The sequence below is a fragment of the Rhamphochromis sp. 'chilingali' genome (genome assembly GCF_963969265.1).
Source record: "Rhamphochromis sp. 'chilingali' genome assembly, chromosome: 2".
NCBI lineage: Eukaryota > Metazoa > Chordata > Actinopteri > Cichliformes > Cichlidae > Rhamphochromis > Rhamphochromis sp. 'chilingali'.
This window is the reverse complement of record NC_137930.1, coordinates 49741362-49813450: the sequence shown is the minus strand read 5'-3', so window position 1 is coordinate 49813450 and position 72089 is coordinate 49741362. Positions and strand designations below refer to the sequence as shown.

General features: G+C 42.3%; 2 protein-coding genes across 5 annotated transcripts; both read right to left on the bottom strand.

The window, feature by feature from the left end:
* Window positions 1-18343: 18343 nt before the first annotated feature.
* Window positions 18344-34680, bottom strand: LOC308392854 (catalase). Of its 3 annotated transcripts, none has more exons than XM_080876136.1 (13): window positions 33077-33148; window positions 27690-27861; window positions 26687-26797; window positions 23902-24032; window positions 23402-23506; window positions 23069-23194; window positions 22793-22984; window positions 22454-22606; window positions 22228-22366; window positions 21612-21742; window positions 21092-21199; window positions 20778-20861; window positions 18344-19747 (listed from the first exon to the last, which is right to left on the bottom strand). In XM_080876136.1, exons 1-13 carry the CDS (start codon window positions 33131-33133, stop codon window positions 19682-19684), a joined length of 1575 nt encoding a protein of 524 aa, XP_080732262.1. In that variant the 5' UTR covers window positions 33134-33148; the 3' UTR covers window positions 18344-19681. The 3 variants fall into 3 exon arrangements, with proteins under 3 accessions (XP_080732262.1, XP_080732261.1, XP_080732263.1); XM_080876135.1 differs by lacking the exon at window positions 33077-33148 and adding an exon at window positions 28468-28576; XM_080876137.1 differs by lacking the exon at window positions 33077-33148 and adding an exon at window positions 34529-34680 and having other exon boundaries at window positions 18345-19747.
* Window positions 34681-44974: 10294 nt separating this feature from the next.
* Window positions 44975-71793, bottom strand: syt12 (synaptotagmin XII). 2 transcript variants are annotated; one of them, XM_080874943.1, is made up of 8 exons: window positions 71345-71793; window positions 58012-58072; window positions 57264-57457; window positions 55969-56373; window positions 51347-51562; window positions 49459-49579; window positions 48816-48949; window positions 44975-46722 (listed from the first exon to the last, which is right to left on the bottom strand). In XM_080874943.1, the coding sequence occupies exons 2-8, from the start codon at window positions 58055-58057 to the stop codon at window positions 46549-46551; spliced, it is 1290 nt and encodes a 429-aa protein (XP_080731069.1). In that variant the 5' UTR covers window positions 58058-58072; window positions 71345-71793; the 3' UTR covers window positions 44975-46548. The 2 variants fall into 2 exon arrangements, with proteins under 2 accessions (XP_080731069.1, XP_080731068.1); XM_080874942.1 differs by lacking the exon at window positions 71345-71793 and adding an exon at window positions 60430-60550.
* Between the last annotated feature and the right edge of the window lie 296 nt (window positions 71794-72089).

Here is a 72089-nt window from a genome sequence, read left to right as displayed (position 1 = left end):
GGGTTACGCCATCCCAGAAGAAGATAAAGTCATTTCTGGGTATGGTAATGTACTACCAGCACTTCATACAGGACTGTTCTAAGATTGCCAGACCTCTTTTTACCCTGACTGCCGCTCCCAAAGGAAAGAAAGTAAATGCTCGAGGTGCTGCTTCTTTCCGGAGGCTCAGCCCAAGTGATTGGAAGAAGGAGCATGTTGACTCGTTTGAACGCTTGAAGGCTGCACTCCTCGACTCCGTTGTGCTTGCTCACCCTGATTTCAACAAACCGTTTATCTTGTCGACAGACGCTTCACAGGACGGCTTGGGTGCCGTGCTGTCACAAGTCCAAGAGGGCGAGAGTAAAGCACGTCCCGTTGCATTTGCCAGCAAGGCCCTCACCCGTGCACAGAGAAACTACCCCGCCCATCGCCTTGAGTTTCTGGCGCTAAAGTGGTCTGTCTGTGACAAATTCAGCCACTGGTTGAAGGGGCATAGCTTTACCGTCTGGACAGACAATAACCCCCTAACATATATTCTCACGAAGCCCAAGCTTGATGCATGTGAACAGAGGTGGGTGTCAAAGCTGTCCCCCTACGACTTCAGCATCAAGTACATTCCTGGCAGTAAAAATGTCGTTGCAGATGCACTGAGCAGGCAGCCATTCGTTCACAACCGTGTTAGTCAGAGACTCATGACTGAACCCTATGCAACCCTGTTAGAGGAGTCGCAACAGGTCAAAGAAATCTCGGTTCAGGATGCATTCAGGCTCAGTGCCAGCCACCAAAGTGTTGAGTGTTTGGCCCCTGCAGAGAGCCTGGGGTGTTGTTCCCTGACTAACGATGAAGTTTCCGCAGTCTTCACAGGCCACGCTGAGTGGGACCAAGGCTCAAAACAGAGAGCAATCTCCTGGTTGACTCAAGAGCTAGATCGGCTTCCCTCACTGGGCCAGAACACCTTGTCTGCCTTCTCGCTCCAGGAGCTACAGGAGGAGCAGAGAGCAGATGCAACACTGTCTCAAGTCATTCCGTTCGTCGTACGTGGTCGGCGTCCATCACGAAGAGAAAGAGCTCACTTGTCGCACAGAGCGCAAAAGACGATGAAACAGTGGGAAAAGTTGAAAGTGTTGGATGGTATCCTGTACAGAGTGAACAAAGACCCGCTCACTGGCAAAAAGCGCCATCAGTACGTGACTCCATCCACATTAATCAGTCAAGTCCTGTCAGGTGTCCATGATGATGCTGGCCATCAGGGCCAAAGCAGAACTCTGTACCTAGCCAGGCAGAGATTTTTCTGGATCAACATGGAGCATGACATTCGCGGGCATGTCAAGTGCTGTAAACGTTGTGTCGTCAGCAAGACACTCGAGCCTGAGGGGAGGGCCCCTCTTGAAAGCATTAAAACTACCGGTCCTCTTGAGCTCGTCTGCATAGACTTCTGGTCCGCAGAGGATCACAGGGGCAAGAGTGTGGATGTTCTAGTAGTGACTGACCATTTCACCAAGATGGCCCATGCTTTCCAGTGCTCAGATCAGACGGCAAAACAAGTTGCGCGCCAGTTGTGGGACAGATATTTCTGTGTCTATGGCTTCCCTCAAAGGATCCATTCAGACCAGGGCGCCAATTTTGAGAGTGAGTTGATCCAAGAGCTGCTGCAAGTGGCCGGGGTGCAGAAGTCAAGAACGACACCTTACCACCCTACGGGTAACGGTCACACCGAAAGGTTTAACAGGACCTTGGGAAATATGATCAGAGCCCTACCTCCGAGGGAGAAGCACAAGTGGCCTCAGATGTTGCAGACACTGACCTTTGTCTACAACTGCACCGCTCATGAGTCCACTGGTTATGCACCGTTCTTCCTAATGTACGGGCATATCCCCAGGTTACCAGTGGATGTCATGTTTCACAATGTTGCAAGGGACAATGATGTAACAGACTATGACAGTTATGTAAAAAGGATGAGAGATGACCTCAGAGAAGCACTCGCATTGGCCCAGACTAACACCAGAGCTAGTCAGCAGCGTCAAGCAGACCTGTACAACAAAAAGCAGAAAGGTGTTGACATTGAGGAAGGAGATCGTGTCCTTTTGGCAAACAAGGGCGAACGGGGTCGTAGGAAGTTAGCTGATAGGTGGGAGTCGACCATCTACACTGTGATCTCCAAGAACCCCACATGCCACACGTATCGCATCAGGAACGTCAAGAGTGGACAGGAGAAAGTTGTCCATAGGAACTTGCTTTTGCAGGCTAATTTCCTGCCCATTGAGTCCGAGGGCGAACCAGAGATGTCTTTTGCCAGTGAATCAGAACTCGGCCAGGAGCAGAGTCAATCTGATGGAGAATCCCCTGTCGCTGATCTTGAGGACGATTGTACTGAACGCACAGCCCGTTGGGTGGCTCAGATGACGGATGACTGTGTCCCGGCTCCTAGAGGACCCCAAGAGTGTGACAGTATTGGAGACAGTGTCTGTGCGCAGTTGGATGATGAGGAGCATCAGGACAGTGACAGTGCCAGTAGTGAAGTAGCTGCTTACCCTGAAGTAGATGATGACAACAACAGCAGGGCTTGCACTACCCCAGTTGAGGAGGGAACACTACCAAGTATCAGTTACCCTGAAAGTCAGCCAGTCAGCGAGGTTGGGAGCCTCGTGAAACATGGTGGTGTACCCCCAAGTAATGCAGCAGGCCAGATCAGGACGAGAGTGGGTCGAATAGTGAAGCCTGTGAATAGGTTAATCCAGACTATGAAGCAAAGAAACCTACAAACAGGCAAGTGAGCAGCTTTGCCAAGAACTTGTTTCTGTGAGGGCTACTTGTTTTATATGTCGGGTGATTTTCATGTCAGATGTTAACACCTATTTTGAGATTGTCTTCAGCTCAGAGTACTATTCATCATATAGTAGCTGTTACCGTGTTGTTTGTTCAGGATAGTGTATAAGGCACTTTCTCTTGCGAGTAAACATTAGGGGGTCTGGCCAACTTTCTTCTGTTTACTTTCCCCATGAGTTGGGAAACATATTTGTTGCACGTATCACCGGGTAGTGAATTTCCAGATCACTGACAGTTACGAATTGTTATATGTGACGCTCAGTTGCTCATCCTTACCTAACGGGTTTTGAGAAGTTCAGGGGGGAGTATGTAGCTGAGATATAATGTACGAATTGTGAACATTCTCAAAACTGTATTGTACATAGGTTATACTTTTTTATTGTGTGAACTTTATTTTTGTGGAACTAAGGTTCCGTGTGTTATTGTTGAAGTGGGACATTAATCAGTGTAACGCCACCTGCGGCCACATTGCGGGTGTGGGGTTTCCTAGCCAGAGCTGTACGGACTCCACACTGGGTGAGGAGAAGCCTGCTGCCGCTGTGTGACACTGATTTTGCTGCTGCACTCTGTTTTATAGGAATAAACCCTGTTTCCAGCCAGTCCGTGTCTGTTGTCACAACGCAGTCGACCATTTCACATCTGCTACATAGGCAGGGACATTACTGGATATTCTTGTGTAATTGCTACAGAATAATTTATGTTAAACTTTGTTATTGCTACAGGAGAATATTTATTTTATTATTTTACATATACATTTTTTTCCTGGGGACCCTGTGACACCCCATTGAAGAGCCGTAGGCTGGATCTCTTAAGATCTCACTGTTGGGTTTGTAAGGCCATGTTACTCCTAAATTTCTATCTTGTTCAAAGAGAAGATATAAAACACAGTTCTAAGCTAATCGACTTTAGTGTTCTCCTTTTTAAAAAAAAAAGAATCGATAAGAGAATCGATAAGGAATCGAATCGTTAAACAGAATCGAAAATGAAATCGGAATCGTTAAAATCTTATCAATACCCATCCCTAAATGAGTTTATGTTTATGAACAATTCTCCCCAGTTACTGTGTTAAGCTTGTGTCCTGAGTCTGAGTTTCAGCCTGTGTGTTTCCTGTTTTATCTTGATAGTCATTGGCTGTATCCCAATTCAGGGTCTGCAGCCTTAAAGTACGCAGCCTCAACGATCCTCAAGGGCCGCGTACTCAAAGACCGCTAAGGCCGGAAGTGCGAGGCTTGTGAAATGGGACGGTCTAGCCTCCGTTGCGCTGCCCAGGTTGCCTAGCAACCATGATACTAACAGCTGGAAACGTGTCATACAGCTTTGTTTGACAGAAATGAAGGAGAGAATCTTTTGTTCATTTGTTTGTTTCTGTCTACATGAGCTTTGATCATTCTCTGTAAGATTAAGCTCAGCTATTGAACGGCGTATATTTTAAAGTAAAGGCTTTAAAACCAAGTTAGTACAAACGTCACTAATGTCACATAACTTTGCTGACATGTGGCCAACGGTAATGTTTTAATGTTCTTCGTTATTAATCATTTGCACATAAATAAGTGACATAATATTCAGTACTTACTTAAAGTTTACTCTTCGGGCGCCCCTCATCCGCCGTTTTTTTTTCAGCAAAATTATCCACACCCACCGCCGCTTCTGGGATATGTTGGGCCACGAAGTCTACACTGCCACAGCCTTAAAATTCAGGGAAATGAAGGACGCATTTCAGGGCCGCATTTCGAGCAGCCTTTGAATTGGGACAGCCTTCGGCGCGCCGCTGTGACGTAATCGGCCTTGAAATGCGTACTTTAAGGCTGCAGACCCTGAATTGGGATACAGCCTTTGTCTCACGTTTGTGTATCTAGTTTTGCTTTCCCTCATCTCATTATGTCTGACTAGTCCCAGCTGTGTTTCCACCTGTTCCCCATCCTCTCATGTTCCTGCCTGTGTATCTTAGTTCTCAATCTTCCCTTGCTTGTCGTCACATTGTACCCTCTCCATGCTGCGTGTTGCTCCAGGTTGTTTATTTTTCGGAGTATTGTTCCAGCAATAAAGCTGCTGTTTTAAGTTACGCGTCTGTGTTTGGGTCCTGCATTTGGGTCCATCCTCCTGCCTGCCACACAGCAAATCATGACATTTAAAGTAAAGAACAGTGTGTCACTGTTGCATTGCAGGTGTGGTTTCATGGTAAGACTTAGGTTACATCAAGTGTAGCAGAGATTCAAAATTATTTTAGCTGATGATGCTGAGATCAATTTACTGAATTCCACCTTCAAACCAACTTTCTACCATCTAGAAAAAAAGCATACACCATAAATACTATACTGCCAGTGTAGAGGATGGAAATCATAGAGCACAACTCACAAAACCGCTGCTGAGACTGTAAAGTTGTGTACATCTACAAAGAGAAGCAGATCAGCTCAATAGAAATGATTGTGAGTTATGATTCTTTTCCCCACAATGAGTCATTACAGAAATGTTTAGGTTTCCTCGACCTGCTGAATTCCACTTTAACTCATGACTGTACACCTTTTCCTGTTTAGAGGCAAAGTCATCTACATTTCAACCTAAGATGCAGACAAAGCAGACTTGTTCCTAAGAATTTGCCCCTTCTTCTCAACAGCTGCCCATAGTGGACCTCATCACAGCCTACAATGTAGGCAACAGAAAATACATATATTTTAAATTTTCCTTCTTTTCTTCAGTCAGTCAGTAGTCTCATGCTCTGTTCATCCTGCTATCACAATAAACACCTTCCACAACCTCAATCAGCCTGCGGGTCCTGTGTTTGGGTTCTCGATTCTCCATATCCACACAGAGCCAGTGACAAACACGAGGAAGTGAATGTTGTACTCAAATCGGGTCAGGCATGTCAGGTCAGGCTGAGGTGACTAGATCATATGCAGAGCGTGCCACATAGACACAGGTTTCCTCAGAGTGGCCAGCATCTGGTTCCAATGGGAGATTCCCATCGCGCTGACCTCAGGGCCGAGTATCACATGACCAAAGTTCTCATCCCGGCCATCATCTGTGGCCTCCGCCATTGTCACGACAATCTTTGAACAGAGGCGGTGGCTTACAACACCAACTGTCTGCCATCTATAATCCAGTTTTGAGATTTCTTCCCAGATGCCTTAAGGCACCCACACATGCTGGGTCATTTGACCTCAATAAATCACATGATAGGGTGGAGCTAGGTTTCACAATGAGTTCGCCCGAAACCTTGGCTGATTGTGACCAACAATCAGCCTTAATTAGGCTGAGCATTAATAGGGGGTCCATGACCCCCTTGGGTACAGTCCTATAGAGCTTAAATCTGGGACTCTCCACCAATTACTCTTAGAACTGAAGAAGCTTCTCAAAATGAGAAGTGAAACATCTTCAAGAAACCTAAAGAAGTCCAGATGCTTTTCTTTCCAAGCTCCTTAGACTACAATGACCTGGACGACTGAGAACTTTCACAGACATACTGCATACACTTTGGGAGGAACACCCACAATTGGTGCGGGAGTATAAAAAGGAATCAAGGAAACTTGTGGATTATATGAACCATGTCCATTTTACCTTAAGGTGCAGACAAAGCAAACTTGTTCCCAAAGGTTTGCCCCTTCTCCTCAACATTTGCCCATAGTGGCACACAACCACGGAAACCGTCAAATGGATTAATAAAGTAACACAATCAAAAGCAGAGAGAATCAGGACAAAGGCTTCAGCCACCCTCTCCAGTGCAAAAGTTCCTCCATCTAAACTCACAATACAAGAAAAGAAGGCCGTCACATCCCTGAACAAAGACCACAACATCACCATAATATCGGCCAAGATGCAGAACCAGAGACTTTTACATAAGCGTGAGCTGAACATTCTCATTCGTGATCTCAATCTGTTGAAAGACAAAGCAGAACTTCTTGCCTCGAGGCTTAAGCAGAAGCATTTGCTTGCCAAGGGTGTTACTGTAACTCACTACAGAAGTTGAAGTCATAACTTCAAAGTGTACTTAACTGCTGACGCCTCACTGTGCTGTTGTCACGATATCGAAGGACTCTTCAGCAGTTTGTCCCAAGAACATGTTCTAGCTAAAGAGTGTCTCTTCATTGATTCTTCACAATGAAGCTGAAGGCCGTCCTACTCCATATTGGAAATGCCAAGCCAAGTGTCCTGATTGCCCATTCTGTTCATCTAAAGGAGTCCTATGACAACAAGAAGACACTGCTTCAATCAGTTGCGTATACAACTCATCAGTGGAACATCTGTCAATGATCTGATGGTGATTGGTATGTCGATGGGAATGCAAGGAGGATTCACCAAATACTGCTGTTTCCTGTGCCTGTGGGATATCCAATCTACTGCGGAACATTATGTCAAGCATGACTGGCAGCCATGAGATGCCTATGAGCCAGGAAAAAGCGGTATCATGTTTCTGCCTCTGGTTGATCCACATAAAATATTTTTCCCAACCCTCCATTTCAAGCTAGGCTTGATAAAGGAGCTCATCAAGGCCATGGGCAAAGTAAATTCATGAGGTTTTCAGTACATTGCTGAAAAGTTTCCAAATATAAGCATTCCTAAAATGAAGGAATGGTTATTTACAGGTCTGAAGATCAAGTTGATTTTGCAGGATTAAGGTTTCAAACAAACTCTCTCAATAGCCAAGTTTGAAGCTTGGGGGGTGTTCAAGTGGCTCTGCAAAACTTTCTGGGCATCCACAAGTCTCCTGCATACAAGGAAGGAGTTAACAATCTGCTTGATCTGACTTGATCTGACTTCGCACTGAAAATTATTGAAACGGTTACTTGATTGGTGCCTGTGGTTTAATAAAAACCACATGCAAGAGTTCTTGTGCCCTGTTTGCCTCCTTGTGTCTCAATCTGTTCCCCCCTACAATGTCATGTTATCCATGTTTCCCAAGTCACGTCTCTGTGTGTCTGCCTGTGTCTCTGTGCGTGTTCTCCCGTCACTTCCTGTTTTACTTTGGAAATTCCCTGTCTGTGTGTGCCATGTTTTCTCTTACTCTGAAAGTAGACAGATTGCCTTTATTGTCACTATACAGATGTACAATGAGATACAGAAGTCTCATATGTTATGTTTAGCATTGTGTGTAATTAGCTGTGTTCCTCACGTGTTTCCCATTGTCTTGTCATTCCCTGTGTATTTCAGCCCTTTTTCTTCTGTCCAGTGTAGTGATCTTCCTCATGGTTATGTGTAATTCTCCATGTGTTTAGTTCTTTAGGTTTTCCAGTTTAATTTTGTATTGTTTCTTCATTCAGCAATAAAGCTGCATTCTGAGTTTACATTTTGCCTCTGTGTATGAGTCCGCATTTGGGTCCTCTCCTTCCTACCTGCACATAGCCATTCATGACACACCAGGAACTTTGGCTGATTGTAACCCAAACCCGTTTTCACACCTTGGCTCGTGTGAGTAGGTTGAGGATGAATAGATCATACTTAAAGCAAACATTGCTACCATCCAGTCTGATAAACCCATTGCACTGAATAATTACAACAATTATAAGTCAACTGGAACCCAAATGTGCAATTTTAGAGCTGCCTGCCAATAAGAAATATCTTTTCTGTGGAAGCAGGAGAAAGTTTAGATTTTTTTCAGTAAATGCTTTTAATAGTGTTACTATTGTTACTAGCATTTGTTTATTTGTACACTGCTTCCATGTAGAATGTACCCTCAGTGACCTAACCTTGATTTGATTTGATTCAATTTGATCCTTAAATCCTTAGATCTGACATGTACTTTTGATAAATGTCCAGCAGAGGGTGTCAGATAGATACCACTGTGCATTTTGAAACATTGCAGAAGACAGAAACTAGATGTTTCAGCATTATTATTATTTTTTATTATAATTATCCAGTTTGGTTTTTTAGCCATCAGAATTTATGTCTGAAAGCCAACAAAGATACCCAACAGATTTACTTTTCCAAGTGGATCATCACGGCCTTGCCGTTTTGGTCCATTTGATCGACCTTTGTTGTTATTATTTATTTTATTTTATTTTATTTTCAGTTGTTACAGATGGGATAGGAAAGGGAGAAAGAAAGATGAAGGAACAGAAAAACAGAGGGGAAGGGGGACAGTGAGAAAGGACACTTAAAAAGAAAACAAAAAAAATCTCCCGGATCACCTGTTGAGAGACAAAAGAGAGAACAAGCAAATAAAAAAGAGAGTAACATAAAAAACACAGCACCATCGCATTAATCTAACTAACAGTAAATACTAAATATTGAATGTTGTTGTGCACGCAGGACTGACAGCGCACATTGTGATTTGAGGTAGCAGCCAAGAAAGGTGTAGTTTGTGTCTATGAACACCTGTGCGCGCACCTGTGTGGATGAGCGCGCTTGTATTAAAGGTTTCTCCACGTAACCATCTGCTAGAGGGTATGTGGAGCCATGGTACTGTCCCCCAGGGCATGAAGCATGCATGGAGGAGATCCAGGCCCCAGACATCCAGAGGCCCCAGAGTGCAAGAGCCCAAGGAGAACCACCGGGGGGGGGGGGGCATCTGTGCCACCTTCCTGGGAAGAGCTGAGGAGAGCCCCAGACGAGGGGTCACCCAGCAGTCATGGAGCAGAAGTTAGAGGGGGCTGCTGTTGCGTGCCCATTGGCTCATGCCGGCAGCCAGCTGTGCCAGAGTGAACCGAGCCACAGGCCCAGAGGCCGGGGGCTTGAGGGTGTCCCCCACCCCTCGGAGGAGGCCCGACTGAGACACGGGCAGCAGGCCCCACCATACAGCCACCAGGAGTGAGCCGGTACATTCATGAGCACCCAGCCCCGGACACTAAGAACCACCAACGCCTGAGGGCATCAGCCACCAGCAGGAAGTGTGTTGAGGGGAGATAGGCTTCCACACTTTGGAGGGCCTGAGATGTTCCCAGAGATGTGGTGGCTGAGATCCGACCTGACATATAGACACAGACAAACAGGCACACACAGACACAAACGTGCATTCCCACCCTCATGCAAACATATACCAATACTCAGCACTCACCCAACGTAAAGACAGACACAAATGGAGATTGTACACACAGTCACACTCCCCAAACATACTCTATACCCCAGGTCCAGATATCCTCGCCCCCAGAGGAGGAAATTGTACCTAGGCCCAGGAGATGTTTCCCTTTCCCCCAGGGTGAAGAGAAGCAAACCGCCCCCGGCACTGCAGCAGCAGGGAGGCCCCGCATCCCAGACCCCAATCAGACGGCCAACACCTACGCCCAGCCCCTCCACGCCATTGGCTAACAGAGAACGGGGGTGGGTGAAGACCCCATACCTACCTCCTCCCACTCATGTGTAGCGTTGTTGCTTGTTGTTCTAAAGTGTATTTAAAACACGGGAGGGCATGGTGCTTCCTGCCAGAGAGCAGCAGGTGTCAGCACGGCCCCTCCCAAGAACCCTCAATGTCTACATGCATTTAAAATTGAGAGGTGGGCAACAGTGCCAGAGGCGTCAGCATTATTTTTCTGTCTCTTTAATTGTATCAACATATTTTATTAACATCCTGAAGATAGAGCCAGGCATTGAATGGTCCGATGGTGAGGGCCAGGTCTGACAGCTTGAGCTCTGCAACGCCTGCTGATATTTCTATCGTCAGCATCAATACTAAAAGCGGAAAAGCAAAGGCTGTACTCCTCCAGACTGGAAAATTCCATGGGGATGGAAGCGCTCATTAGAGATCACAGTGGACAATTTTTAAGGATTTTATATTCTAATCTTAAAACACGCAATAATGCCACAACACTAAAAAACAAAACAAATGTGCAACTGCTCCATACTTCTCAGAGGAATATGTAATATGCTGGACTAGCTCTTATATAGCACACTTATAATCTACTAGAGCACTCAAAGTGCTTTCTACAACTTTATGCCTCATTCAAACTAGCAGCTTTTTCTATGCTTAGTGCTTTCTATCTAATATTCACACTTGGACTGACACCTCAGGGAGCAACTTGAAGTTTGGTATCTTGAACAAAGATGGCATGCAGACTGTAGCAGACAGGATTTAAACCACCAGCCTTGCAATTGGTAGATGACATGCTCTACCACCGGAGCTACAGCCGCCTGTAGTGTTTATGTTGAAGACACTGATGTGATAAGAGCACAAGGTTCCCTTTTTGTTCATATACCTGAAAAAAAAGATGCTACAAAACCAAAATTTATTCATCTATCCATGAAGCCAGATAACAAACACCAATTACTTAAACTGCAATTAGTTTAACTCTAATTTTCTGCTTCTAAATTGTTCTTGTCAGAACAGTTACTTCATCATAAGTGAATGATGAAATTGTTTTAGTGGTGAATTCAAAGGAAAGCTAAAAATGAAGTAGCTTATCAGCAGGAAATGCATTACAAATGCTATAATGGAATGCAGTATGTTGGAATTTAGTATACTTGTATCTTTAATACAAATATACTTTATTATATCTCACATCACATACTTATTGTATACATTATTCCACACAGTTAAGTATTGTAGAATAGTTTGTCTTTCTCTCTCTCTTTATGCAGGTCTGACAGGAGGTCGTTGCCATGGTGATGGGTGAAGTGGGTCTCCACATAAGGAGATGCCCAGGAACCTGCAGAAGAAATGTGAGGCAAAGTGTTGGATTCCAGCCAAATAAGGACAACTGCGGCTTTCCTCCAACTATTTATCACACATTATAAAAGCTTTGTTGGTGTGGTGCTCTTTGTTTGTTTAGGTCTCCTAAGCGAAGCAGAGGTACACGGCAGCATCCTCTGATTGCTTGAATAAAGAAAAGATAAAGTCGTAGTTTGAGTTTGGAATGTCTTCTCTTATAAAAGAACCCAACAAGTACAAGTAAATGTTTTATTTTCTGGCACTCAAAGAGCAGCCTGAAACACTGATACAAGGCCACGTCACGCTTTGCCTCTCCAAAAGCTGAAATGGACATACATGCAGAAGTTTTAGTAACTTGCAAACATCTACAACAACAGTAGAGGGAGATATTTTATTGAAATTCAACATGAAAATAATCACAGGAAAGCGTTTTAAAGAGATATTTACACATTTATATGTATATACATATTAGCAACCTAGTTTAATTGTTTCTGATTACTAAGGACCTTGAAATGTACTTTATACGTTTTTTTGTGGTCACTACCGACTTAAATAAATAAATCTCCCCCTGCTGGTAATGCAACTCCTGCATGCATATTCCTTTCAGTTTGGAGAGGCAAAGCATAAAATGCAAAGAGTGGGCCAGAGTGTCTATTATATTTTTTGCCATGATATCGGGTTGAACTGGTGGTTATTTGCAATACCTTACTGTTGCCTTTCTATCAGCTTAAAGCAGTCTTGGCCATTCTCCTCTCACCTCTGACACGAACAAGGCTGTTTCACCCAGACAACAGCTGCTAACAGGATGTTTTACCTTTTTAAGAAGGTCTGTGCACCCCACAAATGGTTGTATTGGGAAATGTCAATAGATCCGCAGTTTCTAAAATAAACAGACCAGAGTTCAGAGTTCTTTGAATCACCTTTCTTCCCCATTCTGATGCTCAGTTTGAACTTCAGCAGGACATCTTGTCTGTGTCTAAATGCACTGATTGGCTGATTAGATACAGTTAAACATCTACTGTTTAAACTGGCTGGTAAGTGTATGTTACACTCCAACAGAAGTTGTGTACTCCATTAAATGACAAAAAAGTTATTTGAGAAAAAGAAAACAGTGCAGAATGTGTCATCGTATTATCTTGCTCATCAAATGACACAATGACTTTAAAGCACTATTCTTAAGAGTGAGATAATTATTGTACATCTGTTGTGGTAACTGCTTGTTTAAAAAAAAAAAAAAAGACTTGCCCATTGGAGACACTAAAGACAGTAAAAGATGTGAAATCAACCTTCCGACTGCAGCTCTCAGGGGACTGTCCATTTAAGCACATGAAAGGGGCTCTTCCAATGGACAGGAAAGAACTGGTTTGTCAAGCTGCAGGATCGAGTGTCTCCTCTGGAGGGGCGTATCACTGTCTCGCTCTAAAATTCATACAGGTCGGAAATCTTAAAAACATTTCAAGTAATCCAAACCTGCCCTCACTGAGCAGGAAGGCTTCCAATGCCACGTTATTCCCTCTTGAAAATAAGCAAATTTTATCTTAAGTTCAACCATCTCAGCACTAAGTGCTAATTAGCCATCTGACTAGCTGTGCTTTCATGTTTCATTTAGTTTCAGTCCTCCAGCTAACTCGCTCTTTTAGCAGTCAAAAAACATGAATCAAAAAAGACCCTATCACACATTTACACTTTATAGCCAGCTAATGAGGAACATCTCAGCACAACCAGTGTTGGTCAAGTTACTTGAAAAAAGTAATCAGTAACTAATTACTGATTACTTCCCCAAAAAAGTAATCCCGTTACTTTACTGATTACTTATTTTCAAAAGTAATTAATTACTTAGTTACTTAGTTACTTTTTAAAAACACGATTTACAACTTGAAGAGGTGATAAAGCGATAGATCTTTCAGCCCAATTCTACTTTTTCTACATAATCCATCATACAAAATGTAATCAAATGGAAAAGTCTCTTTTTTTAACTTGTTTTATCAGTTTTAATCTTTTAACTTTATGCATCAAGCAAAAATTTAATTATATGCAACATTCTCTGACTTGAATAAATTAGTCTACACATTCCAGCACATAAAATAAAATAAAATATTTTTTGTGTTTACACTCACTCTTTCAAATAGATGCAAGTAAAACACAGCAGAAAATAAATAAAGTCAAAGACTCAGCGGTCCTGTTGCTCTATTTTCACCTGTAAAGCAGGACCGCGGTAGGCGGAGGTTTACCCTGGTGCAGGTGTGCCGCGGTCAGTTGAAGAATCCGCGACTTTCTCTGTGAGTTTCCCATTACGTCGTTGCGCACTCGGTGCTTGCTCGGAAGTTTAGGGGTTTTTCGCTGTAAAAATAAGTTTTCTTCCCACGCACGATGGACGCTAATGTTTTTGTCACTTTTTATGGAATCAAACTCAAAGTAAGGTCAGTACTTCCACGCTTTAAACGCTGCACGCTCATACTCTCTCCCACAATCGATATGTGATCCATTGTTGATCTGCACACAGCTGTTGTTACGACCGTCGCACTCGCTTACGTCACTGTCATTTGCAGAATGAGACATTCTGCAAAAAAAATCACGGTTTTAGTAACGCAGTAACGCAGCGTTACTACGGGAAAGTAACGGTAATCTAATTACCGTTTTTGCAATAGTAATCCCTTACTTTACTCGTTACTTGAAAAAAGTAATCAGATTACAGTAACGCATTACTGCCCATCTCTGAACACAGCACAACGTGTTCTCTACATTACATTAACACAGCTATGGCTGCTGCTTGCTTTGTTATCTGGTCCTCACATCTGTCCTGTCTTCCCACTGCTGCATCACTTCTGCATCTGATGTTTCATATCCCACTGTCCACTATGACCAAGCCAGATTTTTGCTTTGAGCTTTGGAGCATTTTTTTCCCAGTTTTCCTCCTGCCTGATTTTGGCCTTTCACAAAAACCTGAATTCTGCTCCCTTTTGCTTTGCTTGTTTGCCTAATTCGTTTTTTAGGAAAACTCTTTTAGATGACTAATAAGTCAAAATTATTTTCTCAAAATTTCGACTTATTAACTCAAAATTTTGAGGAAAAGTAACTTGAAATTTTGAGTTAGCGCTGCCAATCTACGTGAATGACGTCATTTCCTTGTTAACCGGAAGCTGAAGCCCTGAGCTACAAATGCTACAGCTAAGCTACCAGTATTAAATCCAGTCATGAATGCACAGATTGCTGAGTATTTTCAGCGTGACTTCAAAAATGATGAAATCCTTGTGTTATTAGCTGAATCCGATGGCGTTATGAGGACGCTATGAGGTTATGAGGAAGTAGTAACTAGGGCTGTTCAATATAACGATATATATCGGATGACGATATAAAAACGTCTATCATTTCCTATTACGCTATCGTTTGTTCCGTGGTGTCGTAAAATAAACTGTTTACAGCAATATTTTTTCATCGTTTTGATGGTCACTGTAGTGGATATATTAATTTCTTAAAGTTCTCTCTTTCTCTAAAGTTACTATCAGCAAACGTACTCGCGAAAGCGCCAATTTGTTGATCGGTTTTGAGTTATTAACTAGAAATTTTGAGAAAAGTAACTTGAAATTTTGAGTTATGTTTCTCCAAATGTCGAGTTAATAAGTCAAAATTTCAAAAAAAAAAAAAAAAAAAAAAAAAACCTCGAAATTTCAAGTTATGGATACTTAGTGGCGGAAACGGGCTTCCATATCCATTACACATGAACATTTACTTCATGTTTCATTCGCTTTATGGAATCTTTCTTCAATTACATTTTATTAGCCCCTTCTCACAAGAACATTATATTTAGCATAATGCCTTTTAATACAGTTATATGGGATTACTTTCTTTTACTTTGTCTTTAAACGTCAATCTTTGTCAATCACAATGCATCCAGTATAACATTCTTTTATTTAATCACACATTTTTAAATTCAGAGATTCTTCTAGTTAGTAGCTGGCTCATGTGTGTCGCTCCCACTCACTCCACCTAAGTTACTACTTTACACCCTCACACACTAATGTTTTAAGTTGGAACCTCAAACAGCTAACAGGTCTTGTCAATTTACACCAAGTGGTGGCTTTGGGAGACAGTGGTAACCAAATCTGACAAAGATATGAGAGCCAAATTGAAATGCCAGTTTGGATTAAATGCTACAGCATCTCATGCACTGCCTTGTATAAAGGGATTGGAAGCCTGCACTAAGCTGTCTAATTGAAAAATTGAATTGAAATTTGTTATTGACTTTTCCAGCTTTATCTGTACAGAACAATGTAATTTACCTTTTTTTTTTTTTTTTTTTTTTTTTTTTTAAATGACATCAGAAACAGCAGTATGCGACATTACGTGATGGCAGAGCTTCAGTTCATCCTTTGTCGTTTTTTTTTTTTTTTTTTTTTTTAATAAATAGGACAGGGGGAATGAATGAGAGAAAGAGGGGGAGAGAAAGAAAGAAAACCAAAGGGGAGAAGAGACTGTGAGAAGGGGGGGGAAGAGAGAGAAAAAAAAAAAAAAAAAGAACTCCTGGGTCACCTGTATGGAGAAAAAAAAAAACCAAACAAACAAAAAAAACAAACAGAGGAGACAGCAAACAACAAAGAGTAACATAATAATAGAGAAAACAAAGCACCATCACAATAAACTAGCTAGTCATAGATATCAATATTTACTAAATAATAAACGATATTGTGCAGCACGCAAGATAGACAGCGCACAGTGTGCTTTGAGGCAGCAGCCAAGAAAGCTTTAGTCCGCGTCTGTGAATACCCATGTGTGCATACCTGTGTGGATCAGCATGCTTGCATTCCAAAGGTTTCTCCATGTAATGATCTGCTAGGGAGTGTGGGGGGGCCACAGCCCCGTCCTCCAGGGTGTGAAGCGGGTATGGAGGAGATCAAAACTCCAGACATCCAGAGGCCCCCAGAACACAAGAGACCATGGAAGACCAACAGAGGGGCAGCCGCGCCACTGTTCCAGTAAGAGCTGAGGAGAGTCCCAGATGAGGGCTCGCCCAGCAGCCGCGGAGCAGAAGTCAGGGGGAGTTGCAGTGACGCGCCCGTGAGCTCCGCCGGCCCCCAGCTGTGCCTGAGTGACCGAGCCCCAGGCCGAGAGGCCGGGGGCACCCCACCTCCAAAAGGGGCCCGAGCGAGCCCCAGGCCCCAGGCCCCGACAAGCGGCCGCCAAGGAGTGAGCCGGTGTGTACCCGGACGCCCACCCCCAGACACAAAGAACCACCAACACACCGACACCTGAGGGAGTCCGCCACCGGCAGGGGAAGTGGTGGTGGGTGGAGATAGGCCTCCAAACCTTGGAGGGCCTGAGGTGTCCCCAGAGAGGTGGTGTCTGATACCCAACCTGACATATAGACACAGACATACAGGCACACACAGACACAAACATCCATTCCCACCCTCATGCTCTCATATGCACTCACTCCACACTCAACCAACGTGGAGACAGACATAAAGAGACGCTGTACACACAATCACACTCCCCAAGCGTACTCTACAAACCGGGTCTAGGTACCCTTGCCCCTGGAGGGGGGAATTGCACCCAGACCCAGGTGGTGTTACCCTTTTCCCTGCGGTGGGGAGAGGCAGACCACCCCGACTCCGCAGCAGCAGGGAGGCCCCACACCCCAGACCGCAGTCGGACGGCCAACTCCTCCTACTAGCCCTCCCGCTCCAGCAGGCCGCAGAGAATGGGGGTGGGAGAAGACTCCAAACCTCCCTCCACCCGCTCATTGTAGTGTTGATGCATGTGTGTTCTAAGGTGCAATTAAAACCCAGGAGGGCATGGAGCTACCTGCCAAGGAGCAGCAGGTAAGCGCATAGTCCCTCCTGCTAGCCCTCAATGACTAAGTGTATTTAAAATTGAGAGGTGGGCAACGACGTCAGGGGTGAGGTGTACACCCTGATGGTGATTTGGACTCCGTGATTGTGCCCACCCCCAAGATCCTATATGTATGTGTAATGAGAGTGTGAATAATGTGAATGTCTAAGTTGTGGGATAAAATTGAGGCAGAGGCAGCCAGAAGGGGATGGGGGGGGGGGGGGGGGTAGCCTCCTCTGCACCCTGGTGACATACCCCCACTCCAAGGCCCTGCATGTGTGGGTGGTTGTGGAGGAGCGGGAAGAGGGAGGCAGCTGGAGATGGGGAGGGAAGGAAGGGAGGGGCAGGTAACCCCTCCCTGGGGCCAGCTCCCCCGCTGACCCCAGTAGGCACTCCCACCCTCCGCGACCCGCCAGGGAAGGGGGGCCCAGGCCCATCAGACCGGGGCCCAGTGCAGTAGCGCCCCCCGGCTCCACAGAGCCCTGGACAGTCCACCCAACCCCACCACAGAGAAAACTGCACCCACCCCACCATCCACACATCTTCCAGACTACATAAGACGGTAAACGCCCAGGCTGAGATCTTCCTCCACCTCTCCTGTATCTCCCCCTCCTGCAGAGAGTTCCTGAAGAGAAGAAAGCTCCTGCAAGATGTGACCATCCCCCCCACCAGTTGAAGAGCCCCCCAGGCGGCTCGACGCACCGGCGGCACCCTGCTCCAGGGCCGGGCCCCCATGCACCCACCCGCCCACAACCCCGGCAACACACCAACCAGGACCCAAGCCCCCGAGGCCCGGCCCGGGCCCCAGCCCAGAGACGGAGCGCCCCCAGAACCTCACGCCCATCCCGGACCCACCCAGGGGCAGCCAGGTTGCCAGGTCAGTAACCCACGTCCGTCAGCACAGACCCTCCCCTAGCCCCGCTGCACGCAGCCGCGAGGAAACAGTCACCTGAGAGCCAATGTAATTTACCTTCTAACATCACAACCTCCATGTGAGATAATGTAAAATAATGAGTCTGAACATAACTGTTTCCCAACTAAAGGTTGCAACTAAAGGTAGCATGGAAATCAATCGATCACTTGCCATTTCTTTAAAGAATGGAAGACAAAAGTAGACAAATGATAAACTTTTAATTACAAATTCCTTACTACAGGCACAGAATAGATCTCAGATAAAGTTCAACTCCATTGTTAGTTGTAGGCTTTGCATATGAAAGCCACAAAAGACTATCTTAGTTAATATTACTTCTTGGTAGCATATTGCCACATACCACAATAACATTCACCAGTGGTTCAGCCAAATATGAAGGAGTAGTAACTAGGGCTGTTCAATATAACGATATATATCACATGACGATATAAAAACGTCTATCGTTTCCTATTACGCTATCGTTTGTTTCGTGGTGTCGGAAAATAAACTGTTTACAGCAATATTATTTCATCGTTTTGATGGTCACTGTAGTGGATATAACCATTTCTTAAAGTTCTCTCTTTCTCTTATATTTAATATAACCACACTACGGACGGACAAGACAAGCACCTGCTTTTATGTGTTGTCGTTAGCAACAATGACGGTAAAACCATCGCGTGGCTCCGCTGTCCGCTTGTTTGTTTTCCACACAAACCTTTCACAATAAAGCTCAACATCCTGTTGAGACTTTTCAAAATAAACTGAATCACGGGAAAGAGTCTGCAGATAGTTTATGGATGAGAAGCAAAAAAAAGAGCCGTCAAGCGCTAAAAAAATAAAACCTTAGACTCAAACTATGAAAGAAAATGGTGGCCGTTAAAACTTATGTCTAAAAATGTATAGTTTGTGATTTATATCGTTATCAGGACGATAAATGTCTTATATCGGAATATGAGATTTTGGTCATATCGCACAGCCCTACTAGTAACCACAACAGATCATTGCTCATTCTGGGAAATAAAGCAGCAGCAAACCTGTGGTTCATAAAAACTCCAGATGTTTTACCAGCTTAAACCGAGATTTGACATTAAAGCAGATACCAAACATAATTTTTAACAAGTGAACAGATTTCTTTTAAAGTTACAATGCTTTTTAAATTTTCAAGCATTGTAGTTTAGTAGTATACACACTCTGAGGAATTAGCTAAGACTGGTTTAGTAAATGAACTTAATGCAATCAAATCAAAATTAAATGGAATAAAATGCTCTTAAATGCATATTAAACTTGATTGATCTAACAATAACTATTCAAAGCTCAAAAACACTGCAGTAGAATCATGGCGACTTTATCTCAACCTTGTTATGTTGTAGATAACAAGAAAAATGCAAGTGCTGCTGAGAATTATTAGAAATAAACTGCTTGGAAAAACTAAATTAAAAACCAATTAGCCAAAACATTTAAAAACTAGACTGCTAGTATTCTGAACCTTTTCTGATGGCTCGAATAATGGTCCATTTTAGTTAACAGTTATCACACAGGTGCATCTTTTGAAATTTAAGGCATCACATCTTAGATGAGGCGGTGATGGCTGAGGCTCCAGGACGGCTGTAAACGTGCAAAGTGGCATCCTGAAAAGGGACAGAGTAAACAAACAAAACACAAATGAGATCAGATACAAAAAACAAAAACAAAAAAAAAAAAACAACAACAGGAGAAGGACACAACACATAACAACAATGCTCAGTAACCAGTGTATCTAAGAGCAGACTACAGCAACCTCCCTGAACAGGGTCCAGTATTCATTACGGTGGTAGACATCCAAGAAAGAGACTCCAGTGTGAAAAGTTGGACAACACCAAGCCCTGATACGATTCATGCCTACTGGCTAAAGAAGCCGACTAAATGAGTGTCTAGCAGCACAAATGAACCAGCTACTAGTCAACGAGAGAGACCCAGAATAGCTAACGAAGGCTGGACAGTGATGATCCCCAAGGACCTCCAGAAGGTAACAGTCCCATACAACTACCAACTAATAACCAGGCTCAGCACCACATGGAAGCTCCTGTCCAGCTAACATGAAAAGGCACATGGGTTAGAGCGTCAAGCAAGTCATGAGGAGTCAGCTGAACGTTAAGAACAACACCTATGCCCTGTCCGTGATCAGGTACCCTGCTGGGATAATAAGAGTTAAAGCACTTTATTGTCATTGTAGTTATACAACGAAATTTGTTTGGTGGCTCACAGAGGCCAGCAGCAATAAAACAAGATGAAGAATAGTAACATAATAACCAAGTAAACGTAGTAAAAGTATAAAATATAAAGTAAAAAGAAGACACTTAGCACAGTAAGTAAAAAAGAAAAAAAAATACTAGTAGTTGGCCAAAGGTGGAGATAGAAGCCACTGACATCAAGACCAGGAAGCTCCTGACCATGCATGGAGGGTTTCACCCCAAGTCCAGCACCCTGATACTGTTTGCTAAGTGGAGGAAGCCGGGGATTAGTGAGTGCCATCACCATAGTTCAGGATGAACACGAGAAGCTCGAGAAATACCAAGGGCTCAGAGAAGAGCTCGAGAAAATGTGAAGGGTGAAGATAACAGTGGTCCCAGTGGAAATTGGAGCACATATATACAAACATATACATACATACATACATACCTTCTTGGCCTCTGCATTGTACTTCTTGAGAAGAGTCTCAACTCTGTTTCCATAGTCTGGATGCACAGCCTTCAAATTCTCGACCTGCAAGACACAGAAGAAAAACATTACAGTCCTGGAGGATAGCAGGTTCTTTAAAAAACACATTCTCTCCATCTCCTATAAGCCATGAAGAATAAACATTCAGTAAATGCTATTGTAGCGTTTTAGATTACATTTATCAATAAGCACAACATCTTTCCTGAAACCTCACATTCCAAAAAGCACAAACTATGAGCGACAGCAAAGTGAGAGACTGTAGTGCTTGGACTCACCATGCGTTTCTGGATGAAGAGCTGGGCTCCTTTTAGAAACCCTGCCAAGTTCTGGCAAAGTCTCTGTCGCTCCTCCTCATTCAGGACCTGAGTGTAGAAGGTGCGAACCTGCAAAAAACACACAGGTTTATTCTCCAGAGGAAAAAGGAACTAATCAGAAACAGATTTTGACTCAGAAGCATCAACTTGATTTCAAGTCTTTTAAAAAAAAAAAAAACCCATCCTATTACACTTTCTGTTTATTACTAGTAAGAATTAGCTTTGACTATAGTTCCTTCCAAGATGAGGCCGAAGAAACCAGAAACCAGAGTGCAGTAACAGGAAGAAAAAGCCACTAAAACTAAATCTACATATTTCCATTACCCTTTAAAAAATGAGCAACAATTTCATCTTATCATTCGATCCACTGTTCATATTAAATACAGATTTATGCAGCTTTTTAATATTATCAAATCTGAAATTGCCTGGGCCTCAGACACTCTGTGTCACACGCCTACAGATCCTGTTAAATCATCATTACCTGTGTGACATTGTCTTCATCTGAGCTGTTGTAACGAGCAACATCTGCAGACACGCAGAACTTGGACTCCATAAACTGAGGCTGAGTCTCTGGGGCACTGAAGCTGTTAGGGTAGTAGTTTGGAGCGCCACCTGGTGGTCAAACAAAAACACTGGTGAGGCAGTGAAGGAAAGAAAGAAAAAAAATGAACAAAGACCAGATGTTTGTGGAAAACCATAATCAGTGACTATAGTGATGACATACGTTATTCACACATCTACCACTGTACAATGCATGAAATGTAGCGATAAAATTAATGTTTTATCGCTAGTTTTTACATTTTGTGCACAATGTAGATGACTGTGGTTATGCATGTAATGCCCATGTTATAAAATTATTTCTAATTATTTTATATAATAAGGGTGTTTTTGGATGACTAAGATTTTTTAAAACACCATCACTGATCGTCTGCTTCAAAGGTGACATGCACTTGTGTATATGTCACGTGTATAATAACAGTTAAAAATAACAGTTAAGAACTCAGTATAAATAAACTGTAACACTACCTGGATTAAAATTCCAGGATTACTCAAGATTCATTTCTGAGCCACAGGTACCAGACCTGATCATGTCTCACCTTGGTTGTCATGCATGCACATCGGACCATCACGCTGGTAGTTGGCCACACGAGCCCTGAAGGGGCAGTTGACAGGGATCTGCAGGTAGTTTGCTCCCAGCCGGTGACGATGCGTGTCTGGGTAGGAGAAGAGGCGACCCTAGACAAAGAACATGGAGGACAGAGCTCAATACCAACCTAGCTTTTCTTCATTCCCCCCAGCTTGTCAAATCTGCCATAATGTCACCTGCAGCATCTTGTCAGGGCTGGGCTCGATGCCTGGTGGCATGTTGCTTGGGTCAAAGGCCGCCTGCTCCACCTCTGCAAAGTAGTTGGCTGGGTTCCTGTTCAGAACCAGTTTGCCCACAGGGATCAGTGGGTATTCTTTATGTGACCAAACCTGCACCGCGAATAAAATTTACAAATCACAAAAGTCATCTGTGATTTTCAAATGAGCACGTCATTATTTAGAGACAACCTGTGATAATATGGACGTTTTTGGAAAACAAGTTACCAAGTCACTGCACATTTATGTCACGTATTACTTTATAACTCAGATGTTTTCTGTTGTGCAGAACTGCAGTACCTTTGTAAGATCAAACGGGTTGAACCGGAACTTCTCAGCCTGCTCAAAGGTCATGACCTGGATGTAAAAGGTCCAGGATGGGTAGTTTCCATTAGCAATAGCATTGAACAGGTCTGCAATTCCATAATCTGGGTTGGTGGCTGCCAGGCGGTCTGCCTCTTCCACCGTCAAATTCTTTATTCCTTGATCAGTCTAAAAAATTAATTTAAAAAAAAATGAAGTCAGAGATGGCAGAACACACAACATAACAGCTAATAAAGCTGACCTCAGGCAGACCTTATAGTGGAATTTGCAGTAGACACGTTCACCATCGGCATTGACCAGTTTGAAGGTGTGAGAGCCGTAGCCATTCATGTGACGGTGGCCATCAGGCAAACCTCGATCGCTGAACAAGAAAGACACCTGCACAGGAGACAAGACGAGACCATGAAAACAACTACAAGAGTTTCTGTCAATAATGACTACAAGTATAAAGACAGCGAGCAACAGTGCACAGAAAGACTTACTTACTTGAAAATATTCTTTATCCTAAATGTGTATTTTAGAAACACCTCAGCTGACATGACATAATATACTAGACTTTTCAGTATCAGGCTCAGCAGCATCTACCTGATGCAGACTCTCGGGCCTCAAACTCCAGAAGTCCCACACCATGTCAGGGTCTTTCATGTGGGTTTGGGGATTGCGCTTCTGGGAATGGATGAAGGATGGGAACTGCACGAAATTAAAGATGGGACATTAATATAAGACAATGTACACTTGACTGATATTAGCACAGGTGTTGTGAGGAATGTGTCTCTGGTCTTAAATATCTTACATTAGGAATAACAAGCTTGGCTTTTATAAACTTTGAGTTAAACTAAGAGTGTAAACACCCCATGTTAGATATTTAATGTAAAAACAAAGAAAACAAGATACAAAACTGAAAAATCATCCACTTATGAAACTAGATCTACAATCTGTTCCTGGAAGAATTATTTACATGTTAAAAAATAAATAAATAAAAAAAAATAAAGTACTGCTGTAACACTACAACTCTCTGACACAAAATTATAAAAATCTGAACCATTACGGTCTGCCCAGACACATGCGTCCCTACACCCACTCACCAGCATGGCATCCCTGATGAAGAAAATTGGGGTATTGTTGCCCGTCAGGTCCCAGTTGCCATCTTCAGTGTAAAACTTGACTGCAAAACCTCGAGGGTCACGCACAGTGTCTGCAGACCCAGCCTCTCCAGCTGGGATATTAAAAAACAAACAAACAAACCATAAGACAGCAACTCCTCAAAAATCAATGACGTAATATGGTTGACTATTTTAAACTAAATTTGGAGCCAGTGTGTACCATCTGCACCTTACAGCCAGTAGCATTGTTGAAAGTTACCTTTAATGTCCCTTCTGGTGTCACACAAATCAAGATGGTAAGTACACCACTTACCATCACATCGCCAGCTTCTTACAATGAACACTCCTTTAACAAATAACCACTTTTACTCACACTTTGCATTTAAAAGTTTGTTTTGCAACTCATACCAAAAACCTTTTCAGCAGTAAATCATTATCATCATCTTCTATTGTTGCATTTTTCTGAAACATTCAATATAATGTTTTAATTGTCCATATTATTTTCTTCTGAAAGCATTTCATAACTGTCTTCAGCAGACATGAACATGTTGTGAGAAGATTAAGGGCTCATATAATCCAGGAGTATATTTATAAACATACCTGTTTCATATTTAAACTGTCCTGACAGTTTAAATATAAGTATAGTCAAAGTTCTGAGGCAAACTCCATCCCATGCACAATTCTGAATAATATATATTGTTTTTTTAATTGAAATATAAAATATGCTGAAAGCAGATGCAGGACTGTGAAGAAGTGGTGTACATTTGTGATGTAGCAAATCCTCGGTGATCCCCAGGCCACAAAAACATGGAAAGCAACACAATCTTTAGGCCACTATGTCAGAGCTCTGTGGATATGGAACATTTTTCCCCATTAAGAATCGCCTGAACGCCACTGATGGTCCTTAGTTACTAGGGGTGCAACGATACACAAAATTCACGGTTCGGTTCGATACTTTGGTGTCACGGTTCGATATTTTTTCGATACAAAAAAAATGTTCATGCCTTTTTAATTTGTCATTTATTAAAATTATAAATATATATTTTAACTCAAAAGTACAGTTTTTAAATTTAACCCTAACCCTTGTGCGTGTTTTTTTATTTTGACAGCGAATGCGCACCTGCGGACCACTTATGTGCAGCCCTGGTTATTTAGCTCGTCATATTGCAGCCACAGAAATTATTTTGTCCATGAAACCATAAAGCTGCACTTTCTTTTTGCCTTATAGTCTGATTTGTCAGACTATAAGTTTTGTGGTAAGCTTTTCTTTGGCTGTCACTTCTTCACCCTGACCTGTCTTATTTGGCTCAGCAGAACTGAAATATATATACTGCTACTTTTACACACGGACTCACATAAGCTCAGCGATTCTCTGCGCGATCAACCTCTCACATGTTTAAGCTGCGGGAGATTTCACTTGTCATGTTTGCATAGTAAGCTAACGATTGATAAGACGATGTCAGAGGAATTGGTGCACAAATTATCATCACTCACAGATCAGTGCTGTCGCTCTCTATACACAGTTCGCGCGATTGCAAAGTGAAAGCAAAAAAACAAGCGCAAATTCAAACGCGATTTCAATATGTCACATATTGACAGTGGCTCACCGATGCCAATGACATAATTACCCAGCTACATTTCTGAAAGAATGCAAAAGCATTGACATATATTTTTCCTTCCTACAATAGCCCGACGGGCAGGGAAGAGATAGATTTTGGTAGCCCGACTGAAAAAATCGCTAGCCCCAGGACGTCGGGCTAGCGATATTGCAAGCCCTGTATCTGATTGAGGAATCACTCATCTTTGGAAAAGAGAGTTTATTACAGAGAGATGGCTCTTTCCAAAATAAAAGCTATACTATCCGCTTCTTCTGGGCTATATTCTCAGCAGCATATTAAACAGCTGTCTAAATGACTCGGCTAAAGTTAGTAGCATGCTTGTTGTTTTTGTCTTTGCACTAGGATGATGTCGGCGTAAATGTGCAGTCATATTCGTTGTGTTCCCACTAGTGCTTTCAGGTTAATCTCGTTGAAATGACCTTAACGCCACAACACGGCAAATCTCCGTTAACGAGCTACCGCCGATCGCCCTGTGCATGGGGCTAGACGGCCAACACGTTAACGAGCTAACTGCGCTAACACACTAGTTCCCACCCATGTAATTGAGCATTGCATGGCACATCCAACATACTGTTTTACTTTAGTCCATGACTCGCTTACCTTCAGGGTCATACGTCACATGAAAACCAAAATAATTCCAAACACCAGATCTGAATGAGGGTGGGGGAGGTCTATGTTGCAAGGAGAGCTTAACTTCTGTCTTGCTAGCTTGCCCTGCGCTCTTCCTAGCCTAGGCTGCACTGTCGAGCGCAGATCCACTGAGCGCTCCACACAGACAGCATTGTCAGAAGTAAAGTTGATAAAATAAATTACAAATGTTGTATTGTTCGATACATATGCGTACCGAACCGAAAGAACTGTATCGAACGGTTCAATATCGATACGAATATCGTTGCACCCCTATTAGTTACATCAATTTAAGCTGCTAGCTAAAACCCCAGCACTGTCCGAAGCTGAGCTGTCCCTCTCCTGCTACCTGCAAACATCAATGAGTCATACGAGTGTAAGGACCTAGAGTGCAGTCCAGTGGTGCTACTATAGATTTCAATAGCAAGTCCAAACTATCACATCAAAAACAGGGAAGAATAAACACCCCCCCCCCCCCTCACTAAGCAAATCTGTAACCAAGGCGAACAAGGCGTTCTTACCCACAGTGGAGAAGCGGACAGCAATTGGTGTAGTCTTGCCAACATGCTCAAACACTTTGGCTTTGCAGTAGCGAGTGATGTCATGAGTGACCTCAAAGTAGCCAAACGCCCCTGAATAATGGAGAAAAAAATAAAAATAAATACAGATTTTAAAAGACATGTCTGCTAATATAAGCTTCACAAATTTCGAGTTCTTGTATTTACTTTATTTATCATGAGGACAAATATAAGACCCAAGTTGTTTGGGTCTTAGTTTGCTCGTATTCCAACAAACAACTCGTTCAATGTCTGTCCAAAGTCTGAAGCCCTGATCTGTAAAGCCTGTAAAGATTAACAATTGTTCAGAGTTAATCCACAAATAAGCAGGATCCACATTTCCTTTTAGACCACTTTATTGGTTGTTTTGTTTAACTTTGTATTTTAATGCAGTCATTTGTAGCCATCTGCCTGCACCAGAATACAATTCTTGATTCTTGGCCACTGCTTTATCTCAGAAATAACTGCACCACATAGCTGCTGTTAATACCTTTTAAACACCGACAATCTTTGGTGTCGGGAGCTGAATACACAACTTAGTAACTCTGTATTTGTGGCATTCTAGTTCATGTTAAATGTCCAAATACTCAAAACTTGTGACCATAGGTGCGGGTGACAATGCAGATCAACGGGTACGCACAGCTCTCTCTTCACCACGACGAATGGGTACAGGGTCTACTTTACTGCAGCACCAATCTGTCTGCTGAGCTCTTGCTCCCCTCTCCCATGAACAAGACCCCAAGATACTTAAACTCGTCCACTTGAGGCAGGTACAGGCCCTGACACGGGCACTCCACCGTTTTCCATATTTGAGTATTATTATCGGATCAAAATGAAGAAAAAATATATTGTGATTGTATATCTGGCCACAATCCTTAGTTCTAAGTGTGGGCATGAAACGTCTTGCTGTCTTACTGACCTCAAAGCAAAAAAATGTTGAGTGCATGATTGCAGCATAATGCCTTACCTGCCCCTTTGGCATGGACCACTCTCTCTGGGATTCGCTCACGGTCAAAGTGGGCCATCTCGTCTGTGAAGACAACATCTTGAACCAGCAGCGGCCCTCTTGGCCCTGCAGTCTGCAAGTTCAATTTGTCTCCCACTGGATGGCCACCGCCTGTGGTCAGCACATCTGGTTTCTAATAATAGACACATTAAAAACAAAACACACAAACAACACAACACACAAACAAAAACAGAAAAAGCATTAAATATATACATCTTGAAGAAAGACTACAAGAACACTAATACATGACAACTGTCCTTTTCTGCTACTTTAACCTGATGATTCCAGTAAAGAAACAAAATCGGTGCAGCTGGTTTATTACTTAATTAATCAAACTAACAACACATGATGGCGATTTTGAATGAGGAGTTAAAAAATGCAAACTGTGTTACGCATAAAAAGTAACACGTGTATACAACGGTGCAGTTTGGCATCATAACAATTACTATGTGCTGTTCAGACGACATCTCTTTCACGGCTGGTTCGCGTGTTTGTTTTTTTTAGTGCCCAAAATGTCTCAGATGTGTAGTCACCCACTCGATTTCTTTGAAGAACGTTGGCTAAAAAGAATGAAATAGTAATGCTAGCAAGTAAGCCCTTTACAAAACAAAGTTATATGTCTGAATATAATCGTCTACTGAACGATAGGTCTCTCGAAAAGCTAGCTTAAATCGCCCATTTCCAGTTCATCACCGCGCAAAACCAAAAAAAAAAAATCGATCAAACCGAATGAATAGACCTGAGAGCCTCTATTCGCTTTCCATGACTTCATTTGGTCGGTAGCTTTATCTCTGTTGTCAGCCATCTCGACAGCTCAGCGTTTAGACCACACACTATTCGGAATAAAACTCTTTATCCTGACTCCAGAAAAGAACATTTCTTCTTGGACCTTGCCTGCGATGGTCCCGCCCCTCTTACGCCCCTCTATACTGATTTGCTCACGGAGTAGCAAACAAAGTTGGTCAGGGGTATGTTTACTAGTTGGTTCACCCCAGCACAAAGTGTCTTGAAGCTTCATTTGCTCTAGTAGGACATCTACTGGACGTAAAAATATTAATTGGCATGAATTTGAAGAGTGTGGCATTTTGCACACAGCCTGTAAATGTCAACAACAAAAGGAGCGTGTAAAACATGTATATTGTAGTGATGGCATTATACTGTGTATATTTATACTGGCAGCATGGAAAATGATTATTTGGAAATGCTTAAAATGGAAATGATCATTTACTGTGAGGTGAGGTGTGGTTGGGGTGTGGACAGTGATTGTGCTTTTGTAAAGTTGAGGTATGGACAGCTACAGTCCTGCCTGTTCACATTTTATTCTGTAAAAACTAAATTTTCACTTCTTTTATGACTTTTTTAGTGGGGAGAACATAGAACATTTAATGATTTAACAAATCTTTTAAATCCTTTGTCCTCCACAATGCTAAATGGCTGGGAGTCCTCAATCACCATGCTAACCAGGTCATCTATTTGAGATTGTTCTCCTGAGGAAAGACAATAAAAACAAAGCGCAAATATAAATATCACACGTAACGTATTACAGTTGTATAATATTGTTATATCATTTAGTAACATTACGGCATGCTATATTATCATGGCATTTGATGGCTCACTCTCACTAACCGCAACTCTCCATCAGACACCCACATTTTGAATGAAGTCTGAGGGGTTTATATCGCTGTCATAGCTCGCGGCAAAGTTCAAACCACTTCCTGAACCAGTCAGATGGTACAGCCGGGCAGCGAGGCTTCGGACGTCATCATTTTCAGCTCCTCCCATAAACGAAGCAACCCTCGTTACGCGCATCGTGGAAACGCCCCCTCAAATACTCGACACAAGCTTTGAAGCCTTGATACAGAACGTCACATCACTAATGTTTACCACCAACCACTGTAGAAATCATAAACGACATAACAGACCCCAAAATAAAGCCAAAACGTCTCTATCGCCCCCTGGTGTGTGGCTGCAGTACAGGTAATTAACCCTACCTCCTCCACCTAGCAGACGTAAGGGACTGGGCCAGACTAAAATTAGAGCTGGGCGATATGAGATTTTTTCATATCACGATATGTTTTTTTCATTTCAGGCGATAACGATATCTATCACGATATAAGCCAAATAACTATATTTGTAAGATTTAAATGTGCTGTTGCTCACAAGTAAAATGTGAAATAATCAGCAGCTTGTTTTTATTTAAATATTTATTTCCTATAATAAGTTCAACAGGGTAGATGTACTTAAGGAACATGAGACTTTTTCAGATAAATAAAGGCAAATATTGCAAACTACACAAAAGGCAGCCGCTAAAGCGTTTAAGTTTCAAAATAGAACAAACGAAACAGACTAAATTGTCAATTCCACTTAGAAACAAAATATTAATTCTAAAAATAAATCTTAGTTTGTTTTGCAGAAGAACAGACAAAACTGACTAACTTTTTTTTTTTTTTTTTTTTTTTTTTTTTTTTTCTAAATGACATCAGAAACAGCAGTATGCGACATTACGTGATGGCAGAGCTTCAGTTCATCCTTTGTCATTTTTTTTTTTTTTTTTTTTTTTTTTTTTTTTTTTTAATAAATAGGACAGGGGGAATGAATGAGAGAGAGAGGGGGAGAGAAAGAAAGAAAACCAAAGGGGAGAAGAGACGGTGAGAAGGGGGGGGAAGAGAGACAAAAAAAAAAAACTCCTGGGTCACCTGTATGGAGAAAAACAAACAAACAAACAAACAAACAAACAGAGGAGACAGCAAACAACAAAGAGCAACATAATAATAGAGAAAACAAAGCACCATCACAATAAACTAGCTAGTCATAGATATCAGTATTTACTAAGTAATAAACAATATTGTGCAGCACGCAAGATAGACAGCGCACAGTGTGCTTTGAGGCAGCAGCCAAGAAAGCTTTAGTCCGCGTCTGTGAATACCCATGTGTGCATACCTGTGTGGATCAGCATGCTTGCATTCCAAAGGTTTCTCCATGTAATGATCTGCTAGGGAGTGTGGGGGGGCCTCAGCCCCGTCCTCCAGGGTGTGAAGCGGGTATGGAGGAGATCAAAACTCCAGACATCCAGAGGCCCCCAGAACACAAAAGACCATGGAAGACCAACAGAGGGGCAGCCGCGCCACTGTTCCAGTAAGAGCTGAGGAGAGTCCCAGATGAGGGCTCACTCAGCAGCCGCGGAGCAGAAGCCAGGGGGGGTTGCAGTGACGCGCCCGTGAGCTCCGCCGGCCCCCAGCTGCGCCTGAGTGACCGAGCCCTAGGCCGAGAGGCCGGGGGCACCCCACCTCCAAAGGGGGCCCGAGCGAGCCCCAGGCCCCAGGCCCCGACAAGCGGCCGCCAAGGAGTGAGCCGGTGTGTACCCGGACGCCCACCCCCAGACACAAAGAACCACCAACACACCGACACCTGAGGGAGTCCGCCACCGGCAGGGGAAGTGGTGGTGGGTGGAGATAGGCCTCCAAACCTTGGAGGGCCTGAGGTGTCCCCAGAGAGGTGGCGTCTGATACCCAACCTGACATATAGACACAGACATACAGGCACACACAGACACAAACATCCATTCCCACCCTCATGCTCTTATATGCACTCACTCCACACTCAACCAACGTGGAGACAGACATAAAGAGACGCTGTACACACAATCACACTCCCCAAGCGTACTCTACAATCCGGGTCTAGGTACCCTTGCCCCTGGAGGGGGGAATTGCACCCAGACCCAGGTGGTGTTACCCTTTTCCCTGCGGTGGGGAGAGGCAGACCACCCCGACTCCGCAGCAGCAGGGAGGCCCCACACCCCAGACCGCAGTCGGACGGCCAACTCCTCCTACTAGCCCTCCCGCTCCAGCAGGCCGCAGAGAATGGGGGTGGGAGAAGACTCCAAACCTCCCTCCACCCGCTCATTGTAGTGTTGATGCATATGTGTTCTAAGGTGCAATTAAAACCCAGGAGGGCATGGAGCTACCTGCCAAGGAGCAGCAGGTAAGCGCATAGTCCCTCCTGCTAGCCCTCAATGACTAAGTGTATTTAAAATTGAGAGGTGGGCAACGACGTCAGGGGTGAGGTGTACACCCTGATGGTGATTTGGACTCCGTGATTGTGCCCACCCCCAAGATCCTATATGTATGTGTAATGAGAGTGTGAATAATGTGAATGTCTAAGATGTGGGATAAAATTGAGGCAGAGGCAGCCAGAAGGGGACAGGGGGGGGGGGTAGCCTCCTCTGCACCCTGGTGACATACCCCCACTCCAAGGCCCTGCATGTGTGGGTGGTTGTGGAGGAGCGGGAAGAGGGAGGCAGCTGGAGATGGGGAGGGAAGGAAGGGAGGGGCAAGTGACCCCTCCCTGGGGCCAGCTCCCCCGCTGACCCCAGTAGGCACTCCCACCCTCCGCGACCCGCCAGGGAAGGGGGGCCCAGGCCCATCAGACCGGGGCCCAGTGCAGTAGCGCCCCCCGGCTCCACAGAGCCCTGGACAGTCCACCCAACCCCACCACAGAGAAAACTGCACCCACCCCACCAACCACACATCTTCCAGACTACATAAGACGGTAAACGCCCAGGCTGAGATCTTCCTCCACCTCTCCTGTATCTCCCCCTCCTGCAGAGAGTTCCTGAGAGAAGAAAGCTCCTGCCAGATGTGACCATCCCCCCCACCAGTTGAAGAGCCCCCCAGGCGGCTCGATGCACCGGCGGCACCCTGCTCCAGGGCCGGGCCCCCATGCACCCACCCGCCCACAACCCCGGCAACACACCAACCAGGACCCGAGCCCCCGAGGCCCGGCCCGGGCCCCCGCCCAGAGACGGAGCACCCCCAGAACCTCACGCCCATCCCGGACCCACCCAGGGGCAGCCAGGTTGCCAGGTCAGTAACCCACGTCCGTCAGCACAGACCCTCCCCTAGCCCCGCTGCACGCAGCCGCGAGGAAACAGTCACCTGAGAGCCAACAGAGCCCTCAACCGGACGTGACCGCTACCCCGGGTTGAGCCCCCCAAGGAAGATGCCTCCGGGGAACCCCCCGACGCCCTAAGCCTGTCCCTACCCCCTCACCAAAAGTGGGTGGGTGATAACCATATACCAATGGACCATCATGTTGTTGAGAGTTAAAAATCAAAACAAAAAGCTTGTTTGCCTCACAATATTTTTTAAGAAAGTGGGTGCAGTAGCAATAGCACAATTTATTGTTCCCTTCCTCTTAATATCAACACAAATTACTGTCTTCAGAGCCATTCCCTGCCTCCATCCTTGCAGATAAAAGGCTTTTAGGATGCACCCGTTCAAAAAACTCAAGTGCTGATTCACTGCATTGTATCAAAAGGGAACAGATGGCTGTGGTGCAGTATACAGTACCTTCACTGTCAATTGAGACGAGTGCTCAGTGTTCCAGCAGCTAGACTGACACGTCATGAGCTACATTAGGATTTTACATCTTGCTTTCACTCCTCAGACATTTTTTTTTGGGGAATACAAAGCTGTAGAAAAAGAGCAAGGACAACAAGCAGAATGAAAAAGAAGGCCTGGATCCCTGGACACATTAAGAATGCGTTTTCTCCTTCGAAATCAATAATGTCTCATTGCCTTGAAGATCGCCAGGAATGCCATCGCTTCCAATTTATTCATTCATTCTTCTCAATAGCACACTGTGGTGATCCCCTGTTTTCCATCCCATCAGCCCTCCTTCTCTTTCCCAGTCCATCTCGTGGGAGGTTCCTTTAAGTTGTTAAGATCTCTTCTCTGTCCCTTTAACAATGGTATTTGTCTGAAAATAAGTACACACGGTCAGCCCCGGCAGTCTGCAACTAGACCTGGGCGATATAAGATTTTTTCATATCATGATATGTTGTTTTTTTTTCATTTCAGGCGATAACGATATCTATCACGATATAAGCCAAATAACTATATTTGTAAGATTTAAATGTGCTGTTGCTCACAAGTAAAATGTGAAATAATCAGCAGCTTGTTTTTATTTAAATATTTATTTCCCATAATAAGTTCAACAGGGTAGATGTACTTAAGGAACATGAGACTTTTTCAGATAAATAAAGGCAAATATTGCAAACTACACAAAAGGCAGCCGCTAAAGCGTTTAAGTTTCAAAATAGAACAAACAAAACAGACTAAATTGTCAATTCCACTTAGAAACAAAATATTAATTCTAAAAATAAATCTTAGTTTGTTTTACAGAAGAACAGACAAAACTGACTAACTTTTGTCAATATCAAATAAACTGAGAACTAAAAGGAAATTCTCAATCTCTCCTTGTTGTATAGCTGAGCTTTTCAAACAGTTTTAACAGTTACTTTAGTCTGACAAAAGCCGAATTAGCGCTTCCAGTCAGAGACTGAGGCTACATCCACACGTACACGGGTATTTTTGAAAACGGAGATTTTCCGTTTTCGTTTTAAAAAATAATCCCGTCCACACATAAAGGCGGAAATGAAGGAAAACGCTGCTATGAACATGCCAAAGCAGCAGGTGGCGCTAGATTCCTAACCGTGCAGAAATGTTGGCCAATCAGAAGTCTAGAAGCCTCGGTGGGAAAAAGTAAACAAAGCTGGGGCATAGAAGCAGAACCGAGTCGTATGTGTGGAGGGACAGTAACTGTGTATATATGTAAGCATTTAAACACTGCAGAGAGTAGAATTAACAGTAACAGTATTGTAGAAATTCATTTCACCAAAACAATAACGTGGCGCACAGTGTGACGCATGCACCAGTTTATTGTATTTCCAGACTTGCTTTCGGCACAATTTACAGTGCACGCTACCCTGTTTTTTGTCAGACTTGAACTAGCCGAAATACCTTCACACTACGGAACTTCTATGGCTCTTCCGTTCGACAATCTCTCCGGCGTTGGAACCATCATCTGTTTTCTCTTCGGTCACGCTCGGTTGATTTTTCTAGTCGGCACACTCATTTCCTCCATCACCCGCTGGCTGCTTCCCAAACAAACACACGTGCGGCTTGGCACTTGTGCCGTACGTTACAAGTCACGCGACGTGACGCTGCGGCTGTGATTGGTTCGGCTCTGCGCTACTTAATTTGGATTGGCTGATTTTTTTTTTTTATCTATTTATGTCACATCAGATGGGAATCAAAGTGGCCCAAGTGCCCCTCTAGGCTAAGTACTCATCAAGTGCTCTTTGTTTGAGTCCAAGTGCCACTACCAATGTCAAGTTTCCCCTATGTGCCAGTTCCAAGTGGGCCACCTTGACTGACATAAAGACCTCAGTCAACATCATAAAATCAGCTTCCTTTAGAAAACAAAACATTAAACACATCAGACTGTCCAACAGCAATACCGTACCATGTAGCTAACGATTCTGGATTTTCTTTAGAGCATTGTCTCCAAATCTAATATAGCTTGAAGTACTAAACATTTCCCTGCCTTTTAGGTACATACTGTTCTAATATTACTTCAAAGCCCCTTATACAGACTCCACTCACCACTGTGTACTAAATGATGTTTTGATACACCATAAACTTACTTAATCCCTTTTTATACAGAGGTTTTGGCATAACGGCATTCAGATGAGCTCTTCATGAGGCCTTAGCTTGTCCAGACTAACCCACACCAAGCCAGTGTAATTCCTCTCCAGTGGGCGATTTTTCATATGATGTGGAATATAGGGGGCATAACACCTTACACAACAGCAATGGCAGTCTGAGATGCCAGCTCTTCCACTTACACAAATGTCCATATCTCCGCAGTCGGCTTAAAGGTCCCGCAACAAAGACCCCATTCTTCTTTTGTATCTTTACATATAAAAAGTGTGAGGCAGAAAAACGGGACAATATTACAGCCTCAAACAGAGGCTTTACACGCCTACATAACTCTGTGTCCTTGAACGTAAACATTTTCTGAGTCCATCCCGCACAGCACACCATCTCCTTGATTGCTATACACTGGCTATTGTTGCGCTATATGATAAATACAAGGCTGTACTCCATATCACCTCAAACTTTGTCTGCGTTTCCTGACTGTGCCATCATACTTGAGACACTTTGTCTATTTGCTGGGTTTGATATGATCTTTAATCTATGGCTTACCACCTCACATTAGAATCTTTTACCCTGGAGCGGCGCCCAGAAGGAAAAGTACAGCTAACACTCAGACCCAAGGCAGGGCGTCATAAAATGGTAAAATGTACACACTGTGGCAGATAATGTCAGAATCATATATTCATTCATTCATTCATTTATTCACAAGAAGCATTTTGTTGAAAAAAATACTAAAAATACTATTTTGCTGGAGGTAAGCATATACCGGTGGGGGGCAGCACAGTGGCATGGTTAGCACTGTTGCCTCACAGCAAGAAGGTCCTTAGTTTGACTCCAACATCTGGCCAGGGCCTTTCTGTGTGAAGTTTGCATGTGTTCCCCGTGTTTGTGTTGGTTCTCTCCGGGTACTCTGGCTTCCTCCCACAGTCCAAAGAGGTGAATTGGCCACAGGTGTTAATGTGAGTGCGAATGGTTGCCTGTCTCCCTGTGTTAGCCATGCGATAGACTGGAAACCTCTCCAGGGTGTACTCTTTCTTTCTCCTATGACAGTTGGGATTGGCTTCAGCCCCCCTGCAACCCTGATAAGGGTAAGCAGAAAAAAGTGGGTGGGTGATAACCATATACCAATGGACCATCATGTTGTTGAGAGTTAAAAATCAAAACAAAAAGCTTGTTTGCCTCACAATATTTTTTAAGAAAGTGGGTGCAGTAGCAATAGCACAATTTATTGTTCCCTTCCTCTTAATATCAACACAAATTACTGTCTTCAGAGCCATTCCCTGCCTCCATCCTTGCAGATAAAAGGCTTTTAGGATGCACCCGTTCAAAAAACTCAAGTGCTGATTCACTGCATTGTATCAAAAGGGAACAGATGGCTGTGGTGCAGTATACAGTACCTTCACTGTCAATTGAGACGAGTGCTCAGTGTTCCAGCAGCTAGACTGACACGTCATGAGCTACATTAGGATTTTACATCTTGCTTTCACTCCTCAGACATTTTTTTTTGGGGAATACAAAGCTGTAGAAAAAGAGCAAGGACAACAAGCAGAATGAAAAAGAAGGCCTGGATCCCTGGACACATTAAGAATGCGTTTTCTCCTTCGAAATCAATAATGTCTCATTGCCTTGAAGATCGCCAGGAATGCCATCGCTTCCAATTTATTCATTCATTCTTCTCAATAGCACACTGTGGTGATCCCCTGTTTTCCATCCCATCAGCCCTCCTTCTCTTTCCCAGTCCATCTCGTGGGAGGTTCCTTTAAGTTGTTAAGATCTCTTCTCTGTCCCTTTAACAATGGTATTTGTCTGAAAATAAGTACACACGGTCAGCCCCGGCAGTCTGCAACTAGACCTGGGCGATATAAGATTTTTTCATATCATGATATGTTGTTTTTTTTTCATTTCAGGCGATAACGATATCTATCACGATATAAGCCAAATAACTATATTTGTAAGATTTAAATGTGCTGTTGCTCACAAGTAAAATGTGAAATAATCAGCAGCTTGTTTTTATTTAAATATTTATTTCCCATAATAAGTTCAACAGGGTAGATGTACTCAAGGAACATGAGACTTTTTCAGATAAATAAAGGCAAATATTGCAAACTACACAAAAGGCAGCCGCTAAAGCGTTTAAGTTTCAAAATAGAACAAACAAAACAGACTAAATTGTCAATTCCACTTAGAAACAAAATATTAATTCTAAAAATAAATCTTAGTTTGTTTTACAGAAGAACAGACAAAACTGACTAACTTTTGTCAATATCAAATAAACTGAGAACTAAAAGGAAATTCTCAATCTCTCCTTGTTGTATAGCTGAGCTTTTCAAACAGTTTTAACAGTTACTTTAGTCTGACAAAAGCCGAATTAGCGCTTCCAGTCAGAGACTGAGGCTACATCCACACGTACACGGGTATTTTTGAAAACGGAGATTTTCCGTTTTCGTTTTAAAAAATAATCCCGTCCACACATAAAGGCGGAAATGAAGGAAAACGCTGCTATGAACATGCCAAAGCAGCAGGTGGCGCTAGATTCCTAACCGTGCAGAAATGTTGGCCAATCAGAAGTCTAGAAGCCTCGGTGGGAAAAAGTAAACAAAGCTGGGGCATAGAAGCAGAACCGAGTCGTATGTGTGGAGGGACTAGGGTTGCCAACTCCCTGAAAAAATAAATAAGGGACACCTCGTGGCCAGGGCCGGGCGACCCAGTTGTCTTCAACCTTCCCAGTGTGGTGAATTTTCTAGCTCTTTTTTTGTGTGTGAAATTATTTTTTTTAACCCTTTGACTTGAATTTGATTTAAGTAGATGTGTATTCTTTGTGATATGAACACATGTGAAACAAATGATCATTTAGCCATTTATTTTTAGCTCAAAATGACAACATTAACACAGTAAAACAGGTCTCTTTCTTAAACAGAAGCCTGTCATGCTTAACTTTTGAGAATATAAGTAAATCTTTCTTTAAAAGAACTCTGTCCTGCTTAACTTAAAATAATAGAAAACAATAGAAAGAAAAATATTCTTGTAACAGTGCACATTTAGTGCATTTAGTACAATTGGCTTCAGCTGAGGTATTATTTCAGCTTTTCTAATGCTAATCAGCTGCTCCCGTTTGAAAACCCACTTGTTCCCATGATTACGCATCATAACTCATCATCATTATTCATCTATGTATTACTTTTATGTATTAGTCATCTATTTGTTGTAATCATCCATCCTTGCAGTCGTTTATTACACAAAATAAATTATATTATCACACTTCTGGCCACATAGCGCTGATATTCACTGCACATGCCCATATTAACTTTTTCCAGCCAGGTGTTTTCCTTTTCCCATTCTTCCCTTTCTCTGAGGGGAACAAACATTGCTGCTCTAACGCTGGGCTCACACTGTGCGGTTTTAGGCCCATTTTGAGCCGATTTTTGAGTGATCGGACCGATTTTGGCCTTCATCGTGCGTCGTGTAGTATACGTGGGGTAACGAGAAGTGATTAACACCTCACGACCAGCTCCCGATCATCAATCGCTCGTGAGCCGCTCACACTGCTCGCGTGCAAACACGTAAACGCCGTGAAAAAGACGGAGCAGCACGGCTGTGCAGCGTGTGATCTGGACACAAGCGATGGAGGCACAACTTGTAGAACTTTGGAAAGCTCATCCGAGCCTTTTCGATGTGGCCTCACAAAATTATCACGACCACAACAACCGTGAAAATAGTTGGATCTACATCGCTGCTAAATCACAGCTGCCTGATCATGTTTTTCATTAGCAATTTAGCAAAGTTGATGGTGGTGGTGTGTCTGTGTGAGTGAGAGACAGAGAGAGCGAGCGACAGATTTTCTGTTATAACCTTCATGTTATGGAGGCACAGTGTGAGCACTCCGGTCGCATCAGAGCATCGGGCGGTATAGTGTGAGACCCTGCATCGTGACCTACCAACTTCTAACCCCTGCGAGTCAATCGTGCAGTTTGAGCAGGAGCTGAATAACGCGACTGAAAAAATCGCACAGTGTCTGCCCAGCTTTAGGTGTACTGTCGTCCGAGACTTGCACCGCAGTGACGGCGTTTGTTCCCCTGTTGGCCATGCTTCTTGTTGTGGTCATCTGTTGTCTTCCGGTATTTTCTCCGTAAGCGACCTTTCCTCGACCAATGAGATGAGCGGTAATCTGAATTGTCATACTCGAATTGTCATAAGTGTGCTGTCAGCTCATTGGTCACAAAGCAGGAGAGGGGCTGGGAATTATGTTTTCAAACAAAGCGTTAATTCCATTAAAAGTTATAGACTACTTTTGATTCTCACTGTATTACGGGACAAAGTGCGTCCCTTATTAGCTCAATACGGGACGTGTACTTTTGTTTCTAAATACGGGACGATTCCGTATTTTAAGGGACGGTTGGCAACCCTAGGAGGGACAGTAACTGTGTGTATATGTAAGCATTTAAACACTGCAGAGAGTAGAATTAACAGTAACAGTATTGTAGAAATTCATTTCACCGAAACAATAACGTGGCGCAGTGTGACGCATGCACCAGTTTATTGTATTTCCAGACTTGCTTTCGGCACAATTTACAGTGCACGCTACTCTGTTTTTTGTCAGACTTGAAATAGCCGAAATACCTTCACACTACGGAACTTCTATGGCTCTTCCGTTCGACAATCTCTCCGGCATTGGAACCATCATCTGTTTTCTTTTCGGTCACGCTCGGTTGATTTTTCTAGTCGGCACACTCATTTCCTCCATTACCCGCTGGCTGCTTCCCAAACAAACACACGTGCGGCTTGGCACTTGTGCCGTACGTTACAAGTCACGCGACGTGACGCTGCGGCTGTGATTGGTTCGGCTCTGCGCTACTTAATTTGGATTGGCTGATTTTTTATTTATTTATTTATTTTTTTTAAGAGGACAAGAGCGGCGAGGTCTATCGCGATAGCTTAATTTCTCTATCGAGTAAAAGTTATATCGCGATACATATCGTTATCGTTCTATCGCCCAGCTCTAACTAAAATAATTATTTTTTCCCCAAAGATGCTTTCCCCCCCTTATTTCTCATAATTTGATTCTTATAACTATCATAATAGAGTTAAATTACACGTCATCATAACAGCTTTGACAATTCAGCTGAAGTCAAGGAGAAATTGCGCATCTCTGTTCGGGAATGGCAAAGAGAGGCGGACGCTGAGAGGAGATGCAGCGTTTACGTTCCAAAACCAAACTGATTGTAAAGTGCCGACATAAGGACCCGATGCCCTGCCGCATTTGTGATGTGTGTTGATGATTCGATTCAATTCAATTTTATTTATATAGCGCCAAATCACAACAAAAGTCGCCTCAAGGCGCTTCATAGATACAGAGAAAAACCCAACAATCATATGACCCCCTATGAGCAAGCACTTTGACGACAGTGGGAAGGAAAAACTCCCTTTTAACAGGAAGAAACCTCCAGCAGAACCAGGCTCAGGGAGGGGCGGCCATCTGCTGCGACCGGTTGGGGTGAGAGAAGGAAGACAGGATAAAGACATGCTGTGGAAGAGAGACAGGGGTTAATAACAGATATGATTCAATGCAGAGAGGTCTATTAATACATAGTGAGTGAGAAAGGTGACTGGAAAGGAAAAACTCAATGCATCATGGGAATCCCCCGGCAGCCTACGTCTATTGCAGCATAACTAAGGCAGGATCCAGGGTCACCTGGTCCAGCCCTAACTATATGCTTTAGCAAAAAGGAAAGTTTTAAGCCTAATCTTAAAAGTAGAGATAGTGTCTGTCTCCCGAATCCAAACTGGAAGCTGGTTCCACAGAAGAGGGGCCTGAAAACTGAAGGCTCTCCCTCCCATTCTACTTTTAAATACTCTAGGAACAACAAGTAGGCCTGCAGAGCGAGAGCAAAGTGATCTAATAGGGTGATATGGTACTACAAGGTCATTAAGATAAGATGGGGCCTGATTATTTAAGACCTTGTATGTGAGGAGCAGGATTTTGAATTCAATTCTAGATTTAACAGGAAGCCAATGAAGGGAAGCCAAAACAGGAGAAATATGCTCTCTGGAGAAATATGCTCTCTGTCTGATGTGTGTTTGTAAGGTAATCCATAAATAACGTCCTTAGGGGATAAATAAATTCTTTCTGATTAGCTAGTGTATCACTTAACTAGCTAGCTAAGTGAGACACAGTAGCGAGTTTCAACGCCTTTATTTTAGTTGCAAGGAGACAAAAGCATACACAATGAACATACATTTCCTCAGCTTACTGTAAAGAGTTGCGTAGCTTTAATTTCAGAACGTGTTGCATAACTTTAATAATTTTTCTATCAAATCCCTTGTGTTTATGCTACACTCTAATATAATATTTACAAATAAATAGTGTACTGTTTTTCTCCTAATATATCAGGCTTATGTCTCGCCTGTCTAGGTTTTCAACATAGTCATTATTGTATTTAACTTAAGTACTGTCCATAGAGTCATCATGGGCTGTAGGTCGTCTTGTTAGGTCTCTTTCTGCTCTATTTAGCGATACAGATAGATGGTCCTGGACAGAGCAGTGTAAAAATTTTTAGTGTAAGAAATTTTCTCATGCACGCAATGAAGCAGCATCCACAGACAGTCAGGAAGGCCACTGCAACATGATTAAAAGAAAAGACACACTACCACTCCATCTACCAAATCACTGTTCCATGAAAGGTTTGAATGGATCACTTGTCCCTGAGTGCTAGGCCAATTCGTCAGCAAGGGTAATGAGCTACTTTAATGCTTGAATCACAGTGCCATCAGGTGCAGTGTTGTTAGGGATAAACATGAAAGAACTAGCCTCAAATATCAGTAGAAATCAGGGGCAGGAGCAGTGAAGTGCTTCTAAACAACTTCAGCATACATGCTAAGCTGCTTACCTGATGTCAGTTGAAATGGTGATGTGGCCCGAGTTGGCATAGCAGGAGCCTACACCACACACCTAGAAACATTAGCTTGGGAGAGAGACCAAAACACACACACAGTTTATTTTTGTAACACGAGGGCTGCCACGATAAGTCAACTAGTCACGATTACGTCGAGATCGTCGACGACTAATTTAATAGTCCACGCGTCCTGAAAGATGCGGGAATAAGTACTAGGATTTAAGGGTGTAATAATGGACTGAAACAGAAGATGGCAGTAATGCATGTACAAGGATGCCAGCTGCTGTTAAACACCAAAGAATGGTAAATGGCCTGTATTTGTATAGCGCTTTACTTAGTCCCTAAGGACCCCAGAGCGCTTTACACTACATTCAGTCATTCACCCATTCTCACATAGATTCACACACTGGTGATGGCAAGCTACATTGTAGCCACAGCTGCCCTGGGGCGCACTGACTGAAGAAGAAGAAGCAGCAGCAGCAATCTCAGGTATCGTAGCTGTGTCCAAATTTAGGGGCCACATCCTTCAGAGGTCGCATTTGTAGACAGATTACGTTACAGCGACGCAACGCAGGCTGTCCAAATTCAACGACTCCCCCAAATGCGGCTGGACAAATGTGTCCTCCTTTTCCCTAGATGTGAAGGATGGGTTGGGTGTATCCAGAATTCATAGCACGACCCAGCCAATTCCAGTTTACAACAATGGCGGCAGCTACTTAGTTTTAATATTATTCTTTCTGGGTCACAAAATAAACTTTTAAGATATTTTCAGGCGAGAATGTAACTGTGTAACCTTAAAATATCAGCTCGATTTATCAAGACGTCCCATATTTGCAAAAGTGCTGTGACGTTTTTGGAGATGTCTGTTACCCACCAGCTTGAAACCTAGTCGGGGGTTCAAGGCTCACTAGAGCAGGTGAGAACAGCGAACTCCCGGCACATCGTTTTCAGACCCCCGCGGTCTTTCGCTACTCAGGTTAAACATGACATATAGGTCACTTAGATAACTTAAAAATGTTATTGTTTGGCTTTTTTCAGTATTTTATTTGTTTGTGAGTAAATCATTTTGGCTGAGAATAAAGTTATAGTTTCCACACAGCTGAATAAACGTCAAACAGAAAACTGATTAAACAAAAGTGTGAGATGGTAAAGAATTTACTCAAGTGTCCTGTTATATTTTAGATAGCAAGGAGCAGACGGCTGAGTTTATTAAACTCCACCGGGACAATCTGCTAATTTCATTAAAAGTTTAATAAACTATCATCTTGTCTTTATTTTTAGTTAGCACATACCTTAAACACTAGCTGTAAGCTAATGATAGTTATATAAGAGCAGATGCATGCTAGTGCAATAAGCTGTACGTTTTACGTCCAATGGATGCGTGATCTGATTAGTCAAACAATCACAAAAATAATCTGTCAGTAGTCGACTATCAAAATAACAATTTGTGGCAGCCCTTGTATCGTGTCTCCATCTTTTCAGCATTAGTTATGTTTAAGGTCATTACTTTTGTGACGTTTGTGCTACGTGTTCGAGTGTTAGCTTGGTGTGCAGATGGAGAGGCTGTGTCGGTGAATAGTATTTTAAATGAAAGAATGAAAATGGGTCATTGCCTGATGTCCAAATGCATCCCACCCTGTGTCCTTTATTTCAGAAATTTGCCACACTGCTATCAAACCTAATGTTATAGTCAGTAGCATCGCTACTCATTTCTTGATACCTTCCTTTTTCCTCCCTAATCAGGAGTCCCACTGTGGACAGCCTTCAATAGAAAACTTTGCCATCTTCGCCAACATTTTCAGAGTTTTCCATTAGGTCATGGTACCTGGGTACCAGGTCCGTACTATGCAGATTACAGATTTTTGATCCTTTTCAGTCTGCTTTTCAAAAGCAGCACTCCACTGAGACCGCTCTCTTAAGGTTCTATAAGGATCTGTTAATGGCCTCTGATGCAGGAAATTGTTCTGTGATCATTTTGCTTGATCTTAGCACAGCCTTCGATACCATCCAACCATTTGCTACTGCTTAGCCTTTTCAGGGTTGCAGAGAGCGCTGGGGCCTATCCCAGCTGGCGAGAGAAGGGGTATACACACACACACACACACTCCAGCTGTCTTAGGGTGATAGGCGGGGTACACCCTGGACAGGTTGCCAGTCTGTCGCAGGGCTAACACATAGAGACAGACAACCATTCGCACTCACACCTGTTCACAATTCAGAGTTAACCCAACCCCATTAACTGCTTGTCTTTGGACTATGGGAGGAAACCAGAGTACCCGGAGAGAACCCACGCAAACTCCAAACAGGAAGACCCCAGTCTGATGGTGGATTTGAACTCAGGGCCTTCTTGCTGTGAGGCAACAGTGCTAACCACCGTGACACCATGCTGCCCTATAAAAAAAAACAAAAATTATGTGTGAAAAATTATATGTTAAAACTATTGGTGCCTACCAGTCTTGCGCCTCAGAGTCCTAGTAGATGCACCTGTGGTATGAATTTAAAAATCCAGTTTTGATGGGTTCTCAAATCACCAAATTAGAATATTCTAGATTACATGTTTCTTGCATTCAGTCTAGGTATAGATTTTTTAGATGCACCAATGGGATCACTTTTTACCAATCAACTCATCACTGTAACCAGTAAAACAAATAGAAATTGTTTAACCTGTTCTCGGAAGTACTCAGAAAAACACAAAAACAGCAATGGCATCTCAATCTCCTGATGAAGAACAGGATACTAATACAATTCTAAACCCAAGATGAGCATATTAAGATGCAACTTCTACAGATGCATTATAGAGGTTTCTCACAAAAATTTGCAATTTAAAGTCATGACGATAAAGTGGCTCATGAGTAACTGTTGAATCACTTTTTATTTCAAACGGCATTCACACAATACATTTTATTAATGAGGCACATTCACATCAAATGCTAAATAACTTCATGCATGGCTGAATGTTAGTTACAACTTCATCAAACTGAATGCCAATGTTGACTGTAAATGAAAATATTGCTTCATTATTTGGCACAGTAGGAAACTTTTGCCCATTACATGACCACAGGTGTGTTCAAAGTGAGGTTATAAATCATAATTTGACCTAAAACATGTCTGAAAAAAGAAAGAAATCCAAAAGATTGTTAGCGGCTGCGTCACATGATAATTCACATTCAGAAGCACTGTTGCACAATGTTGTAGAGAATGTCTGAGACTGATCAAAAGCCATCTTGACATCCTGACCTTCACGAGGTTCTTGTCACACTGTCTTCATTTGAATGTTTTGGCATTACTTCCACTTAACACCCAGCCCCGCCCACCACCACCACCTGCTTTTGGCCAGGGATGTTTCTGGGCAGTTTTAACAACAACAGCTATAATGAATGTAACAAGTGGCCAGTGAAAACCACGCAGGATATCAAGATGTTTCCTCTAATGTAAAAGAAACTTTAAACCCATTTCAGGGGGTTAGTACACTCCACATCAAAGGTTAAATTCCCAGAGGTGTTTTAATAACAATAATTCATCAATCACCAATGACATGGGTGTTTAATATAGAGTTGTACAAATGGTGTTCAGCATTTTATTAGTAGTCATAATATGAAAAACATGTCTTTTACACCCAGAAGAGAAAAAGTTTAAATGAAAACAATGTTATACTGCAGTATTTACACATCCTAATATGCTTATACAATTAGTATTGCGTTAATCGTGGTAAAAGTAGAACAACATAGCATGATATTTATATGCTGATTACCTCTGATTTTACCACCCTGTAACCACTGCTACAAATTACAGTTATTTCACCTGGATAAGAGTACCTGGATTTAAGCATGATTAATACTGAACATACCAAAACCGCTAATGTTAATCAACCACACTATTAACAAATATAAGATAATCAAATCCAAGAGCGCTAACCCATCTCAATTCTAGAACCGATTCAATTAAGAAGGTACAATCAGTGACTGATGGGAAAAGACAAATGGGTGCTTTTCCTGAAAGAGAAACAAGTTCACCTCTCATCCAGTAGCTCATTCTCCAAACATTTACAATCGGCTTCTACCAGCGCACGCACCATGCAGAGGGAGGGAGTGCATCTGCCAAGGCCGGGCTCCTTTTCAAATTTGAAAATAAAACATTTGATCACGACTTTTAAGGCAGCAATATATACATCCACATACTCGAGTCCTCTCACTGGAGGAGAGTCGGATTTCAGACCAATTCCCTTTCGAGGTGAGAGAATGAAGACAAAATAATGAAAGTGAGAGGTGACTAAACTCATTTATTATATACACAACCCAGGGTGATAATGTCTCTGTTACAGAGACATATAACTTATGCAATGTAAAAATGGCAACAAACAAAGGGAGAGTTCAAAGGAATTTGAAGAAGTGAGTGTTGTACTCGAATCGGGTCAGGTATGTTCTGAGGTGACTAGATCCTGCGCAGAGGGTGCCACATGGACACGGGCTTCCTCAGAGTTGCCAGCATCTGGTTCCAGTGAGTGATTCCCATCCCGCTGGCCTCAGGGCCGATGATCACATGACCAAGGTTCTCACCCCGGCCATCGTCTGTGGCCTCTGCCACCGTCACCCTCAGAGAGAGCTCCTGCAGAGCACAAACGTGGTTACATAACCTTCTCTCTAAGCAGGATTCAGATGGGTTTTTTTCTTCATCTAAATCTTTATGGAATTAGTTAAATACATGTGTCACAACAACAATTTGACCATATCTCAATACGCTTTTGCACTTTTTCTAACAGATTATTTTTGTGGGGGTTGAATGATCCATGCATTTTAAAGGCATAGTTTCCACTACAGGATTTCAATTATATCACCATCATATATGTAGACCATTGAACAATGTATCTTTCAGTTTGTTGGTTATTCCAGCACTTGAGAACCAACGACTGAAAGATTTAAAGAACCACACCAGCATACAGTAATGTGCAAAAGTCTAAAGCCACCCTTCATGGTTTTATTGTTTGCTAGTAAAATTGGAAATGGATGCAAAGATTTATTAAAACTAGTGGTGTCAGCGTTAATCTCGTTAAAATGACGTTAACGGCATAACCGCAATAACGCTGCAAATCCCCGTTAGCGAGTTAGCGCCGATTGCCCCGTGCGTAGGGCTGCACGGCGTCAACGCGTTATGGCGTTATGACAGCACTAATTAAAACATATACAAACAACAATATTTGGTATGACAACCTTTATTCTTCAAAACATTCTGAACACTCTTAGGCAAGCTTTCCTTTAATTTAAGGAGTCTTCAGGTGTTGGAGTCTGCTTAGGATCACTGCCAATCAGACGCTTCAATAAATGGTCAGCTGGGATAACTATATTTACTCAGGGGTTTTTTGATGTGATGTTCTTCTGCTTCCCTGGCCCTAGTCAAACCTTAAATACTGATCTGTATGGGTAGGTTTATGGTACACATCAACTTTTAAATGCCCACCATTAGCGATAGAAATCTCACAGTCTAAGAAGGCTAACCTGCCACTTTTCATTTGCTCCCTGGTGAATTTGATGTGTTGGTCCACCAAGGAAATGTGATCTGTGAATTGTGGTACATCCTGAGATTACATTTTCACCCAGGTGTCATCCACATACCTGAATAGGTGGAATTAAGACACTGTTCCAAAAGCAAACACACTTGGTGGGTGCTGAGAGTGGTCCTGTTGCTGAGGTTGGGGTCATCCTGTAATCTCTTATGAACTACCTCTAATGTTTCAGTGACTTGAACACAAGTGATGCTAGTGCCTTCCTCTCCTCCACGCTGATGTTGGATGCTGGGGTATTTGCATTGCTGAGACCGGCCGAAACTTTCGTCTGTAGTTGCCCTGCTGCTATGTCTGCTGCTATGTCTGCGGCTGTGGCTGCGATCAGTTCCACTAGCTGGATTTGTCTCTGCGTCAACCCTTTTGAAAGGATGTTTTTCTCTGCTTGGGTGAGTTGTCTGTCAGGCAGATTTTTAATCCACTTGTCCACATGCCCGGTGTGGCATCCTTTTCTCTTCTGGGCGCTGAGGACACTCTCCGTATTTTGCTGTGGCTTCCCATGCACAACAAGTAAGTCAAACTTCCTTTGTTGCCTGGTCTTAGACTTCTCATACTGTATGAATGAGCCTTCTCAGTGAATTTAAACACCTTTTTAAGAGTATTCTCATCTAGAATCATTGTAAGGTTGGGGAAACCTGCAGTCAGCTGAGACTGAAGAAGTCACTTGGATGACTGATGAAACGTTTCTCCCTCTGAAAACACTATTTCCTGATGAACAGAATTAGCTTTTGGGATTTACTAACGTGAATGATTGAGAATGCATCAAGACAAGTCAACATCGTAGCCACTGGCCTCAAGTTAGCATGCTAATATTTCCCTTGTGAGTGTGTTAGTCAGCTAATAAAAATGGCCTTTCTAGACTTGCTACCATCTTTGCATATACATATTAACTTTTGCTTTATTTTATTTGTATACTTATAATTTATTGCACATTTACTTGAAAGCCCTTATCGCTTTTACAAGAGGGCACATACAGGATTATAAAACACAGATTGAGATAGATAATAGTGTAACGACAAAAAGAAGCCTAAGTCCTGCAAAACTTGTGGGTTTTTTTTAATTTTCCCTCCTACTAATTAATAATGTTTCCTATTAACATTTTCTTATTCTGGAAAATAATAAATCATGGTCTGAAACATACCTGCAGAACGATTGACGGCACAGAGAAGATCATGGCTTCATTGAAAATGGGGTTTGTGTCATCCCTCTTGGTGGAAGTCTTCTTCTTACTGATTTTCCTGCCATCTTGCAGCAGATAGACTTTGACAAATGGATCTGATGAAGGAGAAGGAGTGAAGGTAGAGTGAATAGTTTGTAGAACATCCACTAAATTCCTCATTGGAGACAAATCAGGTAGACTCACAGCTCTGTATACAGAATTAGCTCTGGAGGCGGTGTTTCAGTGTGGTTCGCTGTCTCAGGCAGTGTGACCATTATCAGTTGACACACTATTTAAAGAAATTCCATAAAGTTTCTGGGCTGCCTTTCCTCATAACAGCCATCCCTCAAGATTTTCTTCATTTAAAGCAATGCATTAACAGGGAGTATAACATCTAGTCCTTTTACTGAATAAAAATAGACAGGCTGCTGTTATTAAATCAATAAGCATTTTGTTTGTTCGCAAGATGTTAGCATGTTGAGAACGGCACAGATTTAATGGCATTAATACACATGCACTGCACAGCTGACACGAAAAAGAAAACAAAACGCTCATGCACACACTTCAGGTTAACTTCTAATGATGGAAAGGAAACACAACCCTGCAGACAAAAAGCATCCCTGACCTGCGGTGTTCTTGCCATTGGTCCACACCAGGTTCTTGCACTTAGCCACAACCACAGTGAGACGCTCTGCTGTTGGCAAATAGCTGAGAGACAACAAGATCTCCCCGACTGCATCCACTGCCTGTGGGGTCAAACCAGAGCATGGCAGCCATTAAATACAACATCATACATTTCTAGTCAAGGTGATGCGCCGACAGAATGACTGTAACGTGTTGACTGGAGTATGGCGAATCAGAACTCCTACTACTGTGGATTTTATTTAATTTTAAGGAGCTACACACAGTCTTTAAATTCGTTTCTAGTTCAATTAAGAATATATGAAAATGAAAGTCTAAATTACTAAAATTATATATTCATTGCATAGTGTTAGTGCATAATGTATAGAGTTTTGAAACATTTAATTTTCAATTCATCATTTTGTCAAAATGAGTAAATCACGGTTAACAGTCATCCGTTTATTCCTTCTAAGCTGAACTATTGTAATTTCTGTGTAATCGGATTGTTGTAAAGGTTTCCTGAATACCTTTCGTTTGATCCAAAACACCCCGAGATAGTGCTGACTAGAAAGAGAGATCATATTTCTCTCATGCTGACTTCTCTCTGTTGTCTGAATTGAATTTAAAATCTTTCTTCTCAAATAAAAAGCATTAAATAATCAACCGGATCCCGTCTTAATGACCCTAAAGTGTCATATTATCCCTTCACTGTCAGATTGCAGGCTTACTTGTGGTTCCTAGAGTTTCCAAACGTAGAATAGGAGGCAGAGGCTTCAACTCGTCTCCCGTGAAATCCACTCCCACTTTGACTTTGGGAGAGAGACACCCTCTCTACTCTAAGCTTAGGTTCCAAACCTTCCTTTTTGATAAATGATTTTGTGGTGTTGCTACAAGCTCAGGCTGCCCATGATGCACTAAGCACTCCTCCTCATCCCTCTTTTTACTCCCCTTGTGTGCATATATCGCTGCCACATGTCGTTGACTTCTCCCTCCAATAGTTCGTTTTGTCCTTGTCTCTCTAAGCTCTCATTTTTATCTCCTGTCTTTCCCCTCACTGCCCTAATACTGGTAGTAGATTGGCTGCCCCTCCCTGAACCTGGTTCTTCCTTTAAAGGGGAGTTTGCCTTTCCCACAGTCGCCAAGTGCTTGCTCATAGCAGATCATCGCATAGTTGGGATTTTCTATCAAATATTGTAAGGTCTTTATCTTGCAATGCGAAGCTACTGGAGGTGACTGCTGTTAATAACTGCTGTTATGAATAGTTTTATAAATAAAACAGAAATGAAGTGTACTCAACTGAATATTAATTATTCATAATTAAATATCTTTAATATATGTGATTATTGCAGCGCCTCACTCCAGGCTCTGTGGATACTGTTCATCGTTTTTTCCACAGCATGAGGCTTCTCTGATCAGCTCACTGAGGACACAGTTTTGCTGAGAATAAAAGATATAATATATGTGCTTTACATCACATTTGTTTATATATGTTATTGAAAAATATTACACATGTTGATTTCTAAATAAAAAAAATAATGCTGTTAGATTTAGTTTTAGACAAGATTTGATCCAGTGATGAGGTAACAATGATTCTCCCATCCTGTTAAACTGTCGCCACTAAACCTATCATGGTAAATTGTATCTATTAGTTTTATATTGATATTGTCACATAGTTTTCACAATAGAATTAAAAAAAATCTGTACGCTTCGTCCATTTAGGAAGCACCCTCACTGACCTGACTTTGATTCTGTTTGGATCTGACATGTAGTTTTGTTAAATGTCCAGCAGATGGTGTCAGACACCGCTGTGCTTCCTGAAACGTTGCAAGGACAGAACTTAGATGTTCCAGTTCCAGCATTATTTTTCTGTCTCTCTCTCTGTATCAACACACCTTATTGACATCCTGAAGATAGAGCCAGGCGTTGAATGGTCTGATGGTCAGGTCCAAGTCTGACAGCTTGAGCTCTGCTACGCCTGCGCTGATATTTCTCTCATCAGCATCGATACCAAAAGCGGCAAAGCGAAGGCTGTACTCCTCCAGGCTGGAAGAATCCATGGGGATGGAGAAGCGCTCATCGAAGATCACGGTGAATGCATTTGTCTGGACCTGTAGGAGGTGGTGGACAATTTGCAGGATTGTATATTCCAAACTCAAAACACACAATGATGCAACAACAATGGAAAATAAACCAAACAGAATGTGCAACTGCACCATACTTCTCAGAGGAATGTGTAATATGTTTGACTAGTCTTAAATACCACTTTTGTAATCTACTTGAGCACTCAATGTGCTTTCTACAACTTTATGCCTCATTCAAACAAGCAGCTTTTTCTACACTAAGTGCTTTCTATCTAATATTCACGCTTGGATAGACACATCAGGGAGCAACTTGAAGTTCAGCATCTTGCCCAAGGATCTGATGACATGCAAACTGGAGCAGGCAGGAATCAAACTCCCAACCTTGGAATTGGTAGATGACATGCTCTACCACCTGAGCTACAGCCACCTGTAGTGTTGCTATTAAAGAAGCTTACGTGATAAGAGCACAAGGTCTCTTTTTTTGTTGATATACCAGAAAAAAATGCTACAAAACCACTATTCATTTCCTTTTCTTGTCATCCAGAACACATTTTAATGTGGAAAACAGCCTCTGACAAGCAAACCACACCATGACTACTTAAGATCAAAGACAGAGGCTGCCAGAGCTACAGTTGTAATGGTAATTTCAAGTCATCAGGTCTTGAGGGGATGTGTGGAAACCGATGCGGTCAGAAGTTACCAGGCAACTAGTAACATAGCAGATTTAATAATAGCCACCCCCCCCCCCCCCCCCAACTCACACACACACCAGTGTTTGTTCTCGAAGTATGAGATCCAGCATGAATATTTTTGCTAAATGTGTCTGAAATAAAAACACTGCAGCTTTCTCACAAACACATCATAACCGAGATCGCGAGGTCACCTGGGGTTTCCAGTGATGAACAGCAAAACGACAACGCACTGCGGCGTTGAGGACATGTGAATTTAGAGCAGAGCAAATGGTCTACAAATCAGCTTGTGCGGCTTGACCTTGGATTGTGCTTCATATCAACCAACTGAATAGCATCATAACTGCTCAGCACCTGCGGGATCCAGAGAAAAAAGTAGCAACATACAACATACAAAGCATCTTGAGCAGCCTTCCACCACCGTGTGAGACTACCTGCTTGCAGTATTAGCTTTATCACTTTTACAATGGAGATGTAAGCCCCCAATAAAAAGAGAGAAAGAAAGAGAGGTGTGTGTGCACGTTGTTACATGCAACACGACAGGCAAGCAGAACTGACAGCAAATAAATGAGAGGAAAAGAGGGAGAAAACGGGGTATTTGGGTGGGTGGGGGCTTGGGGGTTTTGACAGAACGCAAAACAAAAGCAGTAACAGCACAGAGAGGCGCTGGAGAAGAAAAAAAAGAGCAAAAGGAAGCATAGATGCAAGGGGTGGGTGGAGGGAGGCCTGCGTGGCCATCGGAGCGAGTAAAGCTGATGTCAGCATTTCCTTTGGTCTTCCCTTGACATTAAAGAGGGAGACACTAAAGCTGCTGCATCGGCGGCTGCTCCTGTTATGATCACCGTCAGATCAAACCCCTCCGAACGGCACGGCAACTAAAACTGGGGCACCGACGAGTCCCCGCGGCATCCCGTGTAAGCCTGCACAAAACCACAGCCCCACAATGGAGCGATGACTCACAGCGTGGAAGAAATGTGTGAATATTCTGGCAGCGTTAGTGCCAAGAGCAGAAGGCGAGCGCCAGGTGTAGCAGATGGCGGGAGCGAGGCCTTGTTTCTTCTCTTGTCAGAACAGTTGCTTCTTACTAAGAGCGTGATGAAATTGTTCTAGTGGTGAATTTAAAGGAAAGCTAAAAATGAAGTAGATTATCAGGAAGCAAATGCACCACAAAAGCTATAATGGAATGCAGTACAAGTAAATGTTTTGTTAATGCTCTTAATGAAGCAAGTGAGCAGCTGAAATGATTTAATTTGATTTACTCAGACTGTTTTGGATTAAGATGTAGTGACTGTGGAGGCTATTTAACTACAGCAGGCTCACTGTCATGTTCTACAAACCAATTTGAGATGATTCTTTGTAACACGGCACATTATCTTTATGAAAGCAGCTATCATATGATGGGTGAACTGTGACTGTGGTGTTTAGATGATGCTCAGTTGGTACTAAGAAGCCCAAAGTATACCAAAAAAATATCCCCCATATCATCAAACCACCAACAACAGCCTGAAACACTGATACAAGACAGGACGGGTTCATGCTTTCCTCTTGTTTATGCTGACTTCTGACTTGCAGCAGCAATCGAGGCGACGTTTTGCTAACCCTCTGTTGTCTAATTTGGCTGTGAATGTGCAAACTGTAACCTCAGTTTTATGTTCTTAGCTGGCAGGATTTGCACCTGGTCTGGTCTTCTGCTTCTGTAGCCAAAGGTTCAGCGTGTTGTCCATTCAGATGCTCTTCTGCATAACTTGGGTGTAGCGACTGATTATTTGCATCACTGTTGGCTTTCTATCAGCTCAAAGCAGTCTGGCCATTCTCGTCTGACCTCTGACATCAACGAGGCATTTTCACCCAGACAACAGCTGCTCACAGGATATTTTCTCTTTTTCAGAACATCTGTAAAGCGTACAGATGGTTTTGCTGGGAAATGTCAGTAGATCAGCAGTTTCTAAAATACACAGACCAGCGCTTCTGGTTCACAAGCATGCCACGTTTAGAGTCACTTGAATCACCTTTCTTCCCCATTCTGATGCTCAGTTTGAACTTCAGCGGGTCATCTTGTCTTGTCTAAATGCACTAATTGACTGATTAAACAATAGATGTTCAACTGTATCTAAACTGGCTGGTAAGTGTTACACTCCAATAGAAGTCATTATGTACTCCATTAAATGACAAAATGAAAAGTTAATTGAGAAAAAAGAAAACACTGCAGAATGTGCCATTGCATTGTCTTGCTCATCAAATTACAGTGTCTTTAAAGCACTATTCTTCCGAGTGAGATAATTAATGTACTTTTATAATTTTTGGGGTTACTGCTCGTTGTAAGAAAGGCTTGCCCATTGGAGACATTAAAGGCATCCTTGATCCAGTAAAAGATGTGAAATAACCTTCCTGCAGCTCTCGGGGGATTGTCCACTCAAGCAAATGAAATGGGCTCTTCTGACGGACAGGAAAGAACTGGCTTGTCGAGCTGCAGGATCGAGCATCTCCTCCTGAGGGACGTATCACTGTCTCTGACTAAAATTCAGCCAGGTCTGAGATCTTAAACACATTTCAAGGGAGCCCAAACTGCCCTCACTGAGCAGGAAGGCTTTCGATGCCACGTTATTCCTCCACGAATTTATCAGAAGCAAATTTTATCTTAAGTTCAGTCATCTCAGCACTAAGTGCTAATTAGCCATCCGTTAGTTTCGTTTAGTTTCAGTCCTCCAGCATCACAAACTCGCTCTTTTAGCAGTCAAAAGCATGAATAAAAAAAGGCCCCCCATCACATTTTTACACTTTATTGCAAGCTAACGAGGAACACCGCAGCTGTCATGATACATGTGTTCGCTACATTACATTAACACAGCTATGTATGATGCTTGCTTTCACGCTTTGATTAACTTGTTAATAAATAATGTTTTTATCTCAAATTTAAGGTTTGGCTGTTATTGTCCTTTTTTATATCTGTGAAACATTATATTACTTGTAATGGTCATTTTTAGCCATGGCAGCTGGTTCTTCATCAACTTTGCCACCGTGCAAAATATCTCACCAGTGAGTCATGGTTTTATTTATATCATTCATCTGTGGGTCATCTGCCTCCTCTGCTGTAACTCTGTCGTCACACAAGGTCCTCACATCTGTCCTGCCTCCCCACCTGCTGCATCACTTGATGTTCCACATCCCTGTTCCCACTCTGCTCATTAGTTCTTCAGTACTCCTGCTCCACCCTGAACAACTTGACAGATTTTTGCTTTGAGCTTTGGAGTCTTTTTGCCAGTTTGTATTCTGCCTGCTTTTGGCCTACTACTTTCTGTTTAATGCTAATTAGCAAATGCAAAAAAGTAAGTATTTAGAAAACATTTTAAAAAAAAAAACATAACAGGGAAAGCCATTCCCCTTAAAAAACAGAGTCCCACTTTAATTATAATTATGAGGTACTAAAAAACAAAAATAACCATTAGTACCTTCTACAAGTGAAACTCCATTGAAAGCCATTATTATTTATTATATAAAACAAGTACTGTGAAGACCTTTATTGTCCTTTTTGACATTTTACATTCTAGATGAATTAAACACAGCATCTTGAGGTCTGTCATATTTTCCCTCAAACCTTTTGCAAAGCAAATTACCTTGAAATGAAACCTACATTTTGTATTCATTTATTTAAACATAAGAAATTCTAAAATGTATCTTTTTATCACACAGATTCCATGAGGTCTCCCATAGTATGAAAATACCAGAAGGCAGAGGTTTCCTTACCCTTGTCACTCCCACATTAATCTCCTCTGGCCCCAGTGAGACTCTGATGAAGCAGCCAGGGAAGTCGCCTTCCTCCTTCTCCAGCAGGTCTTTGCCCTGGTGCAGGGTGATGTGGAGCAATCCCATCCCCTGGCCCGGGTGCTTGGATGGTTCAAATTCCAGGGTCACCTCCAGCTGGCCAACAGTGAAGTCATTACCAAAGTTGTTGGCAATAGAGGAGATTGAGCTGAGTGAGTCGGTAGAGATGGATCGGTTGAGCTGAGCTATGCCTGATGGGTCCAACTCTCTACTCATTAGCTCCAAATGGCCCAGGTCCCTGAAGCCATCTGGGGTGTCGCCAAGGGCCAGACTAGGCTTACGGCTGGATGTGGTGGAGGTTCGCCGGTGGTTATTGGCTGCCACTCTCTTTGAGTAGAGGATTAAAAAAAATGACAAAACAACATTTTAACACCTCAAGGATTTTTTTCACTTGAGAAACAGGACATGGAAACATCTGATGGCAACTTTTAGGTTGACAACATGAACTTGTCAGCAAAGAATGGATTCAGGGAGCGGCTATACTTGTAATAATTCACCTGTTATGGTCTTTTAGCTCTGTTACTGGTCTCTACCAACTCTTCAGAGGAATAGCTCGCTGTTTAGCAACTTTAATGCACTTTTGTTTGTATGCTAGTTGTTACATATGCATTATGAATAAATTAGTTTTTCCACAAAACTGTGTTAAAGAAAAAAACTAATGAGTATTGGACATAACCTTTGTTGACATCAGCTGCTACAGAAGAACAAAGTTTATTTGATAGTTAGCTAGTGAGATAGCTATATAGCTAGCTAGCTATCTAATAAACCTTGTTCTAGCAATTAGATACATAGTAGTGGTCCTGATTTTAAAAAAGTGATGAAAAACAAAGAAAATAAAAAATAAGGTAAAGTTAGATTAAAAAGTAGACTGAGACTGGACAAATTAATTCAAATTGCATTCATTTCCACAGATTTACACTATAATGCTAAGAAACAACTGCAAAAAGTTGTAACATAGAAATATGTGTGTGTTACTATTGATAAATCTAATATTATTAGTGTATTATTCTTAGTTTTGTCAAGTGAAATAATTTATTTTTAATAATCACTGCAGAATGTACCTGTAATAGAAACTGACATTCAGCTTTTTTTTTTATGCTCAGTTATATAACTAATCTCAAAAAATCAGATTCTTACTTGTAATTGACACCAAAGTTGCCTCTGCTTCGGCGTGAATCTGCAGGTATTTTTTCTAGTTTTTGATATTGTACGGGTACCTTTTGTCTGACTTCCGAGAAGGAGGTTCCATATTTTTCTTGCAGATATCGATAATCAAAATTGGGGAAAGGAGACGGCGTTGGAAAAGTTCCAGATTTCCACAGCTTCCAGATATTAAGCCCAGCCAGGCCCAGCAGTACGAAAAAGCCCACCAGGTAGAGCCCAACCTCCCAGCCCGGCGGGTTACGCACCACTAAAACAGATACAAAAAACAAATGCTTAAAGAATTCCTTATAAACTTCTGTTTCATCTGTAGTTACATAAAGTCATAGTTTGATCATGGCAAACAGACTGGGAGAACACCAGGTTGAGTAGGAATCTCGAACAGCTCCCAGTGACTGAGCACAGTCACCACTGTTACAGGTCTTGTCATTTAATGCCAAGTGGTGGCTTTGGGAGTCAGTCGGAGCACATAAAGTTTTATGTAAATCAGATGGTTGGGAACCAAATCTGACAAAAATCTGACAAACAAGTTAAAATGCCAGTTTGAATTAAATGCTACAGCATCTATAAAGGCACTGGAAGCCTGCACAGAGCTGGACTCCTAAAAATTGAATTGAAACTTCTTGAGGACTTTGCCAGCTTTATCTCTACTTGTGATAAGCCAGTTACAGAACAATGTAAACTGCTTTCTAACAGCACTGCCTCCATGTGAGATGAGGTCTGTGCAAATATAACAGTGCGGTTGTCAAACACTAATCCACACAAAGGTATTCAAACAAAGTAAGTATAGAAACAATTACTCACCACTCAGATGGTAGCCTGATATATCTCCACTCTGAGCCGAGGACATGGTGCTGCAGCCAGCCTGCAAGAACCCAACCAAACAATAAGTTCCTTTTTTTTCTTTTTCTTTTTTACATCTAATATGATTTTGCAAACTGTAACTTAAATGACCTTTAAACCGTGCTGGCAATAACCGACAAGCAAATGTGTTTACATAAACCTGATTTGTGCCACAAGACAAACTACACTATTTATCCTTAATAACTCTTGACATCTGCTGCCATTTCAAAATGCATAAACAGGATGCATGCTTGGTAACACTGGTGCATAACTAGGTTTGGTGTTCATGACCAATGATATATTGCAAAAATTCTACAGTGTTTTCTCATCTGGTCATCAGCAGGAAAACATCCCTTCACGAGTGCCTTCCGGATCCAACACAATAACAAAACAAACAAAAAAAAAGATGAAAGGGGATTATTTTCTGAGGAGCTGAAGGGAAATGAAGTGACTTGGTTACAGTTTGGTTGGAGTATGGGACAGCTCGTGCTATTAGTGGTTAGCTTTAAGCCGCTAGCCTCAAGGAGAGAAGCCTGTTATCAGGTTTAAATGCTCCCTGAAATTACAGCACTTGACACTCCTCTCACAACACAGGAAAACCTTTGTATAACAATGTTCATATATATATATTATTTGCAGTACTCAGAAAAAAACATGCTTGAACTATGAGACATAAATCTGTGACTTTTGTTGTTGTGTGAAACGTGGGAATTTCAAAAAATAAAAAAATAGACACACGTTCTTTTCAAATGAATGGCAAAAACCTCAGGGCTCAGACTTCTGAATGTTAGTGCACTATAATTGTATGTGCACACAGGGAAGTTTCTTTAACTCTTCTTGTTCTGCTTTCTGCTGCACCATTTATCCATTATTTTCTGTCATGCCAACCCTCTGCATGTCCTCTTTCACTATGTCCATGAATCTTCTCTAAGATCTTCCAATTTTCCTCCTGCCCAGAGCTGCCAGATAGGAGGAAAAATCCTTTGTCCACTTAACAATAAAAAGATATTACATTTAAATGGTTTTCTTTTTTCTCTAAATGGCAGCAGGCGTTGTTGTCAAAGGACAAAACAACATTTTCTTGCACCCCTCTCTTCCTCTGCAAACTGAAAAAAAAAACCCAACATTGTCACTGGTACGTGACTCATTCCTCCCCCCTCCTCCTTCCGAGTTTGTTGGAATCTCCCCCATATCTGAGCAGCACTGGGGAAATGGGAGCATTACACTAATGATATAGAAAAAAGGCCTGGAGGGGGTGGGGCTGCAGGATGTGTGTGTGTGTGTGTGTGTGTGTGTGTGTGTGTGTGTGTGTGTGTGTGTGTGTGTGTGTGTGTGTGTCAGTTCTGCTGAGCGCTTTGCAGACCACAGTCATGCTGGCTGACGCAGTGCAGGGTCCACTGACAGCTGCTGATGTGCCATTAGCAAAGCACACGGAATCTCTGGCTGAGAAGGAAGCTCCAAGCACCACCTCCCTATCAGGGCCCAGCATGATTCAGATCAGCTCAGCTCTGCTTAAGGTAACGTGTGAGTGTAGAAGAGGTCCAGAAGCAGCATAAAAGAGGAAGAAGGGTCAGAGAGTGTGGAAGGGAATAAGAGCGAGAGCAAGACAAGGTCTCAGACGGATTTAGTAAATAACAATAAGGCAGCGTTGGTGTTCCGACGCCTCAGTGGGTTTAAGGCGGCAGAATAATGATGTCCAGCTTCCTGGGAACAGAAATAGACTACAAAACATGCTCACTGCATTTCTGTGGCGTACGTTCACAGGATAAAGTCCAATTATCATCCAACACAATGGCTCAAGGTTGTTTCTAACCTTTATACACTTAGTAGTCTTTCCTCCTTACCCTAAGGTAAGTAATATCCTTATTATATAAGTACCCAAACTGGGGACAGCTAGTGAGCGATGTGAATGTGAAATGACTCACAGCAAGAGAGCACAGTGGCAGAAACTAGAGAAAAACTTTCCAAACCAAAGTCCCCCAGAGTTTTACGCTGAGGTCTCTCTTCACCACAACAAACAGTATCCGCATCACTGCATCCAGGACCCCAATCCGTCTGTCAATATCCCGCTCATCTCTGCCCTCATTCATGAACAACACCGTAAGATACTTAAACTTCTCCACTCGGGGAAGCAGCTTCTCCCTGACCCTGGAGTAGGCACTCCACGCTTTTCTAACTGAGGCCACTTCACCCCATTATGGTGATAAGCTCTTGGTAGTGACCGAAAGAATGACACTGCAGATACAAGGGTGAAAATGAGTTTTCTCCAAAGGCTGGCTGGCCTCTCTCTTAGAGATAGGATGAGGAGTTCAGTCATCTGAGAGGGCCTCAGAGTGGAGTTGCTACTCCTCCACATCAAAAGGAGGCAGCGGCGGTCACCTGGGTGAGGTGTTTGAAGCATGTCCCACTGGGAGGAATCCCCGTGGTAGACCCAGGATATGCTGGAGAGATTAAGCTGGAGGAGATAGCTGGGGAGAGGGACATCTTGCTTGGGCTGCTTCCCTGCAAAAATTGATGTGTGGATGAACGGGAGGATGGATGGAAGCTAAAAGGAAAAAAAAGTTTTTAACTGAGCCAATGTGTTTCTGCAATAAGTACAACACAAATAGTATTGCACTGATCACCAAATGTTCCTGCAACTGGCAGTTCAAGTCTTTGAATTGTGCTTCCTCAGATGTGCACAGACAGGACTGAGTCATGAGTAGCAATAGATCATGGGGGACCACAGAGGAGCTACAGCACACTGTGCAACTATATGTCTGATACTATATCTTGCTGGAAGGTAGGTTTGACGCCATGTCCTAAAAAGCATGAAAGAAATAATCTGTGCCCATGCGCATTCATTGATACATGTCTACCACAGAAGCAGTCTTCAGCTCAAAGGTGGAATTCACATGCATCGTCCTCAACAGAAGAGAATATATTCTGGCTTGCGACATTTGTTGCTTTTAAAACCACTCATTCCCGGTTTCCTTGTCTCTGTTCCAGGAAGGCGATCTAATGAGGAAGGAATCTATGCGATAAAGCTGAGTAGCTAGAAAGAGAAAAACAGAAGAAGAGATGGCAGCATATTTTAAAATTGCAGCCTGAACCCCGATGTCTTCTTCTCGTTATCAGATGTGCTGCTGTTTCCTCTTTTCGATTTGAGCTGACAGCTTATTAGCACACGGCTGTGAAGGGAAAGGTGAAAGTGTGCATTACAGCTTTCCCGCCGATGTGTCATCTTCATGCCCACATAATCTCGATTCTCCCACTTGTTAAGATTTATTTCACCACTGCTGCAGAGATTTTGCAATCTCATAACTTTCCTCAAACAGCCAAAAGCCATATTCTCTTTCTTCACTGCACACAGAGCACAGCTGCTCTGCTCTGCTGAGAGGACTTTAATTACTACAAAAGGCATGGAATGAGTATCTTGTCATAATGTCAGCTTGCAAAAAAATAATTGTTAAGTGGCACGAGACTAATGCGATGGAACAGTGAAAAATTGCGAAATATAATTTACTGAAACAGTAATGAGGTTGTAATGAGAAGAATTAAAACAAGCAGAAGTTTGGAGTTAAGCATAATGCATGCTTGTCACTATAACAACATATTATTAAGCTTCATATCTCACAGTGTTTGGATTTGTTGGGAAAGAGTGAAGATTTGATTTTCCTCCAGGCACTAAGACTGCAGTCCTGATCGGACCCTTATCATTTGTGACAAGAGAATTTGTGCACATGGTCTTGTCACCCACATATTATTGCTCAGGCTGTATGTGATTGAGACTCACAGCAGTATAACAGCTTTTTGTCAGCCTGGTTACAGTGCTTAAGAAAAACATAGGGTTACTCTTATTTTCCTCAATCAGTGATGAAAGGCTTTTTTTTTATAAAGCAGCAAACCAGGCTAAATGATGACCTTCTAAATTGGTGAGATGCCATTTCCTCCCTAGCTTGCGAGTTATCTGCTTTACGGTGCACATTTGAGAGTTATACCAGAGAGTCAACCTCCTCTGATTTGAGGCTTTCTTTTCCAGTGGAGCTACTGTTTCCAGAGTCGTACACAGTGGAGATGTAAAATTATTGACAAGATAATCGACCTCTAGGGGAGTAGTATTCAGGCAGCTGCTCTGCACCGTGTCGGTGAATTCTTTTTCTTGATTGATCTTTCTGAGTTAACTTAAGTAATTACATCATCCAAATCATTAACATGTCTCTTAGACCCCACTCCTACAAGACTGTTCAAAGAAATCATACCATTAATTAATGCTTCAATCTTAAATTTGATCAACCTATCTCAGTCACATACCACAGGCCTTCCAGCTGGCAGTAGTAATTTGGAGATTTTCAGTCAGGTTTCAGTGCAGTGGTTTGTATCATAGCTCTCTATCATAGCAGTTTGTTTAAATAAATAGAGTCCTCTTTGCAAACTAAAGTTAATTATGGAGTTCCACAGATATATTTTCACTCCTATGCAGATGACACCCAACTTTATTTGTTCATGAAGGTAACACACACCAATTAGTTAAACTGAAGGAATGTCTAAAGACATAAAGACCTGGATGACCTCTAATATTCTGCTTCTAAATTCACTTAAAAATTAGGTTATTGTACTCTCTCCTAAAAGTCTTAGAAATATGGTATCTATCCATTTCTTCTTGTTAAAATGGAGTTTTTCCTTCTCACTGTCACCAAAGTGCTTTCTCATAGTGGTTCGTATGATTATTGGGGTTTTCTCTGTTTTCTTTGCATTATTGTATGATAGTTACTTTACAGTATAAAGTGCCTTAGGGCAACTCTTGTTGTGCTTTGGTGCTATATAAATAAAACTGAATTGAATTATATTTAATAAAAACTAGGCCTACAGGTCATTGGCACTTGTTAGCTTCAGTAATGAAAACACTTATTTTAAAGATATGCATGACAATGCCTTCCAGTGACCTTCCAGTGACCCCTGAAGTGAGACTAAAGACTAAACTAAAACATATTCACAAAAAACAATGTACACAAAACATCAACATCACACATGTACATCTAGCGTAGACGCTATGTTAACAACATAAACGTACAAATAATTTAGACGTAATGTCAACAATGTACACATGCATGTAACTTAGACGTAATGTCGCCATTCGTCTTCAGATCAGCTACTACACATAATATATATAATTTGAAGGATTTTAGTGTTATAAAACTTATTCCCAAAAGTGATATAGATGTTAATAATCTTGGTACCCTAAGTACTTTGTATAGTAAGTTTTATCCAAGTTAATAAATGCATCTAGGAAGAGCTAGGAAACAAAGATATATAGATATGCTACGACCATTGTAGTAACATAGTGTTTATAATAATAAAATAAAAATAATAATAAAAAATTTTGATTTCTTATGTTATATTGGAAGTATTTTAGGTTCTTGTGTTAGGATTTGGTTGAGTTTTATTCTAGTTTTGTTTCCCACGTCTCCTGAGTCAAGTCCTTTCCTGTCCTCTATGTCATCTGTCTTGTCCTCAGTGTTTTACTTTCAGTTCTGCCTGTGCGTTAGTCTCTCCCCATTCAATGTTTTAATTGTCAAGCTTGTGTTGTCATGTCTGCGTCTCTCCATGTTTCCTGCTTTATTTTGAAGAGTCTAGTGTTTCCATGTTCAGTGTGTTTTGTTTTACTTCCCTTTGTGGTGTCATGTTCATTTGTGTCAGCTGTGTCTCTCCAGGTGTTTCCACTTCCTTCATTACCCTCCTGTGTATTTAAGTCCTCTGTCTCTTACTCTTCTTTATCGGGTCGTCTGTTGCCTTCATGTTAAGTCTCGTCAGGGTCTGCTGCTGCCCAGGTTCATGCTCACCCATCTCTTCTTTTGGATCCGTTCCATAAATACACCTGTGTGTCCCACTGTGACAAAATCACTATGTAGTTTGTAATTTACATTTTTGGGGGCTTGAAAAACACAAAATTACGGTCCTCAAAACAGAAAAAAAATTATAGCACATCCTAGAAACTGTAAAACATACATGAACCGATATCATGAAGCTTACCTACAATAAGAAAAATACTCAGTTATGAATAATTTCCATATGAGTGCCCACACTTTAAAAGCATGAAAACCTCACTTTGTTATTTTGGTTTCTGTGCGGTCTGACCTAGAGCCAGAAACACACACTGTAGCTGCTGCATACAAACCAAGCAGCCTCTTCTATATCTGTATCTGACCCACAAATTCAGCTCAGACACAAAGAAGTAACACACCTGCTCACAGAGAGGAAGATTCTACACACTGGATATAACTACGGCACAGCTGCTGCTGCTGCTGCAAACAACAAGGAAGAAAGGAAATGATGGCTTCTCTTAGACGCATATTAAAACAGGCGTGATCAATAAGAACATGGATTTATGGTCTCCCTCTCCCACACAGGAACACACACACAGAGGAATACAAAAAAAGAAGAGGCGAGAGTATAGATAAACAGTGAAGTAAGATAACCGGGTAAAACAATGAGATAACAGAAGAGATGATGCTTCAACATAACGAATGAATGTCTGTTTGGAGAAACCAATAGGAAACAGATGAGCATTGGAAGGGATAAAAGAAGAAGGGGGAGGGGATCGCAGGCCTGTCAGACTCTCCGGTACTCTCTCACTCCCTGGCTCTCCCAATAACTGATCAATCAATTCTGCTTTTAATCTTGCCCAGTGGCTCATAATCAAATTAACTTCCTCCCTGCCGCTTTCTGTGAAACAGTGTGATGTAACCCAACACAGCGGCCTGTGTGGAGTCAGCAAAGTAATATTTGTCCATTCAGTTCCTTCTGTCCTGCCTCCTCGCATCAGTCTGCTTCCAAGCTGGCTGCACTTTGACTTTCTGGTTTGGACGGCACAGTAAAGTAAAAGTAGCCGGCGCCACTTTTTAAAAAGTCAGCACTGGCCGTTGCCAGTGGAGGCAAGAAGACTCTGCGTGTTGGAGCCAGTCAACTCCATCACTCACTGAGTTTAAAGAACAAAACACCAAACTCAAAACTTTTACAGTACAAAAGCACAGGAGGTCATGGTCATCATACTGCAGATTTACTATGTGAAAAGTGGAGTTGCATAGGAATTTAAACTTGATCTTGTGAGGGATACTTTTTTTCCCCCAAAGTAGCTTTTTAAAAATGATAATGCTACTTAAGTAGCTTAATAGGTCACAAGTTGTATAGTCAAATATATAAAAGTATCCAAACTCAATGTACTCATGTGTAATTATGCTTCAGAATCATATACATATTATTGGAGGTACATCAAACATTACATCAAACATAAGGCCCGGGGGCCAGAATCAGCCCAGCAAAGACTCCAATCCGGCCCATTGGACATTATTAGAAAATGTGAAGGAGTGCATAGATTTTGACCTTTTAACTGTACTTTCATAATTTGTACAGTTTTTCCTATTGATAAAGACGGGCCCGCACATATTACCATTTATACTACATCAAAATAATTAACTAATGGATAAACGATTGACAGGAAAGTTCTTATTTTTCTACAGTTAGTGAGTCCAAAGTAAATTAACAAAATCTTTATATTTTATAATTATGAAGTCCAATAATGGCATTCAGAATATACATGTAGTAGAGTAGGGCTGGGCCATATTATACCGTTCACGGTAATACCGGTATAATGTTAGGCAACGATAGGAAAATGAAATATCGCCATAGAATATGAGTAAAGCGCGCATGCGCAGTGGCTTTGTTTTCATACGCACATGGCCGATTGTTGAGTGAAACAAATGAACCAGAATTGGTTTGTAAAAATGGTGCAACTTCAGTGATGTGGAACTGGTTTGGTGTTTGTCCGTCAGATACATGACAAAGCACATTTTTTTGCAGAACATGCAAGCGGCCGTCGTTATTGTCGGACTAAGATGCTCTTAAATCTGGGAGTAATCTGGGTCCTAAACTCCATATCCTTCAGGTCAAACGAACACTGCAGCATCACTGAGAGTTAAAAACTGTCTAAATTCTTTCATCTTTAATAAAACGATCAGCATTGCTGCTTTACCAGGTGTAACTATGAAGTTTAACTTCCAGGCATCCATGAAAACAAAATTTATTACATTTAACGGAGTTAGAAGTTAGCAGGAAGCTAGCGGAAGTTAGCTCGCTAGTTTCGCTAGTTACCCATGCATGATATTGCATGTTCTGACTGAGAGATTTCTGAAAAAATTCAAACGTACAGCTCTGCTATCACTTCCAACATAAATGAAGACAGGAAACTAAACAGCAGTGACGTTTATAGGGTTACTGAAGTTGGGCTAGCTGGTATTTAATGATGTGCTACGTGATCGCTAGCAACACAGCTATGTTAGCATAACATAAACAGTGAAGCTGGAGGACGAACACTAACACTTTTCCACTTAAAAAAGTTAACGTTAAGGTTTCTGATAGTTAGAGACAAATGCAATCGCATGGCAGGATGCTGTAAACGGACCAAACTTCAGTCAGGAGAACAACTGAGATAATCCATCCACAATACGAGGTTAGTCATTAATATACTGCAACAACATGGGAACAGAGCAGCTGCCAGAGAATTCAACATTAATGAATCAATGGTACAAAAGTGGAGGAAGCAAGAAGAATGAGTTTAATAAAGTTTGATTTATCTGACTGCTTTGTTTCGCTTAATGTGCCTTATAATCCTGTGCACCTTATGGTCCGAAAAATACGTACTGCACACTGCAGTTTAATGTTGCAAAGCACCTCTTTTTAACTTCAGTGGATATTATACATGGTTATGCTCAGGATATGTCAGCACATTTCTACTGGAAATGCCTTTTGGTTAAACTTTCAGCAAGGAATTTGCATTTGCAGTGTTACATTTTTATAAAGCTTTAATGTACATAAAAACCAGCTTCTTGTTTAAGTGAAAATAAATGAAAGGTTGTCTTTTTGCGCTAGTAATGTTGTGGAGTTGTATTTTGTCTCGCATCAATTATGTCGTCAGTTATATCGTTATCGCAAATTTTCAAATATATATCGTGATAAATATTTTTGGCCATATCGCCCTGCTCTATAGTAGAGTGAAATCAAAAAGCAACATAGTACTAGTACAAGTACTCTTGTGGATTAAAAAAACTGATGTATCTCTAGTCCAATGACTTTTGTGAGGTGGCACCAGGAATGGGGGTCAATCATATTTTAGATGGGGCTGGTGTCACCCCATGCCCCCCTTCTTGACACGCCCCTTTTTTCTGTCTATCGTCATCCAGTTAGACATACTCAGACTCCATTGTCTTGGACTGTAACTGGTGATAGTGATCATTGTTGTGCTTCATGTGCAAACTTGGGGCTCACGCTAACAGACCCTAAAGCAAACACTACTAACAGTTTGCCTGCATGTATTCTCTCCAGGTACTCAGACTTCCCCCAACAATCCAAAGTTAATCATGTTAGGTTATTTGGGGATTCTAAATTCACAAATTCAAGCATGAATGGATGGATGTCTCTTCTGTGCTGGGCTTGAGATGGACTGGCAATCTGTCAAATGAGTATGCTGTGTGCCATGATGTCCCAGTGACTGATCAAGAGAGTGTCAAGATGTCTGCAAATCAATTTTAATCCAAAGTATGATGATGGGAGGGAGAAGAATTTTTTTTTTTGCAAAAGTAGAATTCAGAGAGCTGTTTGCTTTTCATCTAATGTGATTACCCAGCGGAGAGCTGCTTCAACAACCCTCACAACCGGAATTTGATTTGTCCCCAGAAATTTGGAGGTTAAATATTTTCTCTCACTCTTTGCCAGAGAGAGAAAAAGCTGTGGGTGTTTTGCGATGAAGAAAAATCCTGCAGTCAAATGTCCAAAAGGCCGATATACAGCACAGAGTGGATAAACAGAAGCACTACTCCTGTTTGGTTGAGTTAATGATGGAGTAACGTTTGTTAGGATTTTGCCTTCTGTCACAGGACGACAGAACATGCTGTTATTACAGAATCAGCTCAATCATGGACGCATCACAACATAACCACGGCCCTTAAAATGATAGCCTGTTAGAATTTGCTGACTGTTTGCATTTATTCCTGCAACCTGAAATGAGTTTTTCCATGCCAACAGTTTTTCATCAGTTTTGTAATCAAACCTGCTGCCCTCAGATTAAAACAGAAAAGCTAATGTGCTTATGTGTGATGTTTTGCTCTCTGTCCCTGTAATTAATTACACCCACTACTTATGAGATTAACCACTTCACAATTTGACTAATAAGGACAGGGAAAGCACTTAGAAAGTGTCTGCTGGACCTGCCTTAATGTCTCGGATAAAGGTTTGCTTCATTTCAGTAATGTGAAAGTAGGTGGAAGCTTAAATTCTCCAAAGAGGTTAAAGGCTTTGAGCACAGATTTATTGATTAACTCTTAAGGAACTGCACTCAAGTGCAAAATTATTTGGGCAGAAATAGGTACTTACTTTGAACACCTTTAGCTTTAAACCTAAAGAATAGCCCAATGCTGGACTTCCTGTTTATTAGCATCAATGTTGTATCGCTTCAAGATAACAGTGAAGTTAAGCAGCCACTTTTATACTGTGTCAACACTGCTCACTGCTCTTAGAGCTAAAGTCTCCTAAATGTGATTCATCTCGGGACACTTTATGATTCTCTTTGTAGCCTTGCTGCCTTTTGAGGCATCTCTGGGAGAGGTGAGCTCTAGTTACATTTGGCAGCAAAACTGCTCTGACCACAGGCATTCACCATAAAAAACGAGTCAATCCATTACACGGTCTGGTCTGAAAATATTGGATGTGATACATTAAGGGAAACCCAGTCCTTGTTGTTAAGAAATACCATTTTGATAATGGCTGTGGGCCTCGGGTGTTTCCGTAGCCTCGCAGAGCCGGTGTTCGTCTGAGTGTTCTCAGTTTCCTTAATGTAATAACACTTTTTTCCCAGAGGAGTTCAACACGGACAATGGGAGGTGAAGAGAGTGTGTTAAGGCTGAAAGAGAGAGAGAGTGTGTGTGTGTGTGCGTGTTAGAGAGAGAGAGAGACAGGGAAAGCCCATGACAGAGAGGGAGAAATAGGAGTAGGTGTTAAACGAATGGCTGAGATGATTGCGAGTGCTGGTGGAGGAATCAGATTCTGAGGATCTCGTATTTCAACTCAGTGACGGCGACACACACGTCGCTTCGCACAGACTTTTGGCACGATTAGAAAAGTGCAGGAAAACACTCATGGAGGAAGCCAGACTAACGAGATGAATCCCCTCATTTCAAATGTCAAAATAAAAGTAAAAAAGAAAACAAGTATTTTAAATCCTCTTTAGATGTTAAGTTCATTTCGTCTTTACTAAAAACACCTCTGAAGTACAGAGAGTCTGCTCCTACACATCCTTTGACTGATACAAAAAGGTTCCCAGGGAGTCGGTACAAACAGTCCTCTTAAGAGTAAAAGCGAGGCCCCTAAAGTCACAAATATCACTGCAGAAAACACCGAGCAGGAAGGAGCATTAACTAAATTACTATCTTTAAGGCATAATTATCTACATCATTTAATAGCGTTATGGTGGAAAACATTCAAATTAAAAGCTCAACTTGTATAATTTTCCTCTCTGTGAGATCCTGACATTGTTTCCCAGCCTTTAGTGTGTATCTGTTACCTCCGTGTTTCCCTAAGGATGGGTAATGTTTAAGCTGCTGGCACTTTAGCCAAGTGGTGACATCATGTTTCATTTGAACTACACTATCTGTTTTTTCATGATAATAATTTTTAAAAAAAACATTTGGAGGAAAACCTGAAAGATTAAAGAAAAAAACTGTATATAGAAGATGGACATGGCCACTACGACATCACCCACTGGTTTGTAAAGTCCTCGTTTGAATTCTTGGTTTCAGCTTTAGCTGTTTCCATGTTATTGTTTTTTGGGCCAAAAGTGACTCTATTAGCCTGAGATGGTGCAGTGCAAGGTTATCAGCTAACACTTGGCAGCATGAGGACAATCCATACAGTATGGCTGCATCACAAACAGGTACCTGCTAATGACTTTCATGAAAAAATTTAATGAACACAAATAAAATTACAAAATTTCACTCACCAACAATAGAAGCTAAGATGTCTTGTATGCGTTCTTTGTCAGACAGTTGTATTACAAAATGTTCTAAACTGAAAAACAATAAATGAAAATACATAGGAAACAGTGGAAAAAGAGCATTTTCTTTGATTTAAATGTTTATGTAACACTTAGTTACTTTAGTGCACTATGAGTGACCATGGGGACGATTTTTCTTAGTAGGAAAAGCTAATATCATAGAAAATACAATTAGAAGTCCAAACTCTATGTCTTCGTTCAAAGGTTATTGTAGTTAACTAAACTAAAAACTAGATGTGAAAAAATAAAAATGAACTGAAAACTATTTTGTGAACTTGGAAAATGAACCAAAAGAAAATAAAAATATCCTTAGCTTACGTAATGAGTCACTGATGTATGTGTGAAGTGCTGTATTGAGACTCTGAATGCCTACAAAACTGTGAGTCCTGCCTCTTACATACGGCCCCATACAATAACAATAAAAGGACTAAAACACTGAGACTAATAACAAATAAAACATAAACCAACATAAGAAAATCTACCTTGGAAACTAAACTGAATTTTTTAAAAAGTCAAAATGAAATACAAATTTAAAACTAATATGAAAATTCAAAACTACAATAAACTCCATATTGGAGTCCTGGGCGGGCGATTCTGGACCCCGAACCTTATATTTGACACCCCTGCTATAGAGTAGTAAAATTAAACACAAACTGTCAGCCTACTAAGTAAAACGGTTACTTACTAGGTTAATAACTTTAATCCACCTCTGTGAAAGTGAGCTAGGTTTTACAACAATACTCAACTCCAAAGTATCCCGAACTTTCCAATGATGCCAACGTTTTTATCCCTGCTTTAAATCCTTAACAACAAACGTCTGTCTTAAAGCAACTTTTAGCCGTCTCCATATTTTCACAGCATCCTCACAGACATCTAACCAGTCTCACGTGCCCTGCGCCTGCACTTCAGTCGACTTGCAACGCAAATCAATATTTGGATCAAAAAGCCAGGCAGAGACACACAAACACGCACACACACACACACACACACACACGCACACACACAGAAGCGAAGCATATCCTGCCATCCCGTCTGCTGGAATGTATTCACAGGCGTCTCTAATGAATTTAAATGAATCCCCTCATGCCAACACGGAAGCCCGGGAGCAAGGTCCCGGGTCTGGGTTGCATGTTTATGCTCAGCGGGAGCGCACGGAGCTGCTGGCAGGTGGTCGACCGAGCCAGCCGGCCGGAGTTAGCACGCATTTCTTACCGGGAGTTTTCTTTTGGCGCAGTGGAGAGGAAGGAGGAAGAGGAGGTGGGGGGTAGACCAACTCCACCGCTCTCCCTTCTTCAGGCGGCTCTCTCCATCCGATGACAGCGGTGCCGGTCGGGTTTATCTACCCCGGGGAGGTGGAGGGAGGGACACGGCGTTCACACTGATGATGGTGCTGATGGTGGAGGAGCTGCTGCTGGGTCAGCGCATCCGGAAGCGTTCAGATACGGCCAACCGGAGGAGGGAAAAGAGGGAGAAGAAGAAGAGGAGGAGGAGGGTTTGATGTTTAACTCAGAGGGGTCCGTGTGTTTCCGTCACTAAGGTCTGCAGAAAGCTGCAGCCAGAGCCGCAGATGAACCTCCGACCGACTGCACAAATGAAGTCCCACCCCTGCAGCGCAACTTCTACCTTCGGGCTGCTCGATAGACTCGACCACCGCCTCCTCCTCCTTCAAGGCTTCACAACAGCAGCAGTGGGGAGGACCTGCCTGCTCTACGTGCACACACTGTTGTTACACAACCCCGCGCACGAGGAGGAGGTGTGTGTTTGAGTGAGAGAGAGGTACACAGGTACACCCAAACTTTTGAAGTCACCCTCAGCATCCCTCCACAAATCTGACGCCTGTGAAAACTCTCCTGCGCCCCCCACCTCAAATGATCAAAATCTGTCTGCTGAACAAACCTCCACCTCCTCCACCGCCATCACCACCACCCTGATTCATCTGAGATTTGAGCTGTTAGGG

Bases quoted from the DNA above. Each gene is read 5' to 3' on its own strand.
- syt12 (XM_080874942.1), bottom strand. From the start codon at position 60,534: ATGTCCCTCTCCCCAGCTATCTCCTCCAGCTTAATCTCTCCAGCATAT. The intron at 51,563-55,968 runs GTAAGGAAACCT...CACCTCCTACAG, and splicing joins TTAATGTGGGAGTGACAAGG to GTCCAGACAAATGCATTCAC. The intron at 46,723-48,815 runs GTATGTTTCAGA...TGTGCTCTGCAG, and splicing joins TGCCGTCAATCGTTCTGCAG to GAGCTCTCTCTGAGGGTGAC.
- LOC308392854 (XM_080876135.1), bottom strand. From the start codon at position 28,533: ATGGCTGACAACAGAGATAAAGCTACCGACCAAATGAAGTCATGGAAA. The intron at 26,798-27,689 runs GTAAGGCATTAT...TCCATTATTCAG, and splicing joins GGTCCATGCCAAAGGGGCAG to GGGCGTTTGGCTACTTTGAG. The intron at 23,507-23,901 runs GTGAGTGGGTGT...AATTTCGTGCAG, and splicing joins TCATCAGGGATGCCATGCTG to TTCCCATCCTTCATCCATTC.